Source organism: Panthera uncia, chromosome C2, assembly GCF_023721935.1.
Source record: "Panthera uncia isolate 11264 chromosome C2, Puncia_PCG_1.0, whole genome shotgun sequence".
In the NCBI taxonomy this organism is placed as follows: domain Eukaryota; kingdom Metazoa; phylum Chordata; class Mammalia; order Carnivora; family Felidae; genus Panthera; species Panthera uncia.
This window is the reverse complement of record NC_064810.1, coordinates 88,469,614-88,541,702: the sequence shown is the minus strand read 5'-3', so window position 1 is coordinate 88,541,702 and position 72,089 is coordinate 88,469,614. Positions and strand designations below refer to the sequence as shown.

General features: G+C 34.8%; 1 pseudogene; it reads right to left on the bottom strand.

The window, feature by feature from the left end:
- Positions 1–36,674: 36,674 nt before the first annotated feature.
- Positions 36,675–63,118, bottom strand: LOC125921598 (V-type proton ATPase subunit e 1-like; annotated as a pseudogene).
- Between the last annotated feature and the right edge of the window lie 8,971 nt (positions 63,119–72,089).

The following is a 72,089-nucleotide window of genomic DNA, read 5'->3' as shown; positions in this document are numbered from 1 at the left end:
CATATAACCACAGAAGCATATATATGTATTTATGTATATATATACCTATGTGTATTATATAAGTGTATTGTTAGAACCTCAGAGCATATTATATTCATATAATAATTATATATAAACACACTTATAAAATAGCCAAATACATTAATATTATATAGCTATATTAAGTATAGACAACATTTCTCTCACACATGTTTTTTTTTTTAATGTTTACTTATTTTGAGAGAGAGAGAGAGAGAGCAGGGAGGGGCAGAAATAGATAGAGAGAGAGAATCCCAAGTAGGCTCCGAGCTGTCAGTGCAGAGCCCGACGCAGGGCTTGAACTCACAAACCATGCAGTCATGACCTGCGCTGAAGTCAAGAGCCAAATGTTTACTTGACTGAGCCACCCACGTGCCCCATTACATGATTCTTAAAAGAGCAAAAAGAATAGCAAACAGAAACTGTTTTGGAAGACAGAAGCTGAAGATTTGACCACAGGCCCAGAAGTAGCCGTGGACACAATGCAAGGGTCAGCTTGTTTCCTGCCCTGTCACTTCGACTCCCATTCTCAATTTCTTCACAAAAAAAACAAAGAAAAGAAAGAAAGAAAGAAAGAAAGAAAGAAAGAAAGAAAGAAAAGAAAAGTCATAGGACTGGAGTCCTGAGTCCCTCAGGCCCCCATCTGTTCTAACATTTAATCATTCTCATAGATCAAGTAAATGAAGCTTGTACCTCACAGAACTGACAATCTGGTTTTAGGTTAATTTAACAGCCCTAAGTCTCCTTGTTCAGATTCCAACTCTAGTGATAATGCATGATAATGAGTTAACCCAATAAGTTTCCTTCAGTTAAGGTTTACATATGCATAGAAATGTGGTTAAAATGTAGAGACCATCTTTGGAAAAACTAAAATTGCTTTCATGGTTAGGGTATTTTAGGACTCTTAACTCTTGTAAAATTTTGTGTTGTGGGTTTCTTCCAGGTCTGCCCATGCCACAGTTCCCTTCGCTAAGCTTGGCATGGCCTTTGTGTGTCTAATGTGCAGGTAATGCTAGTTTGTGGGTGAAGATAGCTCACCACCGACAGCCTACCTACAGTCATGCATCTTAATTTCAAGCAGTGATTTCTGGTTCTGCAAAATGTTGTTTTCAGTTCTGTTTGTACTTAACAGCTTTGCTTCCTTGTGCCATGAAACTACTCAGGTACTATTTTCTTCTCTGTCCTTAGCAAATGACCCAGGCTACAAAGCTGCCATTCCACATGGAAAGTTTGAGTCACTGAAGCCTGATTTTTTTCTGGCTTCAAGATTTTGCAGGTAACTGGTATTAAGTGCCCCTTCCCACATTCCTTTCAGAAGCTGACAGCCAAATTAGGAAATGCTTTGGAGGGAAAGGGTGGCCTTTTACAAATAACCAATTGAACAGTCATAGAAGCAAGAACTGAAAAATAATTCCAGCACAACTTTCTTTGTCAGAGTAGAGCCAGATGCCAAGACAGGAGTTTGGGTTTGGAATCTTCCACATGCCTCAGAGGGCCCAGTATTGAGGAAAAACTAAGATGTCTTATAAGGAAAAGGACAAAAATGCATAAAACGTGATGTGTGTAAATCAGTACTTGGAAAATAAACCCAGAATATGTTGCTGAGTGACACTTTTGGTTAGCAGAGAGAGAAAAACAAGAGGGACAAGTAGCAAACTAACTCTAAATTATTATACCAATGATGGTTTAATTAGGTCAAGGCCATTTTTGCTTATTTCTGACCTGACAATTTTTCTTATATGATTAGACTTCATAACTGATTTGCAGTTTATTGCATTTGCAAAACTGTAGTTCATACTGCCTTCCTTATTTTGTTTTCTTGACACTTGAAAAATTAGAGGCACTGGCATCATTTTAAAACAAAAATGCATTTTATGCCTCTTATATGCATATTTCCCTTGTACAGTCTGAATCTGTGTTATGTACAAAACTTCTGTCGACACGGTCTCAGATCCACACTCAGCATACACAATGTAGGTCAGTGTGGCTTATAACCCATTCAAGGTGCAGATCAGACAATTGTGCTCCTTGGGAATACATCTGAAACGAATTTTGAAAGGTCTGGAGGTTTTGTTTGGCAAGGAATTGAGCAAGAAACCTCTTGGGCTTCTTCTCAGGAATTTTCCTGAAGGAAATCTTTTTGTGTGTGTGTGTGTATGTGACATTTAGAAATGAAAGTCAAACACTAAACCTTTGGTAAGGTCCGCAGTTTTCTTTATCTGGATTAGTTCATATTCAGAACATCTGAGAAACAATATGGGCATAATGTATATTTTAGCAAAAGATCAACACTGGTAGGTTAGTTCCTTCATATGTAAAAGTATTCATTTGACAGCATGATAGCTAAAGGTCTAATTTATTGCTAATAAAAATAATAGCTACCGTGCATTGAATTGTCTCTATGTTCCAACAGTTCTTCAATCCCCACAAAAAAACTGAGACCCCGTCTTTACAACTCTGAACCCAAGAGATTAAAAAAACAACAGCAACACAACAACAACAAAATGCCCCTTATTCTTCTGTACAGCCCTATGAAATTGATGTTTTTATAGGTAAAAAATGACCAAGTATCACAATCTCATATGATTCAACTTAAATAATAAATTGAGTCTATCAACAATAAATACACTTATGGATTTTCCCTCTACCTGTATTTTTGCTTAGAGCCTAGATGTATTACTATTTAACTGCTGGCTGCTAGTCTTATTAAGACCACATCTCACATCAAAATAGTGATTGTAATGATGTTGATAAAGAGACAAATTGTTCCTGGATTTCTATATTGCTTCCTTAGTTTGACTTTTTAATAATTTAAACACTACTTATATATGGCAACTGCCTTAGGTGAAGATCTTATTATCTAAATAAATTATGATGCAATGAATAGAAGTAAATATAGACATGATGCATTTTATATTTGCTGATGGGCATTAAGTAGTCTATCACTTTTGCCTGTGCTTATCAGTGGTTGTTAATGTACAGTTATGTTAAAGACATTCTTCATTATAAGTAAACACATATGCATCCAAAAATATTTATACAATGTCCCAAATGCAAAATATATTGCTATACATACTTGGCTCTCTATTTGACCCACATATTAAGTATTCATCAACTCAAGAAATATTCACTGAAATTCCAGTCACTGTAGTTGTAGAAATAAAGCAAAATAACACATGGTTCCTATTTTTAGAGTGCCAAAGAGAAATTTCATAATACAATTTTACTTTAATATGTTATCCAATGACAGAACATTTTGAATATTTAGAACTGCATGAACATGAAATTAAATGCCTTGTAGCTAGTGAACTTCTTGCCACTGTAATTCTTCATTGTTTTATCCATTTTATTCTTTCAGCCAAATTCCCAATAAGTACCTGTGACTGGTTAAAGCACTGTCTTAGGTGCCAGTGAAACAAACAAACAAACAAAACACAACACAAATTAAGGTGTGATATTTACACAGATGGTGCTCACTTTCCAGGGAAGGCAGCATAATGCTGTGAAAAAGAAATGGATTTGGAATCAAATAGATTCAAGTTTGTGTACCAATTCCTTCATATATAATCCACTTATCACTAGATAATTTCCTTCTTGAACCTTTATATCCTTTGCAGTAAGGTGGGAAGAATACTACTTTGCAGATTAAGAGTTTTTAAAGATGAGTACGAATGCCTTGTTTCCACCAATAAAACAAACAAATAGGATCTTAGTGTTATGGCCAGAGATATTTTGTTGGGAGGCTACTTACCTGTGACAAAAAATGTAACTAGGACTGAGACTACATGTGCTTTTTCATCTCGAATTCTCTTCTTACTCCCTCCCCCCTTTCTCATACATACCAAACTGAAAGTATGTAACTTAAAATATTTTGAACGCTATAATAAAATTGACTAAATCTTTCTCTTTAAAATGTTTCTTACCTTTTGAAAACCTTTCCCTTTCATATTTATATGTGCAAATCATCTATTTTTATAGATCAGACAACCTATATTTGATGATGTCATTTTATTAAGTATACATTAGTCTATATACAGTGAAGATCTATGTTCTTACCCTGCCCTTTCTTAGTTATACATTCTTTCTTTGGTGAACTGAATGCAGCAATTGACAATTCTGAATTGTAAGTTAAATTTTTATTGTGTCTTGAGGTCATAGGGAAAATAAGAGGTCACTTACACCATCGTGTCTGCAACACGTTTTTCTGCCACTCTGTACCATTTTCATGCACCAAATTCATTTTGTAAAGACTGATGTTAAAAGCATGAGATAATGGATGGTACAGGTAAACTACACAGCTATTCAACCAGTGCTATGCACACAGTGTCTTTAAAAATGGCCAATGACTAAAAAACAACATTGATTAAGCACTTACCATGTAGTAGGTCATGTGTTCTTAGCTTTGCATCACTATCTGATTAATCAGGTTATATGGATTGTATCAATCATTACAACAATTACTTGAGATAAATCTTACTTAAAACCCATTATAGAGATTAGGAAACGTAACAAGTTTAAAACAACAGAACTGGGAAGCAGGTTAAGTAGGATAAAACAATTAAATACAGAATCCATTTTAAAAAGTGAGCAAGGTTTTAGCTTGGATCAGCTGTTTCCAGGCTTATTGAAAAGCTTGATGTCAATCATCTGTCTTCAATTATTGAAAAAATGACATTCAGTTCTGAAGTTGTAAGGAAGTTGGTCTTAAGAGAGTATGTTGCATTCACGGGTGCTGCTGAAAGATTCACAATGCTTTCACAGCCCCTACGCTACCTAAAATTAGAACACTGAGGAACTTATGCATAAGCCTAAAGTTTACTTATGGGATCTATGGCCCAGTGAAAGCATTTCTGCTTCCACACCACAGCAACTCTGTGTCTCTCTACTGTACCTGGTGAGGTTGTAAAATAGTCTTGCATGCAGCTTTTATGATAAAGCTCTCCTGGAAGGCCTCTTAATTTAACCCAAATCTGGGAAAGTTTGCAGGTAGCGAAACCCCAGCATAACTTTCAAAGTGTAGGCTTTGCTGGAGAAGGTTCTCCATAAAATAACCAAAACCTTCCCAGCAGAATAGATAGCACATCCATAAAATAGATATTTTGCTTTCTAGCACTTTTCATAACTTCAAAACTCTTATTCCAAATAAAACCTTGCATATGGTAGGCTACTCATTAAAGCAGATTAAGGGAATCACATCTAGTTGCAATCTGAAGTCATCATATTTAACATCTCTTCAGGCCAAATGTATTGCAATAACAGAAATATGTATGTATTGTATTTATATACACATACATGTGTGTATATACGTATATATACATAGATATTCATCTATTGGTCTATCTATTTTTATTTGTATAGTGTGTGTGTATATAAAAAATAAAACTATAAAAAAGACAGGTACCATTTTCAGAAATTCCTGAAGACATACAGACATGGAAATGGCTCATGAAGTAAATAAAAAAAGCAAAAACAATAGCTGATATATAGGCTGGAGGATATCACGATAAAAGAATTACACAGAGAATGGGGCACCTGAGTGGCTCAGTCGGTTAAGCCTCTGACTTCAGCTCAGGTCATGATCTCACAGTTCGTAGGTTCAAGCCACACATCGGCCTCTGTGCTGACAGCTCAGAGTCTGGACCCTGCTTCAGATTCTGCGTTTTCCATTCTCTCTGCCCCTCCCTGCTCATGCTCTGTCTCTCAAAAATAAATAAACATTAAATAAAAAACAATTAAAAAAATAATTACACAGGGAAATAGAGTTACTAGAGCAATTCTGGAGAAAGTACCCACTCAGACTAAAGCAAGGAGGTAAACTAGACCAGTCGTCAGGACATCAATGGACTAACAGATATTGGAATAATGATGTTGATTGGGTCCACCCTGCTGTTCCTCTCCCCCAATAAATTCTGAAATCTAAGAGGGAGATGGAATGTTAATGAGATAAACAGGAACTCATGATATACTCAGACTATCAGCATTAGAGATACAGAATTTTGCCCTTGGTAACTTAAAACAACACCAAATAATAAGAAACCATAACCCTAGAAGAAAAAATACCCAGCCCCATTTTGTTTTTTCTTTCTTTTTAATGTTTATTAATTTTGAGAGACAGAGACAGAGCATGAGGGGGCAGGGAGGGGCAGAGAGAGAGGGAGACACAGAATCCAAAGCAGGCTCCAGGCTCCGAGCTGTTAGCACAGAGATCAATGTGTGACTAGAACTCACCCACCGGGAGATCATGACCTGAGCTGAAGTCAGATGCTTAAGCAACTGAGCCACCCAGACGCCCCACCCAGCCCCATTTTCAAATTCTACTATTCTCGTAAATACGAGGAGATTGTACCTGGAATGTCAGTCTACACTACTGACTAACACAGTCTACACTGTGTCAGTTGCAATGTTGGCCAGATAACTCTTGAATACTACACATAATTCAAGAAAACTAAAACCATTTAAAGAGCCAACCCTTAGAATTGGGCCCATGATCCCCCACTTTAAAGGGTACCACACATTAAAGTTCCTGCCATGTTGCTGAGTATTACCTTTCAGGTACCAGGAAACTTCTACACATCTTTTGTTTCATAACCTCAAAACAAAAGGCAACTATGCCCAAGTGCCCAAATGCAGTGAAATTTTGTGAGGTTTGCTGTCAATGCCAGTGACAGACTCTTCTTTGAAGTAGGGCAAGGCTTTGAGCTATAGGATCATTTAGGAATTATAAAGGAAAAAAATAATCATCAATCCTTTCTGATATCACCAATGTAATAGAACCTTACATAAAGAATGCACTGCAAAGTGTCTTTTTCTTGCTTCTCTGTTTCAATTTATGGTTTTGATAGTACAATATTTGTGACTGAGAAGTATTTTTCATACTAATTCATATTACTAATACATTAGTTTATATTTTGTTCTATCTTTAATATGTATGAAGCCCAATACTGATTCTATTTATTTATTTATTTATTTAGAGAGACAGAAAAAGAGGGAGAGAGTAAGTGGGGGAGGAGCAGAGAGAGGGAGGGCGGGAGGGAGAGAATTCCAAGCACACTCTGCTGTCAGCACAGAACCTGATGCCAGACTCGATCTCACAAACCATGAGATCATGACCTGAGCCAAAATCTAGAATCAGATGCTTAAACCAATGAGTCACCTAAGTGTCCCAATACTGATTCTTTACATTGGCAATTTGCTAGACATTGAGTGCCAAAATTATGAATGGTATTATATCTATAAAAATAATATTTAATTTATTTCATTTTATTTTAATTCCAGTGTAGTTAGTATACTGTGTTATGTTAGTTTAGGTATACAATATAGCAATTCAATAATTCCATACATTACTCAATGCTCATAAAGATAAGTGTACTCTTTAATTCCTTTCACCTATTTCTCCAGACATGGACACATGTAGTAACAAAAATACAGTAGTCTTTGATATTTTACCAACTTTAGCTATCTAAAAACCTAGGTTTACACAAGTTTTTCAATTTTATCTTTCTGAAGTCATACTTAGTAAGGTAAGGATATGAAACATAATGTATTTAACCTAATGTATTAACATGTTTGTTAAATGGATGACAATTTTTCAAATATTTAGACATATGGTATATGGGCCTCTATCTGTACTCTTGTCCTGAATATGATAATTATTAACAGAAGGCCTAAAGCCAACTAATTAATAAGCAGTACATAAGAAGAAAGATTCTATATTGCAAACAAACACAAACGAATAATGACAGGAGTATAATTAACATTCTCAGAGAAATTTGAGAAGGTATCCATAACACAAGAGTGACTGCTATGAAAAAATTCAGTCTTGGTAATTATAGGTATGATCATCAAGATTAAAAAATACCAGGTGGACTCACAATGCCATGGCTCTTCAAAATCTTGTTTCTGGGGCACCTGGGTGCCTCAGTTAAGCGTCCGACTTCAGTTCAGGTCATGATCTAACAGTTCGTGGGTTCGAGCCCCTCACTGGGCTCTGTGCTGACAGCTCAGAGCCTGGAGCCTGCTTCAGATTCTGTGTCTCCCTCTTTCTCTCTACATCTCCCCTACTCACACTCTGTCTGTCTCTCTCAAAAATAAATAAACTTAAAACAAAACAAAACAAAAATCCATAATCTTGTTTTCATTGAAATATACAACTTCTTGCTTCTTCAATTCCCTGATACCATTTATTTAATTCCTGTTACATTAACCTCAGGATAGTAGCACTCCTATTGTTGCCCATGAATATTGGCTTCCAGTGACTCTCTCAAAATTGATCACTATGCCTTGTTTAGGATGACCAAAAATATTAAGTCTTAACCAGAATATGTAGGAAATGTGACTGATAATTTAATATTAATAAATTTTATATTAAATTTGCCATTTGGAATTTTATAGTGAAAACATAGAACAGCTTATTTTTCAACCATTTCTTCTTATGAACTCTTTGGGCCACAGTCATTGTATTCCGAGAATATAGTTTCTTGCTTTTAAAAAACTACTATCAGTAAGGAGGATAAGCATGGGCTTTATGGGTGGGTTGAGAAAAAAGTTTCCATTCACACAGAGAATTTCTATCCCTCATGTGTTTAATTCTTAAGACTGATGTAAGAGAACATGACATAACCACAGCAACTGGAGGAAACAGAATGTATCAATCAGAAGGGCTCATGGACATTACTGAAAAATGGCCCTGATAATTTGTGGCTATAGGAATGACCACTTCTGGAGAACTGCTTTATGCATAGTTTGGAACCTGTGAAAGGGGTAGTGTGACCATGTTGACTACCAGTGTTGGGAATGCACAGATTAAGGATAGCTACTACCACTGCTAATCTTAGTTGATGCAGATAAGAAGCAGCACTCTCAACAGTTGAGAGAGGAGAGAGAGAGAGAGAGAGAGAGAGAGAGAATGTGAGTGGGAGAGGGGCAGAGAGCAAGGGAGGCACAGACTCCGAAGCAGGATCAAGGATCTGAGCTGTCAGCACAGAGCCCAACGTGAGGCTCAAACACATAAACTGCAAGATCATGACCTGAGCCCAAGTCAGACACTTAACTGACTGAGCCACCCAGGCCCCCCTTTAAATAGAATCCTTTAATCTAGCTGTATATGCAGGGGTTACTCACTAACTGGTTAAAAGATTATGTTAAATGAGGAGCTGTAAAATGAACATGTACACAAGAGAGATATGGTTTACTATTAGTACTTTATTCTTTCTTAACTCATTACTAATTTGTTAGCATTTTATTAGATAGTGAATGTTCTTTTCCATTTGCTATAGTTGAATACTGCTAAGATTTAGAGTAAAATTGACTTGGATAGTTTTATTCGAATAGAAGATTGCCCTTTCCTTCCACTTTTCTTTTATTATCTAATAGAAAAGTTTACAATCAAGTGGGAAAAATATCATATGTATACATAAAATGAGAAAAACACAAAGTCAGGGATGAAAATGGTTAAAAGTGTTACCAAGTATGTTACAGAGGCAGGCACTTGCAAATTTAACTTACAACTCTCCTTTTATTCTCCATATTAACATTCATGATTTGTGACTCTTAGCAAGTGTGGACTTTAACAGTGTTATCAGCACTGGGATAGAATAGATATTATTCACTTCACTCCCCTCCTGCCCTCTGTGAATACTTAAACAAGATACTTTCATGCATCTAAAATGGACAGCACTGACTTATTTCTGTATTAGTGAGTTTCACATCTCCTGTATCCTCTGTCTTCATTAGGTCACAATAACTTTCTAGTTGTCTCAAACAAGGCCTTTGTCATGATATATTGCAGCTTGAATGAAGGCAGGGAAAGTCTTCTATGTCTAATTTAAGAACATGTATTTTATGTTTGTAGTTAGTGTTCTCTATGGTGTGTTCAATAAAACTAACCAAACAACCATCCACTTAAAAAAAAAAAAGAATGAAGAAGAAGAAAAAAAAAGAAAGAAAGAAATCACATACATACAAAGGACATCAATTTGTACAAATTTCTTCTATATAAATCTTTCACATGGAGGCAGAAAGAAGAATAATTAAATAGCTGAAATCTCTGTAAATATTTATTGTTAAATCTGTATTTTGGGGTATTAGTAGGTAGGTGCCATTATTCTCTTGAAAAATTACTATAGCTGCAAGTCTTTTTAATGAAATATTTTTTGAAATGCGACATTATTCATAGCTGATTCATTACACTTGAGTAAAGGAAACTTCATTTGTTCTTTACTTTATTATGAGAGCATATAAATACATTTTTTAAATTCTGTAGACAAAAAATTTATGCAATGCCATGGTCTCCACATTATTTGCTTAGATTACATTATAACAAAATTAATTGTTGGATTATATCACAAGTCATTTAGCATAAAAATGAAACAGTATTATTATTTAATACAAATCACGCTGCACAAAAATTAACGTTAATAAACAAGCATAGTTTTTACTTCATAATTTGGAAATAGTGGTGTTATGTAGGACTATATTAAAGAATTTGGTTAACCCATCAAAGAAAATTTAAATCAGACTTAAAATTAAGGAAAGAGGGCAACTGAAACATCCATCTCCCTGAGGAACAGCAAACTGGTGGAGAGCTGGGAAGATCTCTGTTTTTCTCAGAACCACAAAGTAACTAGCTAATGTATTTTGCACTGAAACAAATTTCAAAAAAAAAAAAAAAAAAAGGTATTCATACAGTTTTGGTGTTTCTCCGTTATCTACTGCTATGTAACAAATCAACATTACACTTAGTGGCTTACAGTAGTAATGATTTATTATTTCTCACAAGCCTGTGGGTTGAATGGTGTTGAGCTGGATGGTCCTCATGATGATCTCTCTTGGAGTGCCTCTTCACCTTTCACCCAAAGCCATCTGGGGGCTTGGCAGGGCTGAGGGATCTAACACAGCCTCCTTAAGTATCTGGAGGCTTGCTTCTGCCTGTTGGTTGGCCTCTCTGTCTTTCCCCATGGTCTTGTCATTTGAGAGTCTAATCCAGTCATTGTGAAGGAAGCATCCTAGTAGGGCAAAAGGAAGCTGGAGAATCTAGTGAGGCATAGAATGTATGTCTCAGATGCTATCACCTGCCACATTCTGTTAGTTAAAACAAGTTGTAAATTAAATCCAGATTCAAGGGATGGATAAATAGTCTTCAGGTTTTGATGGAAGGAGCTACAAAGTATTGTGGCAGTGTGTTTTAATCTGATCCACAGTGTCTTCCCCCCAAATTATTTCTTTCTCCGCTGTCATTAACATATTAACAAAAAAAGCAGGCTGACTCTAGTCTAATGCAGACGTTAGCCAACTTTTTGCATAAAAGGTTAAATAGTAAATATTTAAGGAGACTTTTCATTCTCTGTCACAACTCTTCAACTCTGCTTGTAGCTTGATAACAGTGATAGAAAGTACATAAAATAATTGGTTGGCTGTATTATAATAAAGTGTTATTTATCAGAAACAGTGACTGAATTTGTCCCATAGGTAGTTTGCTAAATAAACCCTGGTGCTATAGGTTGAATTTTATTTTCTCCCCCGTCCCTAAAGAAGTCTTAACCTCCTGTACCTCAGAATGTGAAGTACAATTTAGAAATAGGATGGGAATGCTGATTCGATATGATCGGAGCCCTTACAAGAAGATGATTGTATAAAGACATGAACATGGGAGAACACCAGGTGATGATGATGCAGGAGTCATGCAGCTGTAGAACAAGGAAAGCCAGAGGTTCCCAGCAAACCACCAGGAGCTGGAAGAGTCAAAGGATTCCCTACAGATGGCAGAGAGACCATAGCCTTGCTGACACCCTTGATTCAGACTTATAGTCTCAGAACTGTGTGAAAATAAACTTCTGTTGTATTAATCCACCTAGTTTATGGCACTTGGTTTTGGCAACTTTAATACACCTGATCTTGTGTGTAATGTTGATGGATTTCAAATTTTATTCTTTTTCTTTTTTTTTTTTCTCTTTCTGTTTTATCTCCTGGTTGTTTGTGAATCCTAGCCAAGAGCCACCCTCCAGAAAATGGAATGAATCAAACGCTTTGCAACTTTCCTTCCGTGACATCAAAACTGACTGTGTCAGGCCTTGATTCGATGTGATCCAATTATTCCTGATAAGGAGTTCATAAGTAGTATTCAATAGGATATTCTGTCCTTCCCACCTAATATTTACATTTCAATAGAAATTTTGAATGCATTTATTTTGAAATGTTTCTCAAGCTATTTAATTTTTAGCAGCACTATAGTTGTTTCTTTTTAAATTCATAACAAAATTTTGTGTGAAACCTTAATGCATTAAAACAAGCGAGGCATGGTTGAAGAACCAGAAACTTATAGAATAGAATTGAACACAAGTGTGAAAGGAGGTTTGTTGTAGAGTCTTTAGGCAATGGGGAGGAGACTCGGGGAGAACAGGGCCTATTCCAGGTCATCAGATTTCATCAGAGAGATGCATGATTATCAGAGTCAGGCATGCAAGATGAGAACATTTGACCAGGTGTTTTACTGAATGTATAAAAGCAGACCAGATTAAAGAAGAAAGGTGAAATTTTTTTTTTCATAATTAACTAGATGTCATAAACACCCATCCTTTTATTTAATGAGAGATACTAATTTCAACGATGACTACCCATATGCCAAGAGAAAGAATTGGGCAAGTTTCTCCAGTAGTGGGCATGTTCTTAGCAGTAGCAATACAGCTATGTGCATGGTTGCAAACCTAATTATTGTTTCAACTTCTGGCAATGTGCTCCTTAAGCATATTTTTTAAACATATACATGCTATTTTTAATCAGGGTCCTAGAGAATGTCATACAAAGCCATGAGTATTATGCTTCTAAAAAAAAACAAACAAAACAAAATCAAAACCTAATCTGCTTAATTATATTAGAGCAAACTCAGTCAGATAAGATACGAGTAATGATGTCACACTTTTTTTTTTATCTACAAATAAAGAGATTTTCTATCAAATACAAGTTTAATTATATAATAATCTTTGTTATTTGCCCTAAGCAAGAAAGGAAGCAATGCAAGTAATTTCAAAATAGCTTGATATTAAAAAAAAAATTATTGTATGTTTGCTTTTAGTTTCAAGTCACTCCTGCAGTGCCTGGGTGGTTCAGCTGGCTAAGTATCCAACTTTGGCTCAGGTCATGATCTCACAGTTCATAGGTTAGAGCCCTACGTTGGTCTCTGTACTGGCAGCTCAGAGCCTGGAGCCTGCTTCAGATTCTGTGTCTCCCTCTCTCTCTGCTTCTCCCTCACTCATGCTCTGCCTTTTCTTTCTCTCAGAAACAAATAAACATTTAAAAAAATTAGATTCTAGTCACTTCTTATCTCACAGATATCTTTGCTTTCATATAGTTGAGTTACTCCCTATCAACATGGCTATGATTTCCTTTTCTTACTCACTTATCTAGCTTATTTCTATATTAATGTCTTGCTTTTCTTCTTTTTTTTTTCATTTTTGTTTTGTACATCTACTTACCACTCTTTTATTGAGTAGGAGCTAAAGAAATCAATCATGGAAAGTACCATTAATGTGCGATGAATTAGGTGTGGATATGTATGTAGACAAACACATATCTTTAAAATACTTTCTAAGGCATACTAGTTGACTAAAACCAACTCTGTGTTACACAGGATAATTGGACAGGAGGGCAGGTGGAGAAGGAAAGCATGGATAAATTCAAGTTACAGTTTAAACAAAGCAAGTCACATATTGTATAAATTGGATTTTATTAAGTCATTCTATGGGTGTCTACTGAAAATGCAAAAAATATTTTTATATTTGTGTGTGTGTGTGTATATACACACACACATATATAATATATATATACACACATATATATACACACACATATATATATACACACACACATACACACACACATATATATACACAATAGTCATGTAAATTCCTTTCTGTTAATAGTAATCTGGTTTTTCTATTTCTTAGGTGAACTCTCCTTTTTCAAGAAAATTAGAGAAATCCCATGAAGTCTTATACTAGCTGTTAGCTCATTGCTCTCAATAGTGTAAGCATTCCTGGTTCTCTACCCACCATATTCTCAGGACTCGCTGCCCCAAACTGAGGTGTGAGAGGTAGTAAAATAAAAACCACTGATATATTTCATCACTCCTCCCAAATTTTGTTCTTCCCATTCCTTAGTGTACCTTTGTACTCCCCCCAAGGCAAATATTTGTGTTGGTCTAATGTCAAAGATTTTGGAGTGAGACCTGTCTGGTTCAGATCCAGTGGACTTTGATACCTACTATACGGTTGAAATGGCCTTACAGACTCCCTTTTTCTCCTGTTCCAGTTCTTAAAAATTATTAAAATGTCCTGGGAGCAAGCAGAACAATGAACACTTGTTCTCTGACTGCCTTAGGAAACATTTTTTTGTCCCTATAAAGATTACTGTTGCTCAGGACTCTGACAGAAATCAACACATGCATTTCTTGAAATTCAGGTTATGTAACCCAAGGAACTTGGGTATTTCCTATAATGATTATCATAGCATTGTATTGTTTTTAGATGTTAGGTCCATATTCAATCATCCTAATATCTTTTTAAAACACTTGACATGTTTTTTCCCCCCTACGATATTGTGCATGAGATTCCCCTATTCTATCTCTCAAACAGAGGAATTCACAAATGGTTGTAAACAGTTTTATTTGCAGAATGCAACCCCATGTGATGGTAGATGCTATTTAGTCTCTTTTGTTCCTATAGTTTCTACAATTATGTAAGTGCTTGCAATCAAATTTTTATAAAATATTAACAGGCAATGTATGCCATTATGTCATTGCCATTCATAAATTTTATAATTTTCTCTATTGTAAAATGCTAAATGGAAATATTATGTTTACGTTGTTAAATCACAACAAAACATTTGTAAATAGTCCTAAACCCATTTCACTTACTTGTCTTCACTTAAAGTATGAACAAGATATGTATTATTTTTTTAATTTAAGAATTACATATTCTCTGGAACATGCAAAAATCAAATTGAGTTGAAATTGACTTTTTATACCTTCCTAGAACTAACAGCTGTAGAGAAGACCATCATCAAAATTAATTTGCAGTATTGTGGCTCTTTGATGCTATAAATGCATGAAATAAATTTAAAAAGCTAACTGAATTTTTAAAGACCACTTGCAAGGCTCAGATCAGGTATTTTTCATATAAAATAAGCAGGGAGTGTCTAAGATAGAAAAGGAATTCAGGATGAAAAATAGTCATGAAAATCTTACAGCTTTAAAGGGCACATTTCTTTTATGGAAGAAAAAAGATTTTGAAGTTGTTAATTAGAATGTGTACTAATCCCATCGAATGTGTACTAAAAAGTTTTAAAGTAAAAATGTTCACTCCAGGAACTCTAGAAATGGGAGTACGGAGGAATGTATACTTGACACAAATCATTGTAACGTTACCCTCTTGGGTCTGCACTGACAATTATTTTTTTATCTTCTTAAATTCTCCTAAGTGATTCTTTTCCTAGAAGTATGGCAAACTTGATATACTTTTTACCACTGAAAATCACCGACAAGCCTGAATTTAAAAATATAACAAAACTTTTCCTAAATAATCAGAAATGAATCCTCTGCAGCTATAAAGTGAAGAAATCAGCTTCCTCTGTATATCGCTTTGTATATTCCTATAGGCCTTGGAAATTGGGTGATCTTCATATTCAGTTTTGATGGATATGCAAGTTTGTAAAGAGTAAGAGAAAAAAAATGTATGTTCATTACGAAGATAAACCATGAACAGGAGATGTCCTTCCAAACTGCTACTAAAAGGGCTATAGTGTCAGTAAAAGGATGAACTAGAGTAGTCTAAAGCAAGGGAAAGCCAAAATGGAGAGAAAGAAGTATATTGACATTCAACTTCCAAACAGGTCAAGCAAATAAAACCTCAATATAAAATAAAGTAAGTAGATGGACCTGGAGGGTTTTATGCTAAGTGAAGTAAGTCAGACAAAGAAAGATAGATACCACATGATATCTCTTATATGTAGAATCTAAAAAAACCAAACAAATAAAACAATACAGAAAGACTCACAGAAACAGAAAACCATTGGTAACCAGAAGGGTGAGGGGTGGGGGTAGGATGGGAAAAATAGGAGATTAAGGCATACAAAATTGCAGTCATAAAATAGATGTCATAGATATGTAATGTACAACAGAGGGAATATAGTCAATGATACTGTAAAAACTTTGCATGGTGACAATGGTAACAGGATGTATCATGGGGATCATTTTGTAACATATAAAAATATCAAATTACTATGATGTACATCTGAAGCTAATAAAATATTCTGTCAATTATACTTCTATAGAATCAATCAATAAAAGAAAGCAAGTAGAAAAAAGACACAGAAAGTTAAACAAACAGGAAGCCTAAAATTTGATGATAGGAGTAAATCCATATATAATAGAAATCACAATAAATATAAAGATATTAAGACTGGCAATAGTAATGAAAATTGTCAGAAAGGATTTAAAAGATTGTTATATACCATTTACGAGTGTGATACCTAACTCATAAGAAAAAAAAATATATAAAAGACATGAATGGAAAAAACATAAAAGATAAAACAAACAAAATGAAGCTTGCTATAGCCATATTCATATCAGGTGAAATCAGTACCAAAAGATAAGCTAAATAAATAAGGGATCTGAGTAAGTGATGGAACACAGGTAAGCCAAGGGCAAGCTGAATTGCACAAAGAAAACTTTTCATAAGCTTAACATACTTGCTAGAATCTGACCACAAATTTGTGCCTTTGCTTATATGCTGCTAAGACAAACAGGGAAATAACAAGTGTTCGTAAGACAGAAACAAACTTACTCTGGGGAAGCACTAGTTTTCTCTGATTTTGAGAATAGAAAAAAATGTTTGATAATGCTATTGCAATATGCTCAAAGCATATCAAATTATATTCACAATTCAGCATAATGTGGTAGCTAATCAACTTTTTTTGTGGTTTTCTGTAAAGGATAGGATATAACAGTGGTTCTCATAAAATCATGGATATTCCTAACAAAAAAATCCCAGAGAGCCTATGGCTGCATTCCTATGCTGGGTGTTCTACAGGGCATTGCTCCGCACAGTGTAATGGGTGATAAAATGGAGGAGGAAAATATTATTTAGGTACAGATTTTAAAAATCTATATTTAGGTAAGTTTTTAAGTTTACTAATATTTAGGATAAGGATTATCAGCAATACCCTCATGTTAATCATACTTCATATGGTAACATATAAAGATATTCTGAGAGAAGAGTGCAGGGTCCTTTGCATAAACAGAGCTGACATTAATCTCTTTCAGCAAATAGTGAAATGGCACATCTTTACATGGTTGATAGCTGTTTACATAGATCTATAGATTATATTATTTTAACTAAAATTATATTATCTTAACTAAAACTAATGACATTTTAACTAAAATTATATTATTTTAACTGTATCTCACTGAAGTTTATATTGCACCCAACCTAAACATTTGGGGAAAATATTAAATGGCATAACCCAATACATAACATTCAAAAATGGTTATAGAAAGTAGCTTAATAAGCTTGGGAAAAAGAGTAAAAAAAGTAAATCTAGTGATTACATATTGAATAACTCCTGATATGATAAAACATGTGCTGTTATTTATCAAACATAATGAGTGAAGCCTGTGCCAGTTTATTGGCAGATTGTTATAAGTTACCAATGAACACCTTCCTCATGAATCCCTTCCCCCAAATGGTTCATTCTACAAATATCCTGGATCCCTGAAGAGAGAGCTTGTTTGTGTTTTCCTGATACCACTTCCAGTTTTCATCTTACCATTCCACATTTCCTTTTATGTCCTTCTTATTTTCTGTGAAGGGAGATTCCACTTTGGATGACACATTTTGTAATGTGTAATGTCAAACCACTGGCTTCTGTGCATGTAGACACTGCTATAATTTGAACCAACAACATACTTATCACTAAAAAACCATACAACTAAAATGGTGAAGGGTTTTTATCTTATGAAGATTGACTTAGTATGACAACATGTATTCCCAGGTAAACCCTTTAGCAGATTGCAGATGCCAGATGATCTCCTAGATTAAATCAATCTAGGACTTTCTAAATACATTACAAAATATACTTAATTTCTTTTGCCAGCTTCCATAGCAAACTTAATTAAGTGATTATCTAATATTTGCCCCCACCTATACTTGCCTTGCTTACCATCAGATTGAAGAAGTATATAATAGGGACTTAGAAATTTTTTGTTGAGTAAATAAGTTGATTACTTAATATTATTTGCCATTCTCTGGTAATGCCTTCAATCTATCAATATCCATTTAGAATTTTGAATCCTAGTATTTAATATAATAGTACAGATATTTAGTGATTCAACAAGTTTATATGTTATACTATGCCATCTTAAGGCCTAATGCTTGGTTTATAGATTTGTTGTGCCTTCAATAAAGAAAGAAAATTTGTCACCAAAATAAAAAAATGTATTTGTAGAGATAATGTATCTTACCTTCAACCTGCAGTCAACCAAAATCAATAACTATTTTTTCTTCTTACAAACTTTGAGTCATATTTTTCTCTTTGGATCTTAATGTATTTTTCAAATATAAATATTTTTATTGTGATATTTTAAATATATTTTAAAATTCTCCAGCTTTATTGGAATTTTTGCTAAATTTTTGATATTTTTAATATTACAACTTTTGATTCATTTGGAATCTAGTATTGTCATCCAAAATATAAACTCTTTCTCAGCTTTGTGACATTTGAAATACTTGGTATCAAGGTCTTTATTCACATCAAAAATATGTGTTGAACAGGTCGAAACTGAGGGAAGATTATACAGTGAGTGGTAAAAGTCACTTTCCAGTTAGCCATCTGTCCATTGTTTAGCAATACTTGAACACAGGAGTCTGGCAATTACAAATATACCTAATGTCACACTCATTCCATCTACCTTTACCCATGTTATTCATAAGCATATTGGGAGATAAATTGATAACTATATTTCTAGATTCCAAAATTGGAATCTTTTAAAATAATTTTTTAATTTTTATTTATTTTTGTGAAAGAGAGAGAGAGAGAGAGAGAATGATGGGGGAGGAGCAGAGAGAGAGGGAGACAATCTGAAGCAGGCTCCAGGCTCTGAGCTGTCAGCACAGAGCCCAACTCGGGGCCTGAACCCGTGAACCACGAGGTCATGACCTGAACCAAAGTTGGACGCTTAATCGACTGAGCCACCCAGGCGCTCCCAGAATCAGAATCTTAAAAACTAGTTACTAAAGTTAAGTAGGAGAGTGCTGCATGATTCCATCATTGAGACATTTTGATAAATAACTTGATAAACTACTGATGACAACAGTGTGAACAGCATCCTCTTGTATGAACATATCAAATCAGTAATTATGAGATAAGATAGTATTTACTTTTAAAGTAGTAAAATGTATATAACATAATAAATATATTTGTACTTATGTCTGCATAGCTTCTTATAAATATATTTTTCTCAACAAACATTTTGTCTCATACATCCCTATCTATATTATAGTAAAAATAATTTATTCAGTAAAAGGAACTGTCTTTGGTTGACTCTACACTGACTATATACAAAAATACACTTTCTTTATAATTTTAAGAAGTATATTTGGAGAAAACCTTATGATACTGCTTTATTAAAAAATTCTTTATTAGATAGCTTCAATGACTCAAATGTGTGTGTGTGTTTGATAGCTCTCCAATTTTTCCTCTTCCTGATTTTATAGTTAAAATTGCATCTTCAAAAAAGTTTTTCAACCCTCTGCCCTCATATTCCTGGAATCTTATGCTTGGAATTATAAAAATATTTTTTCATGCTTATCGTTCTACTGTCCAGAGCACATGACTGACTTTTTCCCAGAGGGTCACTGGAAGCACTATTCTATAGTTAAACACAGCAATTTCACTTGTTCTTTACAACATCATTGAATATCTCTTCTGGGGTGGCTAACTGCATCTTTTAGTTGGTTCCAGCAACCAACAAACCAGATTGCAAGCACATCAGCCGAGGCTAGAAGGGAAGTTATTGTTGGAATCAATTTGTCTGGTTTAATGCTTATCTTCAAAGCTGACATTTCAGATACTTATGAAACTACTACCTTACTCCCGTCTCTTCTTTCCCCCTGCCCCAGTTCTCATGTTAGATCTTAATGCTATTTTGGTTTCAGTTAAAGAAAGTTCATTGTTCATAAAATCTCTTACATGTTGGACAAATTGTTATATTATACTGTGGTAAATGGATAAAGCTTAAGTAAATGTTCTATCTTTGGTATGCTTTTGGTCTCATTTAAATAGAAGGGGATAATCCAATTATCCTTGTCAAGTCCAGAACTCTTTCTTAGGGCTGAAGTTTATTTATACATTGGTTCATTGTTTTCTTGTGCTACGTGTATGTTAAATATCAGAAAATGCCAGAAACACTTAGGATGCATAGTAACTAATTACAATAATAAAAGTAACAGACAAATAAGTATCTTAGGTATCCGTGATGAAGGGGGAAATGGTAATCAAGATATACGAATGAGATGAATGATCATTCTCTTACGGAAAAGATGAATTTTCATTTCTAGCAAGTGGAGAGAATATGCCTATTGAGAAATAGGCATTATTTAAATTTAAATAAGAAAAATCAAATATACAAAATTGAGTGTGAGGAATATTTGTTTTTATCAGATAATGAACTAGAGCTTGGTGATGAGAATAATAATGATTTTGTTACTGATGCAAAGAAAATAAAAGTAGTTGAAAAGAGGCCCGTCAAATGACTTCCAAGTGAAAGGAAGAATCCCTAAGTTCTTAAGGAGAAAAATCCTCAGTTTTCCTACTGAGGATAAAAGAAATGAATGGAACCTTTAACAATGTCTTGAGAGAAAGATTGATATTTAAAAAGTTTTATTATTATTGGCATCAGATATAGAACTGGTGTGATTAAGGAATTCCATTATAATTTTAGTTTAAATCTCTCATACTAATCTCAAATATGGACCATAGTAATAAATCATGAGAGTTTCAAAAAAGCTTGTTAAATGAACCAGTTGCTAATATTTTATTCTTCAATGCATCTACTAATCTTTTTGAAAAATTTGTTGGATGTATATCTAATTTACTTAAACTGTGAATTCTTAAATCTAAGAAAATGTTCTAAGTTAGCATACATTTTAAAGTGAACATACACTATTTAAAAAGAAAATAAAAATTCAAAATATACAATGTATGCATAAATATGAGTAAAAACAAACATCAAGTGTGTGCAGAGATAGAAAAGAGACAATTTTCCTCCTCTCCTTGAGGAAGATAGCAGAAATGATTTCTATTTATATGCACTGAAATCATGCTATTGTTTCACTCTGTTTATAAAAGATGGGCAGTGAGAAAATGAATCAGACATTTTCTTAAATTTTAAGAAAGTGAACATTAAATTTTTGCAGACCGATAGCTAAGATTTCAAGGCTAATGCTAATATCAGAATATTGAAGAGTATAGAAGATAAAAACTAGTCTTTCAAGGCCCAATTTTGTTAAGTTCTGGAACAACTTCCAGTCCATTTCGACTATTGATTAGCCTATTGTTTAGGTTTAAGCAAAAGCCAGAAGACCACTGTCTAAGCTTTTGAGAAGAGATGGGTATGGAGTGTGGCCTCCAGGGAGTGTGGCCCAGCCAGCTGGCCTGCTCCTTTACTCAAAGTCAAGTTCAGAGTTAAGGCATAATCCTCCCTTGGAAGCAGAGCTCCAAGTCAGACCTCCTGTTTAAGGAAGACATGGTGGTGGGGAAAACTTACCCATAGAGGAGAGGAGAAAATTTACTGCAGCTCTCAATTTTAAAATCCTAGGCCTTTCTTGCTAAGAAATAAATGGGCAAAATTTGCTCTTTGAGGAAAACCTACAGAACAAATGAGAAGGATTGTAATGACCAAAAGAGTAACTACAGGAGAGGATGAAGATGTACATGAAGGGACATTGAAAATAAAATAAAATATTTAAATTCATGTTGTCAGAAAGATAATGCTTTTAGAAGTAAAAATACTGATGAATTGAAAAGTCAAAAATAATGCCTTGGAAGATCAAATTGAGACAATCTCCAGACTACAAATTGAAAAGAAAAGAAAAAAAATGGAGACCCTGGCTGGTTCAGTTAGTAGAACATGCAACTCTTGTTCTGGAGGTTGTGAGCTCAAACCCCGCACTGGGGGTAAAGTTCATCTTAAAATAAATAAATAAATAAATAAACTGAAGGTATGAAAAGTAAAAATTCAGTGGCACAGAGAGTAAATTCAGAAAGTCTAACAAGTTCTAAAAAAGTGTCAAGAATTTAAAGAAAATTGAGATTTAGCAATAATCAAGAATTTACTGAAATAAAAACTCCTGATCTCTGTGTAGAGAATTTCTATTGTTCAAAATGCATGGGCCCTCCAAATGCCAAGCTTTTCTTGGAGCTCAGGGTATAGCCATACATGAAACATACCATAACCTAAGAAAAGTCCTTTTGAAATTTCAGAAAAACAAGGAAAGAAATTCTCTAAACCTTCTGGTGGGGAAAGCACACTGGTGTCAGAAAAACTGTGCAGCAAAGACTTTAGAGGTCTGAGGTCACAAGGAGATTTCTGGGAAACCAGAAATAGAGATGCCAGAAGCCATAGTTGACACTAAGAGATCATTTTCCATATCTAGGGATAAAACTGAAATAGATGGACCCCAAATATTTGTCATACTGATTTGGTAAATTCTTCCAGGTTGTGTCTGAGCTTTGCCTGTGCTGAGTGCATGAAAATTCTCACTGTGCTTTCCTTCAAAAGGTGCTAACAAATAATGCTTCCAAAACATATTGACGTTTTTCTTCAGTACGTGAGATGCAGAAAGAATCCTTAGCTGATATTCAAGATCCTCCATGAATTGACTTCTTTTTATCCTTCCAAGTTGTTAAGATTTTAAAATATTCAGGTTTCAAAGTGTGTCACACTCTAATTCCTCAACATCTTCATGCATGCCCCCATGAGACCCCCTTCTCATAGTTTAACATTCATTTTAAATGTCATCTTCCCTAAGAAGACTCCTATAATGATGCTAGTTTAAGTTAAGTGCTATCCTCTATGCTTCCATATCATGTGGTTTATGTTTCTATCCCAAGACAAGAAGCACTATTTAGGATCATTTGAGGGCAATGTGTGCCTTGTACATTTCTGCAATTACAGTAATTGGCAAATTTCTTGGACCTTGAAGATTCTGAAAAAGTGCTTACTGAGTGAATCAATAAGGTCTATTATTTGGAGCTGATGGATAATTCAGAAAATGTGTTTTAAATATCAGATTCTTGAGCTACTCTTTATTCAGTTGAGATCTTTCCATATTCTACAATATTTGGAAGAAGTTTACTTGGGAAGTTAAGAAAATAAACACACATTAAAAAGGTAGTGATTGAATTCATGTTACATAACATTTAGTTACATAATGTTTAAACTTAGCATAACAATATATGATGAGAAATGGATCTTTTTTGGGTTCTGATACCAATATCCAGTTTTGCCTCAACTGGGAACTATTGACAACACTTAGCTCTGTTTCTGGTCTAATTTGGATTCTTCTTCAGGTTTGATTGATCCTCTACTACACAAACTGTAATTTTTCTGTTCCACCAGATCGGCATTGGTGGTTTCAAAGGGTCTTATTTTCAGTTGCAGACCTTTCTCCTTTAACAACGAAATTACTTTGGCCTAAAAAGTTAATTGATTTTTACAAAGGTTAGCATCTTCCAATAATGCAAATTTTTGACTGAGAATCAAGCTTAATTCCATAAGTTCACACCTCTGTGTTTTCTGGGTTTTGTGAGAGAGCCAGTTAGCCCAGGTCTCACAGTTTAGATATTTAATTTTATATTTAATACAAACCTTCTAAGAATCTAGTGGATAACAACATTCTGTTGTACTTGTTGTGTGTGTGTGTGTGTGTGTGTGTGTGTATTAAATGCATGATTATATTAAATGCAAACATTTAAAATATTCCATGAGTTTTATATACCTTTTTTATTATGTCTTTATTTTTTAAACTACCAGGAAGTTCTAAGAATTGAACATGTACATGTTTTCTCAACATGAAGAGGCCCTCTATGGTCCTGTATTTGTACTTTCTGCCTAAAGCTATATGATCTGCTACTTTAAAAGAAAGAGAAGGTTATATTCCACCCAGTTAAGTGGAAAATATGACTTCCTATATGGATTTGACTTGAAAAATTTGCCATTGGATAGTGTTACTACATCCCCTGAAAACACTCCCATTTCGGGAGTGACTAACCGAAAGTTTCCTTGCTTGATCAATTTGTACTCACAATGTGTGTGGCCATCAAAAGTAGAATTGTTAGCATCCCTTTTGCTTACTTGTCTGTACACTAAAAAACAGAAAGTAAATGTTGGAAAGAAATTAATGAAGCCCAACATAGATGGCTTAATTGTTCCAGTTGGAGTTTTCATATATATAATTTGTCACAGAAAAATTCAGGAAATGAAGTAAGTAAAAAGAAAACTTACACCTACACATCCAATTACAATTTAACACCACTGGGTCCAATCTAGTCTTCCCCTTTCCATATTGTATCTTTCTTCTCTGCTTGGTGCCCTCTATAACCAGAAGTCATTTTCCTTGTTACTGCCACCATACAGGCCAAGTTCTTCCCAGCCTCCAATCCACTTCAAAGGCCAACCAAGGAGGTAGTCCGTTTTTTAAAATTTACTTTGATAGACTCTTAAATGCTATATTCCCCCCAATTCTGGCATACTTGATAATGTTTGATTGTTGCCTTTTAATCAAAGGAAGTTAGATGGGTATAAATTTCTTGAGTTTTTTTTCCTTTTTGCATTAAAACTTCTTACACAATGGTTCAATAATTATGTTTCTTGCCTTCCCTCCTTCCCTGTTGCTTATTAGATTACTTACAGGCTTCTTCATTCCTGAAGTTCAGTTCAATTTCACCATGGTGTGTCTTATATTTGATTACTATGTGTATTTTTTTGCCCTTCAAATTAAAGTTTTTATTTCAGGAAACTTTTCTTCTATTTCATTTTGAGTATATGTATTTTATTGTTTCATTTTTTCTTTTTTCTTTTTCAGAAACAATTATGTATGTGTTAGAATTCATTTACCTGTCTTTCTTATTTATCATTGGGTAATTTTTTTGTATTGGCATTCTTTGTCTCTTAATACTTGGATGGTTTCCTCAGGCTGATTCTTTATTGCTTTGACTATCATTTGTATTCTTCTGTGTAGTTTTTGTTGCTTCTGAGATGACTATTTTGTTTTCCATCCCTTTCCTGAGCTACTGAGTCCCATCAGCTTATTTTTCTCCTTGTTTTTTTTTTGTTTGTTTGTTTTGTTTTTTTGCTATCTTTTGTGGTTTATTTAATTGCTTTCTTTTTTCCTCTATTCTTTCAGTCTCCCTGTTGTGTTTGAGGATGATTTGTATTTCTTTTCAGTTTTCTATGGTAAAATTAATAACTCATATTTATTGAACTCTGTAGATGTTCCAGAAATAGGTGTTAGATGTTAAAATAGATTTTCATCCTTGGGTTTTAAAGGGAAGAGTTGTTTTCTGAAGCGAAATTCTGTAGGACTGACCTCAAAATGTACACGAGGTTGAAAGTGTCAAAAACAGCCAACGGTATTGTAATAGTGGTGCATGGTGGCAGATGGTGGCTACACTTGTGGTGAGTATAGCATAACATATGGAGACATTGAATCACTGTGATGTACACCTGAAACTAATTCAACGTGTGTCAACTATACTAAAAATTTTTTAAATTTTTTTAATGTTTATTTATTTTTGAGACAGAGAGAGACAGAGCATGAACGGGGGAGGGCCAGAGAGAGGGAGACACAGAATCCGAAACAGGCTCCAGGCTCTGAGCTGTCAGCACAGAGCCTGATGCGGGGCTCGAACGCACGGACCACAAGATCATGACCTGAGCCGAAGTCGGCCGCTTAACTGACTGAGCCACCCAGGTGCCCCAACTACTAAAAATTTTTAAAGAAAACCTAATATAAAAGAAGATTTTCTAAATGTGAGAGCTGTCTACAGAAATAAGCCTGCTCCTTGGATATTGTGAGTTCAAACAGAGATGACTGTTTGAATGGATGTTTTAGTTTTGGCATTAGTTGGTTAATTGATAGGCTATAGTAGATTGCCCTTAAAGTTTATTCTGATGCCAAAAGTCTATAACAAATTGTGGAGCTCTATCTAGTTTATCAGCACTGAAGGGAAGTTTGGGGACAAGCAAACAATATGCTGCAATATGTATAATCAAGCTAAATCACCTGTTAGAGATTTTCTACCATGCAGAGTATAGAAAATAATTCTGAAAAAAAAAAAAACTTTGGAACAGCAATTGATCAGCTGATTTATTTATCAAAATTTAGGATAAGTAGTTAAAGAATGGTAGAAATCAGTGCAAGGAATTACCATCTGAAGATGATGTTAGTTATTTATTACTGCATGAAAAGTTTCCCATGAATTTAGTGGGATTTACCACAGTTAGCATGGTTTAAAACAATAAACATTTGTTATCTCACAGTTTATGTGGTTAAAAAATTTGTGAGTGGTTTAGCTAGTTGGTTCTTAGTTACAGGTCTCTTATGAAATTTTAGTCAAGATGTCATCTGAGCTACAGTCATCTGCAGACCCAACTGAGGCTGAATCAGCTACTTCCAGAATGGCCCACTCATGTGGCTATTGGAATAGGTTTTACTTCTTTGCTGCTGAATAGGTTTTACTTCTTTGCTGCCTCCTGCTGGCAGGAGGCATCAGTTCTTCACTATGAGGCTGTCTCCATATGCCTGATTGAATATCCTTATGACATGGCTCTTAGATTTTCCCAGAAGAGCAAACTAAGAGAGGAGGTCAAGGAGGAAGCCATAGTGATTTTTATGACTTAGTCTCAGAAGTCATACATGTTCACTTCTGCCATATTAGATTTCTTGGAGTTGAGTCACTAAGTCCAACACATTCTCAAAGGAACAGGAGAGGATATTCTCCACTAATTGTGATAAGAAATGACAATATTTCCTTTTTTAAAGTTTATTTATTTATTTTGAGAAAGAAAAAAGGGAGAGAGTGAGGTAGGGGCAGAGAGAGGGAGAGACAGAATCCCAAGCAAGAGATAGGGCTTGAACTCACAAACTGTACGATCATGACCTTAGCCAAGATCAACAGTTGGACACAGTTAACTGACTGAGTCACCCAGGCACCCTCAAAATGGCAATATTTCTATTTATAGCTCCCATGATGCTACCATAGTTCAATAACAGAAACATAGTCTATAATTCAATTGTCTACCAGTGTTGACATCATCCAATTCTTTAGTATGTTAAAATTTTAGTTCATATCTATTCAAAGACTTAAGAATACTTATTATTTGAATTATTTGAATACATAAAATTTTTGAAACAATGTATTTAAAAACAGGATAAAATATATAACATTTATTTTTATTCAAAAGATGCTATCACTTAATGAAAACTCTGGAATACAAATTTAAAGAGGGATTGGATCAATTTAGCTAAACTTCCCAATCCCTGATTCCTGAGTTTCAAGGTAGAAACTCATTACTTGACCAGTACACTTAAAAATAATCCACAAGGAGGGGCATCTGGGTGGCTCAGTTGGTTAAACATCCAACTTCAGCTCATGTCATGATCTCATGGTTCATGGGTTCAAGCCCTGTGTCGGGTTCTGTGCTGACAGCGCAAAGCCTGGAGCCTGCTTCAGATTCTGTGTCTCCCTGTCTCTCTGCCCTTGCCCCACTCATGCTCTTTCTCTCTGTGTCTCTCAAAAATAAATAAAACATTAAAAATAAATCAATAAAACAATAACAATCCACGGGGAGAGGAGAGTCTAAACTAGTGATTCAGGCTAATGTGTTACCCTAACCATTTGTTGGGAGTGGTTTAGTTCTTTAGAGCTCAACCTACCTCTTATTGTTTTCTTTGGGGAACAGTGAAAAACAGATCATAATCTAAGAGAATTGGGAAGGCAATCCCCAGGGTGGGGAACCTTTGAGTTGAAGCATTGATACAGATCACTAGAGAGGTTTGTTGTAGATTATAAAAAAGACTATGGGACCAGAGCAGTTCCGTGTTTCTGTAGTCTTATATGGTCATGAGAAATGACTCAAGTAGAAGACTTTCTGGCTGGTTTTAGAAATGGGACTCTACCCTCACCTTTGGGTGGTGTGAGCATCGATATGGGAGGAGTGAGTGAAGAGAGATACTGGAATTCTTACAATCAATTACAGTGGATTCTTAAGCATTAGAAATATAAGTAATGAGAGCATATTTACCATCTACATTGATGAAGTATGTACTTATAGTATTACATTTTGAAAGACTGTCAGGTAATACAATATGTAAATTCTAAGGTGAACATTGCTTTAATGGGTTAAAATGTTTTTTTTTTTCAAGATAAAAATAAAAATTTACCAAAAAAAAGTGTGAGGAAAACAGTTTTTGATAAATACAGCTGACTTTTTTCTTGTGCTAATTGTGTGTTGTCCTTACTCGTATTTTAGGTGAGGAAGAGATTTAACATCTGTTTTCTTCTTTATGTATACTTAAAGGTCTGCACGAGGCCTGTCATGAAAACTTGAAGAAGGTAGTCAGTTATAATTTAAAACTCAAGTATAAGGAAAAAGGGAGAAATTACAATTAAGAAAATCACTTCAAGTCACTATGGAGCCTATTCCTAATGACTATGTAACTGGTGTAACCTCTGAATTTCCTATTTATTTTTCCACATTATTGCAGGAGGTCTCCAACATTAGGCAAACCTGCACCTGAATGAAATTGCTGAATCAGTTATGCTGTTTTAATAGCACGTCTAGTGAATTGAACAACTGCCAAATCATTTTAGTTCCTAAGAAAAACCATAAATATTCATCTTAGAAGAAGTCTTTGCACACAAACTAAGTTGGAGAATTTAGGTCATTACCTGATATTTCAGACCAGAAAAGAAAATAAAGTAGATTTTTCACCTGAGATATTCAGGTAATATAAACCAAGAGAAATGTTTTCTCTTGAATTATGCTGATATTTTCTTTCATCTTCTATTTCAGTTCAGGTTAATTCAACTAATATCTTTCTAGTGTATAAGGCATTTCACTAGAAGTTGTTGAGATATGGAAATAAGTAAGACTCAATCTTTGCCCAGGAAAATATGGGATCAGGGATGGAGCGGAAATGGCTACCATTTGTTGGACGCATACCACATATCTGTAGTTCTGTTAGTGACCTTTTTATCTTCTTAAAACAATTTCTGCCACCTCTTAAAAGCTTTTAAGTATCACTTTCTTCTTCTATAGCATAAATCAGAGAATGTAACTGAACTAAGCAACCCACATATCTTACAAGTGAGTAAGCTTGGATTAGAATTCACATCACTCAAATTCCAGAACTGGCAATAAACAATTATCCACTGGTGAACAAATGCATCATATGTGAATGCATCTGTAAGAGCAGAAATTCATTGGACAGATATTCAGTTAGAATTCATAATCTCAACTCTCCTAACTTAAGGAATTTATTAACAATATGGGTAATATAGAGTCATTATATGACAATATCATTACTATTGTTTGTTTTAATGATACACCAGAGTTATATGTAATTCCCTGACCTTGAAAGACATTTTGTCTACATTCCCGTTTTATTTACATTCCACATGGGTACTGAACACTGTAACAAATCAGTTAGTTTGGATAAGTAAAGTTTAGAGAGTTTAAGTAGGGTTTGTGGGTCAAATGACAAATTCTGGAGACTCCCACCTGAGTTATGTACAAAAATATCTTGATAAACTAACAAATACATATGAAGGAGTGGGCCAAATGGATCTAACCACATCTTATCCTCTGCCCTGCTGTAACCATGTATAGTGTTGTGCAGTCAGTTTTAAGCCAATTAGTTATTGGAGCCCAATTCAAATAATTATTTGGTTTTGAACTCCTTAAGTTTAATTCTGACTAGGTTTTATCATGAAATCAAGGCATTATAAAGAATCACTGCTATAAAAAAATAGATATAGAGATAAGACAGACAGCCTCCTGAATTTGATTCAAAATATTCTCCATCCAAATGTGAATAATTTATCTCATTATTGGGTCCAATGAAATTATTATTTTTTTATTTTTTTATTTTAGAATTTTTTTAAAAAAATTAATGTTTATTTATTATTGAGAGACAGAGAGACACAGAGCATGAGCAGGGGAGAGGTCGAGAGATGGAGAGACACAGAATCCGAAGCAGGCTACAGGCTCTGAGCAAGCTGTCAGCACAGAGCCCGATGCGGGGCTTGAACTCATGAATTCTGAGATCATGACCTGAGCCGAAGTTGGACGCTTAACTGACTGAGCCACCCACGCACCCCACCAATGAAATTATTTATGCAACCCACACATATAAGGATGACTCTTCCTGTAGTCTATGACTCAAAGACTTGCATGTTGCTGATTGATATAAACTGTTGAACTCTTTTGTTGTTCTCCTCATCTCCAAAAAGCTCTGGGTATAGATTAAGCATAGCTCTTTGTATGTGTATCTTTATTACGTAAAGAAAATCAGTCACAGCATGATTCCCTAAAAAGTCTGCTGTCCTTAAGATATAGAACAGTTTTGATGGAAACAGTGCTTTTATTCTCAAAAACTTTAGTAGGAAACAAACAGTGCCAAAGTAGCAACTATGTATAACATAAGCAGGAAAAGAATAATACTGAACCAATGCACTGTAAAACATTAGCATCACAGGTTTATACAACATACTGTGGTGTAAATCACTATTTTGGTGGTATAGATCTTCCATCTCTATTGTCTGTGGCCCTCTGGGACTTCAGGTAGTCATCAAAGCTCAGTTACCCTGTTTCCATAGTGCTCAAATTGTCTGTAGGTACATAGCTGTCCGCCTAGAATACATTCCGTAGTCTCACCTGAACTTAGATGTGACTGTGTAATAAAGCTCAAGAATAGGATATGAGTGAGTGTGTCATGTACCCCTTGGGATCTGGGCCTTTAGATGGAAGATACTTTTATAATATACTCTTGTTCCCCTTCCTCATTGTAGATATATTTGAGGCAGTGTCTCATCTTCTGTCATGGACAAGAAGAAAATACTGCAGGAAAAACTGGAGCAAAGCTGAAAGAAACCTGGCTTTCTGACAAAGTGGAAAAGGGTCTCTGATGATCTAGGCCTTTCTCATAAAGACTGCAGAGAAAAGAGAGGAAAAAAGTACTTTTTTTTTTATAGTCCCCCTACTTTTGGACTTCTATTACAGTAGCTTGCTGTTACCCTAACTAAGATACATGGGAAAAACCCTTCTTTAGGCTCTGGTTTCTTCATTGACTAAGGATACTGGACTGACTATAGTCTCTAAAATCACATCCAAATCTAATATTCTATGAGATTGACTATTTTGTTCTGTGACAAATTGTTGTTAGGAAGCTGTAAAATAAAACCTGAAAGAGTTCCATATTAATGAAGCAATTGTTATACAAATATGGAAAGTAGTTACAAATTTTAAAGAGCCAATGTAGGTAAACACTGATAGGATGTTGCCAGACTCTAATCCCTTTACACTCCTTCATTGAACAGAAAAAATCCTGTAGAGATTTGACAAGGAGAAGGCTTTAAAATATTACTGATCACTAACTTAAAGCTATAAAAAATTGAACTTGCAGTGCTATGTAGAACTGACCGGAGAGGATTACAGAAATAAGAGTGAGGACTTTATACAACAATTCAAGAACAGGAAATTCCTGGACCATTAAGACTATAAAAGTGGATCAGAAGTGACTTGACTTATGCTGATGGCCGTGACAACCCATATAGGTACTGCAATTATCACATTTACTGGTAATTATGTGACCCTGGGCAAATGACTCCACCTTTCCAAACCTCAGCTCTCTTGTTGGTAAAATGGGTATGAAAACAGAATCCACCTCAGAGTATTGTTGTGAGAATTTTATTTACTTTCTTTTTGTTTGTTTCAATGTTTACTTATTATTGAGAGAGAGACAGAACATGAGCACGGGAGGGACAGAGAGAGAGGGAGACACTGAATCCGAAGCAGGCTCCAGGCTCTGGGCTGTCAGCACAGAGCCCAATGCGGGGCTCAAACCCACGAACCGCGAGATCATGACCTGAGCCGAAGTTGGACGCTCAACCAACTGAGCCACCCAGGCGACCCTTGTTGTGAGAATTTTAAAAAGGTAATGCAAGTAAAGTACTAAAGTGCCTGGCAGTAGTAAAAGTTTAATAAATGCTAGCTATCTTTTTTATGATAATAAATATCATTAATAGTTATAGTATAAATATTATTATATTATTATAAGTTATCAAGGATATTGTATGCTCAAACATTATAGAATGCAAACACCAAGTAAAAGAAGACGAACTATTTTCAAAGATTTGCAATTGCCTTGATGTAACAAGATTCAAATATGGAAAATTAATTCATAATTAAGTAATAGATTATATGCTACTTCATAAACATGCAGTAAATATTCAAAAAGAGAGGGCAGTGTGAAATTTTGTAGGCTTTGTGAGGAAAATAACATTGAGAGCCTGTGCTAAGGATAATGGTGGCTTGAGCTTACTATGTGTTGAATATTATTCTAAGTGATTTATGCTCTTGGCTTCTTAATCCTCACAAAAATCTTATGTGTATGTACTTTAATTATCTCTATTTTATACTAAAGGAAATTGAGGGATAGAGAGTTCAAGTAACTTGCCCAAAGTTATAAGGGGTATGTGATGAAAGCTGTACCAGAACTGGGAAACCAAAATGGCGGCCAGATCACCAAAGCAAAAGTGACACTGAGTTCTTAGAAAAGATAAACTAATGAATGAAAAGGCTATGCCATTCTAAGTTCAGAAAGAAATAAAGAAAATCAAGGAAGAAAAGTTTGAGTATTACTTATGTCTGAATCAAAGGAAACAGAACTTATAGGGGCAGTGGCTGAAATAATTTCAGTGCCCACTTATTAAATTCTGTGAATTTACATATTGCAGGATGATATTCTAATATGAGTGAATGTGATCTTTATAGAAGCCTTGATTTAATATCATAATCATTAGCCAACATTACTTATTTGTTTCTGTTAGTGTATTAATTTAAGTTTACTCCTTGGCAGACTGATATTAAGGGAAACGTAGTTATCTCAGAGTTCTGCATATGTCATTCTTCCAGAGTTTTTCTGAAAATGCCCTTCTCCTCAGAGGCTTTCTGAATGTGTAAAGAATCAGGACAGGAAACTGATAAGCAAGTTTTTTGCACTCTAATAGAAATGACATTAAAATATTTCCCTCTTTTCAGTTCATTTTCAAAGAAGCTTTTCTACATGAATAGCATGAACCAAAAAATGTAAAAATTTTATTTGAAGAAGAATTGATAAGTGCAAAAAATATTACATAAGTTTGAGGTGAAGTTTCTGGTTGTATTATTGAATCCTGGCAAAAAAAAATCACTTTACTTTTAACTCAAGTTAATTTTATAAATCAAATACACTCAAAAGAAAAGAAATAGCATCTGTGTCAGCTTTAGGCAATAGTTTTACAGCTGAATATTTAAACAGTGAGTCTTGGCATCCATAGAAGAGTTTAAATATCAACACTGTTCTCTAAAAAGCTGACCAAATGACAGGAAGCTGTAGCAATCCTGATAACTTTTCGTATAAGAAATATCCTGAAAGAGGTCCGTGTCCTTTTTTGTCCTTTATATGCTATATTAATACACTGAAGTCTTTATCTTGATTAAAAACTTTCTCAAATAATGGGACTCCTTAGTGGAAAGATGTAAATTGGTATTTGGTAACTAGATTTAAAATAGAGTCATTTTAAAAGTAATTTTGGTTATGTCAACATGATGAAGGACTTCCTTTATTTTATAAATATAAACCAGAGTACTCAATCATATTTTCAGAGTAGAACTTAGCATATATTAGCAAACCTCTGTTAAATTAAAATAACAACAAAATGTTGAAGATGTCAAAACTAACAATGCTTATATTCTTACTGGATTAGTTTTAAGAAATATCAAACTGAGACATCAACATTCATCAGTTTCTCGTAATTTAAATGAATGAAAAATCTCTAGTTCATCTTTACTCATTATTGCATTTAAATTGTCATGTGGGTTTTGTTGTGATCATTCTGTTATTGACAAATAAACCTGTGTTTTCAATGGAGATGGATTTATTCACTCAGGAATTGGTTAGGCTCTAGGCCACAGAGCTGAACAAGAAAGCAATGTTACTTCCCAAAATGAAGCTTCCAATATACCATGACAGGTTATTTTGACAACAATAATTTTGAAAATCCGCAATTAAAAAGGACTGAATATGTCTTAATAGTGTATTTTGGAAGGCTGTTATAGAATTTTCTCAAGTAGCTTTCATATCTATACTTCCAAAGGTTTAATAGGAAACTGTAATTGGGCTTTTTATTTCCTTGTATTTATTTTTTTAATTTTTGGATCACAGAATTGGAGTTTTTAATCTTCTACTCTGATTTCCTTTTATGTGAAGTGCCTAAATATAAAGGTGCCTAGAGAGACAGAGTGGTTTTTTTTTTGTTTTTTGGTTTTTGGTTTTTGGGGTTTTTTTTGTTTGCGGGCGGGGGGAGAGGTATATTTGAGTTCTGTCCAGAATCCTTTAGACTTACTGAGATTTATGAAATGCACATATAAATCCTGAATTCTCATAACCAAGAGTAAGAACTCAAAAAAGTCTTTAGCACTTACAAAAAATGTCAATCATATGCTTTACTGCTTATAGAGATGTTTCTATTCACATTACTCCAAACAATGGAAAAATATAAATAAGCTAAAAAACTGTGAGTAAATTTCAATAATTTTAGGTTGTTTTATTCTAAACCATTTGCATCTTTCTTTAAAATGCTCTTTTAAAAAAATTTAATCCAGATGTTTGGTATTTCAGAAAGAATGTCTATTTTCTCTTCCTGATTTACTGCCTAAGATTTACTTTATTCATAGAAAAAGTTGGTTGATTTGTTCTCTGCTGAAAAGATGGGATGGTTGATGCCTATCAAGACACAAGATATGCAGAGGAGGTTTTAAGAGTGGGAAGGGGTAATATTTGCCTTGGGCTCCCCTTGATGACTTATAAAATTAGTGGCAAAACCTCTATACAGAATTTGTTCGACTTTCCCTGTTCCAGGCATATTCCTGTTTCACATTTTCTTGTTGCTCCATCTCTCTATGGTTCTGTCTGTTATCTATACACAGCAATCCTGAAATTTAATGACCTTTATCATTCTCCAATTAATTATGTGAGGTGAGACTTTAACTCAATTAGCATATATCATGTGGAGAGTGCTTTATGTATTTCAAACACTGCTAACACTCTCCTGTTCCAAGTTGATTCATAGCAGAGCAGTCAGCAAGTCTTAAGAACTGTTCTCCCGAGATCTATCTATCTTTTTTCTCTTTCTTTTTTTAGTCAAAAAATTATTTTATTCACTTACTCAAAACTATAAAACCATAGTATATTTACTTCTAAAGACTGCTTTCCTATAAAGATTCAGGTTTTCTTGGTGTGTGTATGTGTGTGTGTGTGTGTGTGTGTGTGTGTTTGGTTATTGTTTGGTCTTTCTGGATTTAGGGAATAAGATATGTAAGTTTTTGAAGAATTAATGAGCTTTTCTTCCTAACCTGATCATAATTTTTTAAATGATTTACATAACTAAATGCACTTCATATGTAGGTAAAAATATTGAACTTTAAAAATCCTCAAATATAAAATATTAGAAATCAATGGTAATCCAGTGAAGATAAAATTAAATACTCAATATATACTTAATAACATAAAAAGAGAGAGAGAAAAATCTAATTCTAGTGGCATTGCATTCTTCAGTTGTTAAATAATCATAGTATAATGACACCTCTGCCAAAAGGTTCATCACCTATGGTCACAGAAAAATTTAAATGTATTTCAGTATTAGTAATATAGGTTTTAATGAATTATACTAGTTTCAAGTTGTAGAGGATTCAAGATAAATTTTATTTCCATCTTAAAACTTAATCCCCTCCCAATTTCTTTTTTTTCCACAGAAAGCAGAAAAATAATTTATTCTAGTAGATGGCATAAACAAGAAAGTAATCCTGAAAATATACTTTGGTGTAATTCTGTTGGGACAGACATTCCCTCTGAACATGCTCTCCTACTGACTGCCCTGCTGGACTCTCCCTGTCTTGTGACAGTTTTTAAACACTTCACTGATTCCTATGTTGTGGCCAGGCAGGACTCATCTTCAAATCCATAGGTTACAAGGAGAGAGCACTGTACTTCTCAGAAGAATAGCACCTTCTATCTCAGAAGAGTGCATAAACATCTTACACAGTCAGCAGAGTTCAGGTTAAGTAGGCACATAATTCGTTAAAATGTGGAAAAGGTGACGGGAAAAAAATGCTGCATTGTAGAATAAGTTATTCAATTGTGGTGTGAATGTTTAAGGCAGCTGATGGCCAAAATAGGCAAGTCAAAGAAGGTGGTCAGTGTTTGGAGTTGAGTCTGCATCTGGAGGAATTTTTTCGCGACCTCAGTGACTGAGCGCTGGAGAGTGGGTCTTCCTCCTCAAGGTCAATGATACTTGAGGTATCAAATGGTCTCATTTTCCCACTGCGGTCCAAAGAGAGGGTTGGGTGGGCCAGAATTGCAATCAGTCAAAAAAGATAGCAGCACACTGAACATGCCACCAGCATGGTGATGATAATTCCCTCACTGGCACCCTTAGGGATGAACCGGGGCACCAAGAAGCCGAGGAAGCCCCAGAACACATTCATCACAATGAGAGGCACCATGAGTCTGTTACATGCCACAGTTACTCCTGGAGCTACTGGCCCCTGCTCAGTAGCCTCACTTTGGTTCCACCTGGCACCAGCCCCCTACCAAATTTCTTAATTGAATAAAACTAAATGCATCACTCACTCTTGAAGGAAATTTTGAAAAGTACATATATAGAGAAGCCAAAAAAAAATTTTTAGACTTAAAATTATTATGTCTAACTTGTTTTTCTTGGTAAAGATGCTCTTCTGTACATGGATCTTAGTACGATGTGTTATATAAATCCAAGGGGTGACATTCAAATGCCATTCACACCAAGTAGCATGTGAATGGTAACCTTATGGTTGAACATCATGGAGGCCTTGCTGTCTGTACCCGGACCTTGTCTGGTAATTGTGAGGTCGACAGATACAGAATCTGCTGTGTCACATAATATGACTTTAGGTATGTATTAATATGACTGCCAGAGCCAGCTACATAACTGGAAAATAAAAGTGTAGTGTTCCTTGTCCAAAACAAACAGGAAAAAAGTTTTTCCTTTCTTCCACTGTTTCTCTACTTATCTGTCATGGTATTTTGTTGTTTTTGTCTTTGTTGTTGTTTCAAATTTTCTATTTAATATTACATTCCTCCAGGTGCAGAGAAACTCGGAAGTGCAGACCCTTAAATGGACTTGGGGACTTCCCTAAAACTTACTGCACCAATTTCAATCCTCCATGTTTGTCCCAACCTTCTGCCCAGAGTGGATGCTGGCAGTGGCTGCTGGGCAGGAGCCCGAAGCAAGTGGCCAAGAACCCACCCCAGGGAGGTGCTAAGAGGTGAGAATGCACATGAGCTCCACATCCCTGGGTCATGCTCTGTTGTGTCACTGGGCTTCACATAAAATACACAAGATCAAAGATTAAATTTTTAAGAATTTTAAGACACAATCTCAGAACATTAAACCCCAAGAGGAGCATCCTTCTTCTTCTTTTTAATGTTTATTTATTTATTTTTGAGAGGGAGAGGGAGAGGCAGAAAGAGAGAGAGAGAGAGCTGGGAAGGGACAGAGAGAGAGAGGGAGAGAAAATCCCAAGCAGACTCTGCATTGTCAGCTTGGAGTCCCATGCAGGGCTCGATCCTATGAGCTATGAGATTGTGACCTGTACCAAAATCAAGTTCAGATGCTTAACTAACTGAGCCACCCAGGAGCCCCAGAGAAGCATCCTTCTGAGGGCAAGGTCCTGTGCTACCACACTGGTTGAGCACCCATGAAGCAGACCCTGATCACTACATAATTTATCATCCAAACCAAGACAATCTTGACAATAAAAGGGACAGAACTCCAACTTTGCTGAGACAAGAGCTGTTAACCAACTTATTTGGGACAAATTGTGGTTAATAATAACTCTACAGAAAATACAACTCAAAAATATAGCCAATGAGTGTTGGTTTAGGAATAAGGGTGGCTTAAATCCAATGATTCCATTTCTGTATTTTTCTCATCCCTCTGCTCCCCTTCATGTCCTTTCATCCTGACACAATTACAATTATGATAATTACAATAGTTCCAGTCACTCATCTGGTTAAAACAATATCCAGAAGATGAACAAAGTTCTCTACAACAAATACCATCCTAGGTATTTCCAGAAAATAAAAGGTCATTCTAGAAGCCTCAGAAAACCCTTCCTTGAGTTGCATTGACTTGAATTGAATCGCATGCCTATTTCTGAACCGATTACTATCAAAAGAGACTGAATTAATTTTAAGCCTATTGGAACCACCCATGGAGATGGGAGTGGGGTCACTAATGGGGTCCCATGAAAAGTGTGAATTTCAAAGAAAATCAAGTTTTATTGAGAAAATTCCTATTAGTAATGTGTAAGCAGTGCAGATGCAGAATTGCCAACTAATAATGTTGACTGTATATATAAATAGACTTAAATGTCCTGGGTGAACAGAGCAGAATGATGAATATGAGCCCTGATCACATATGTAGTGACATGAATGGAGGCACGGGTAAGCTAGATACACACCGTTTTCAGAAAAACTTGATCTTTTTGACAAGGCTCTCAGGACCCCCTGTGATTTTTATTACTGCTAACATCTCTCATTACTGTTGAGGAAGCAAAATTATACCTTATGTTCTTGGAGGTTTTTTGTTTTTGTTTTTTATAAGCAGAGCCTGAAAATTAAATTGATATAAGACATCAACGGGAAAAAGGTATACAAATTTACTTAATGCAAGTTTTATGTGACACAAGAGCCTTCATAAGGAATGAAGACCCAAAGAAATGGTAAAACTTGCATGCTTTTATATTAGGGTGAACAGAGAGGCTATTGTGGAAAAGTAAGTAAACTATGTGGAAAAGCTAAAGGAAGATAAAAAAAAAAATTATTTTAACAAAGCCTGTATAAAATTCTCTCGTTCTTGACTTCTCATCCTTGATGATAAGAATGTTACTTTTCTTCTACTATAGGGAAGACATTTTCACATGGGAATTTCATCTCCTGCTTTTAAGAAAAAAGAAGGAAGGTTAGAGTATTCTTCTTACATCTGATATTTTTCATGTGCTTTCAACTCAAAAGAGTCAAAGTACCAAAGTGGCATATTTTAGACGGATGTTTGGAACTCCTTCACTACCTACGGCACATATAAGGAGTCAGCCATAAAGAACTACTGAAAATGGTCCAAATGTGTGATGCTCAGTTAACTTGTGTTCCATCTCAAGCTCCTAGCATTTACTGAACACTGAATACATGCACATTAAATTAATTAAGGACAAAAGCATTATTAGGGCTGGAAAGTATTATTACATTTTTACAAATTTCAGGAAAACATAACAGAGTCATACTTAGGTGTATCTAATAAATTGATTAAAACGTATAAAGAAAAACTAAGAAAAGGACAGAGAGATGTTGACAAACTTATTATAGCTATGATCAAGTCCCCAAAGTTTATCTACAGATTAAACGTACTTCAAATAAAATCCCCCAAAATATTTTGCTTTCTAAAACATGTATGGAAAAGCAAAGGGCCATGAATAGCCAAGATACACATGAATAAGGGTAAGGCCAGATGACTTCCCCACCAAATATCAACATTTACTTTCACTGGAGTAAGAAAATGATAGAAAAATTGACCAAAGTAATTTATTACACTCTTGATATTTATCAAAACTGGTTTTGAAAATTCCTGGGAATAGCATCAACCCTTTAGCTAAATGATACTGGAATAATTCATTATCCATATGGAGAAAAATAAAGCTAAGTGTTTATTTTACTCCATATAAAAAATTATTCTAGATGGAATAAAGACAGCAAGACAAAACTTTGAAATTATTTACAGAAAATGAGGATATCTTTATAATTTTGGGATTGAAAAGGATTTCCTAAACAATTTACAAAGACACCTATCATTAAATTTTGACAAATTTGCATACTTAAAAATTAAGAACTTCTGTTTACTAAAAGGCACCATAAAGAAAATGGGAATATATTTTCAATAAAGAATTATTATCCAGAATGCATAAAGAACTCTTCCAAATCAACATGAAGAAGACAACCAATGGGAAAAAAGAGTTATTACACGAACACAAATTTTGCCAAAAAGAATTATAAATGGTGATTAAGCATAAAAAGGATGTTCAATCTTACCCTTCATCACAAAATGAAGATTGAAATGAGATGAGATATTATTTTTCACCCAGTAGATTGACAGATGCTTATAGTCTGGAAATACCAGAATTTGGAGAGGACATTACTGACTGAAGTGACAATTGGTTTAGCCACATGTAAGAGATATTTAATATTAATAAAATATTAACATTTCATATTATTCTGTAAATGGGACTAGGGTTAGGCAGGGCAAAGCGATGAAAAGGAAGACATATGTGAAAGCACGAAGACTGGAGACGCTCTAGTTATTAAGTTGGGAGGTATTCAAAGAAAGAGATGTTATTATTATATATTTTAATTTTTAAGGGCTATATATTTCTTTTTTTTAATTTTTTTTAACGTTTATTTATTTTTGAGACAGAGAGAGACAGAGCATGAACAGGGGAGGGGCAGACAGAGAGGGAGACACAGAATCCGAAACAGGCTCCAGGCTCTGAGCTGTCAGCACAGAGCCCGACGCGGGGCTCGAACGCACGGACCGTGAGATCATGACCTGAGCCGAAGTCGGCTGCTTAACCGACTGAGCCACCCAGGTGCCCCAGGGCTATATATTTCTTGATATGCATTAATGATAACATTAGAATAATAAAACAAATACAATTTTACATATCAAATGAAGAAAACATATTTAAAAATATATTGATAATTCTCCACTTGGAACATTTAGACAAAACCTATAAAATGTGTTTGAAGTTGTATAGTCAATTGCAGATCTGGCACAGGGACAGAGTTTCCCACTAGCTAACCTGGTGCATTTTCAAAAAGTACATACCTTTCAGTTTGCTGGATTAATAATTAGAACTTTGTAAGATTTATTTTTTTTAAACCTAGAATTAAAATTTTTAAGTTGCGAGCCCACTAATTTGGGCTTGGCAACAATTCAAAGTGAATCAGGCTAACGTTTACCTTTGTACTATTTAAAATGAATAAGTACTTTAAACAAATTAATTGTGTTAAGATTTAAAGTTTAAAAAAAGGATTCTCTTTTTAATTGTTTAAACTTTTCATGGATGCAAAAAATACTGACTGAACTCTAAATAATCACTCTTCTAATGACACATGAGGCTTATCTATTCATTTGAGTAGGATCTGAGAACTTTGTTTTGCAAGAGATGGTTTTTCTTCAATGTATGAAACCGTAACTGTTTATAAAATATTCATAAGCTTAATTTTCCAATAATTCTAGTCACCTTTCTTTGTGGTTGAAAAATGGGTTATTTTAATGCACAAGTCCCCTTTTAAATGATTATGAGTTATAACAAAACAAAACAAAAATGCTTGGTTACTCAGAAGACAAACACAAAACATTTCCTTATCCTAAATTTGACAGCATAGCCTGGATTAGGATTAATATGGTTTGTACTGACCTAATCAAAAACAACCATAGAAAGGACAATTGGAAAGGTTCCAGAAGAAGAATGGTAAAAAAAGGAGAGTAATTAGGTTAATATGTTTAATGTTCTGAGAAGAAAACACATGGAGAAAGGTTTCTCCTATTCCCTGGAATATAAGTATTCTCAATGTTAAAAAGTGACTGAAAGAAATGTTGGATAATCTAACTCCGTGAAGAAAATATCATTTAAATATAATGTGGGAAGGCACTTAAAGGACAGAGCACTTAACGAAGTGTATTTAGAGTATATTGATTACAGCCATAAATTTATATACTTCTTGTGTGGATAAATTCGTTACCGTGATCCATTCAAAATTACCATTTTAGATGGTATTACTCTATACAGAATGCTGGCAACCTCGAGTGAAGCTGATTTATTCAAGAGAATTATTCATTTAATTTCCACCATTTAGTATTTACGTTCCCTTTCCATTCATTTATTCATTTCATCTTTATTCATTTATGCATTTATCAAATATTCATTTAAATGAGTTTCATTATAACTACAGAAAGTATAGAGCGAGATTTGCAGTAAATTTATTCTTTTAATAGGTTTATTCTTGCAAAATCCTCTGAGCAGATAAAGTCTACTTGACCCATTATGTTCACATCTCTTTACATTTTTTACAACTTTCCCCTATCCATTTCGTTTCTTAATTTGGATGCTTTCCTTGAATTTTATTAAATTGCTTAGAATCAACCTTGGTAATCTATTTAATGTTTGACATACTAAATATTTATTTATGCAATGAATATATCATATGTTATGTTGTAGATTTTATAGTGCAGTCATTGAGGAGACTTTACCATTCATCAGTCAAGCAAACTTATTTCACACTAGATAATATAGTAGCTTGTTGAGAGCTTTCCCTTTAAAACTATTCATATGTCACTAACATTGCCCATGGTCATTTGAGATTTTTCTGCTTCAATATGTTTTTGGTTGTTGTTTCACTAAAATTAACTTGTTAGTTACAAAAATGTGAACTAATTACATTTCACATTGCTAGTAGAACTGTTATTATTATTATTTGTTTGTTTAATGATGATTGTGCATCTAGTTTTGCTAGTCCAATGGAGCCTGAAATCCTGCTTCCGTCTGAGCTTTGGCTGGCCCATATGCGTTCTTTTTTCTGCAAATGAACATTTTCCCACATATGCCAGCATGAGACAGAGACGGAGACAGAGACAGAGACAGAGACACAGAGAAAATGGAGTGTTTTGTTTGTTTTGTTTTGTTTTATTAGCTTTCCACATTTTTAATTTGGTGCTAAGTGTTTTAAAGGTAGTTACTTAAGGAGCACCTGGGTGGCTCCGTCAGTTAAGCATCCAACTTCAGCTCAGGTCACGATCACGTGGTCTGTGAGTTAGAGCCTCACATCATCGGGCTGTGTGCTGACAGCTCAGAGCCTGGAGCCTGCTTCAGATTCTGTGTCTCCCTCTCTCTCTGCTCCTCCCCAATTCATGCTCTGTCTCTCAGAAATAAGTAAATGTAGAAAAAAAAATTTTAAATAAAAAAATAATAAATACAGGTAGTTAGTTACTAAGTAACTTTTTTCTTTTTTATACCCAGCCTTGGCATTCCTGTGCTCCTGTTTTTACATCTATTTCTTCCTACCCCCTTTACCTTATTTTGGTTCAGTTATTCATTTTGGCTCCCTTTTGTGGGTTACTGATTTTGGCTTCTTACCTAGCTGTGTTTTTTCACCCTTCCTTAGTTTCATCGTGTCCAAAAAGTGGGGGTCAGAGTCCCTTACTCAGGCAGTGCTATAGAAAAATAAACAAACAGTATACTTCCAGGCCGAGAGAGTTCTTTCTTCCCACTCCTCCTATTATATTTTTTAAAAATCATGCAATGGAATCTGCTTGAAATTACTGTATGGAACTGCTTCTCTTACAAATTGATAACTACCAAAAGTAAATGAGTTAGTATCTTTCATACTAGCTTATGTTTTGACCACTAATAGTTCCTTTTTAATTATTTAGGCATTAGGCTTTCGTTTAATATTTTTAAGTATTAAGCTTCTTGTTAAAGGGTGGGAGGAAAAAGATGCAAAGGTGGCAAACAATTATCGTTGTCTTTCCTTGGAGGTTCAATTTTTATTTGACGTCAGCATGGATATACAGATAAACTCTATAATGCTAATAGCAATAACAGTATGAAAAGCATGGAGACGAATGAGTGTCAATATTGTAGCTGGCCGAAGAACTGAATGCAAAATTCCATTCACCATAAATTCTACAGAAATGTGATCTGGAAGATCATTGCTGAGGGGGGCACAAAGAGTGTTGAAACTTACAGAATTTACAGAAAAGGTGAAAATAGATTCCATTTTATATATATCATGATGGTAAGTCATATTCAAAACAAGTGTGCTTAGGTGAAAGAAAGTGTGTTTTAAGTGCATTGTCTATTGTTTGTTTAAATTGCTTTTCCCCACTGTGTTCAAGCATTTACTATAGGAATATTTTGAGATTATGGTACTTGTTATTTTTTAACTACAAGTGTAGTTTTAATAACAGGACATGATTTTTATATAAGTGATCATAACAATGTTTAGGGAAGTAGTAAATAGTAGCTTTATTATGAATTTAAATCTCTGTGATGTCAGTAGTTGAGCCATAAAGAAAACTTCTCCTGAAGGTCTTCTACCCAAGGTGTTCTGTACTGATGAGAATCTTAAAGCAGCAACAGAGACAGCTGAGTAATATTTGCATCAGTTTCTTGAGACTGTGTTTTGCTACTTTTGTTTTGGGAATTAAATATTACATATAACTGTCAGGTACATAAATACATATCCCTCAATTTTTATTGTTGCCACAGTTAAAATCTCACAAATAAGTTCCCTGCCACCTATCTCCCACCTATAATGGGCTATCTTCTAGGCATCTTTTTTTTTTTTTTTTTTTTTTTTTTTTTTAATTTTAAAAGGCTCTACTCATTCTCTGTCAATTATAAATTCCACGCACAGTCCTTAGGATAGTCCTTCACAAGGCAGAGGGCCTGTCTCCAGATTTATCAATATCCTGAATGTACATCTTCAACTTCAACAACTGAATTAGAGCAGATGACATTCTTTTTAATGTCTCTATGCCTTTATACCTGGTGTTCCTTTGCCTAGAAGCCCCTACCCTCCTTTGCCCTGTAAATTCCTCATTCTCTGCATCAGCTCACTAGTCTCCTCTTTCCTGAGGCTTTCCATTAGAGTGTTAATTCCTAAAATCCCTCCCTTTTGTTGCTCCAACACAATTTTATTCACATCTTTAATAGTGTTATGTTATATGATATGGAAGGAGTACCGTATAGTGGTTAAGATCACGACCACAAGCATCAGACTGAGTTCAACCCATGACACAGCAATTCCTAGAGCATAACCTTGGGTGAGTTATGTGAGCTCTCTGGACTTCAATCTCCCCATCTGTTAAAAAAAGGTGGGTAATAGGGGTGCCTGGGTGGCTCGGTTAGTCCACCGACTTCAGCTCAGGTCATGATCTCTTAGTTTGTGAGTTTGAGCCCCACGTAGAACTCTGTGCTGACAGATGGGAGCCTGGATCCTGCTTTGGATTCTGTATCTCCCTCTCTGTCTTCCCCTCCCCTGCTCACGTTCTGTGGCTCTCTGTCTCTCAATAATAAATAAACGTTTAAAAAAAGGGGGGAGGTAGTAATGGTAGGTCAAAAATAGTTGAATATTTCCTGCTTCAGCTTTGATATGTAAAGAGCTCAGAGGCCACACTTCTGTGCTCACATGAAAAAGTGAAACAAACTGAAAACCAATTACTTTTCTTGCACCTATCAGAGAACTGAAGTCGCGGGGCAAACCGCCATCTTGAAATCTGGAGAGACAGTCTCAGCCAGAGAGTCAGAGACCAGATCTGCTTACCTGCAGCAGAAATCGCTGAAGGAATAAACTTGAGGAACACTTAAATGGCACTTTGGATGAATTATGAGACCTGAGTGTGGACTAGTGAGAGCATGAGAAACTCCCAGGGTCAGCAGTCATCGGAGGACCCACATTTTTTAATAGGCTTTACATCCAGGTAAAGAAAAAGGGAGGCAATGTAAAAAGCTCCAGATCCCCAGAGCTGAAATAATTTGGGCAACAAGATAAAGTAGCATTGGATTACAACACAGAGTATAAAATAGGTACCCTGAGTCCATCCATGACATAAACAAATGACTGAATAACTTAATAAATGGTGAAAAATTGACAAATCTTTCATGCAGAGGAATTCCAAATTACTTAAGTAGCCACTCTGACATTGAGGAGTTAAAACATAACTCCCCACTAATTAAGTGTTGGCTGTGCATAGAGCATTTCTTTGAAAAGAAACCTGAAAACGAAAACAAAAACTATCTTAAACAAGTCATCAAGTTTAATAACAACAGTGGTAAATCATTTTGATATTATGCACCTTTAATATGATGCAGTGAAAATGGTAGCTAACCTCTGTGTTCTTCCACTTAACAACCCATAATCCCAGTCTAATCATGAGAAAAAACATCAGACAAATTCCAATAGTAAGTCACAAAACAAAATACCTGACTGGCACTCCTCAAAATTAAGTTAATCAAAAACAAGATAAATCAAAGAAATTGTTAAAGTCAAGAGGAACTGAAGAAGATATGATAACCAAGTGTCATGCGGTATCGTGGATAGGATTTTGGAATTGAAAAAGAACATTAGGTTAAAAATGAAGGAAATCTGAGCATGGAGTTTAGAATTAGTAAGAATCAGTATTGGTTCATTAAATGATGGTTAATTTAATATGTCAACTTGACTGGGACACAGGGTACTCAGATATGTGGATAAACATTGTCCATAAGGGTGTTTCTGGATAAGATTAACATACTAATCAGTAGACTGAGTAAAGTGGATGGCCCTGCCCAATCCCAGTTGGTCCCAACCAATCCATTGGCGGCCTGAATAGAACAAAAGACAGGATGAGGGAGAAATTGCTCTTTCTATCTGACTGTTTTTGAAATGGGACCTGGTTCTCCTCCTATACTTGGGCTGGAATTTACACTGTCAGCTCTCCTCGGTCTCCAGGTTGTAGATGGCAGATCATGGTACTTTATAGCCTTCATAATCACATGAGCCAGTTCTTTATAATAAATCTATGTATCATCTAGCTATGTTTGTATGTATATATGTGTGTATGTATGTATGCATCCATCTATCATCGATCATCTACCTATCTATCTATCTATCTATCTCCTATTGTCTGTTCCTCTGGAGAATGCTGACTACTACCCATACTAATATAAGATGTTAATAAGAAGAACTTGGTGTGGAATATATGAGAACTCTGTCCTATCTTTGCCATTTTTCTGTAAATCTAAGCCTATTCTAAGGTGAAAAGTTTACTTAAAACAAAGTTTGAATATTGGTAATTTAATAATGGTTGGCCTAGCTCTTCACAGAAGTATAATGCACACTAAGAGGTTAATCCATGTATAGTTCTTAGAACAATGACTGGTGCAAAGTAAATGTCAATAAATACTACATATTATTATTAAAGTACCATGCATGTTTATCAGTTTTTCATTGTTTTCCATTCTTCTGTCTCTTGTTGAGTCTTAGTATTTATTTTTGTAATCTCTAGAGATCAATTTTATTAGTTCTGCATGTGTCAGGCTTTGGAAATTTCATAGGAATGACCAGAATGTCTTAATGAGTATTTACAGAGGATATCTTCTGCATTTTATACTAGTCGATCTATTATAGAAGTAGACAAAGGAATAGAAAATGTTTTTTAAGAAAACTACAGCTTATCTGGAGAGATTTCTAAAAATGCTTTTATCATTTATCTTGCTATTATTAATTTGAACTTTTATTTACTCTGTCTTCCTCCAAAATGGAGCTAAGGTAATAACCATGTGAGTTAACTAGGCAATAAATGGAAAGATATGGAAGTAATAATGTGGTGTCTATCGTGTAAATAAGTCTCTCAATGAAACATACATAATCCCTTCTGCCAGACATGTTTAAGAATTAAGTGATCTAAGTCACACAGATATGGATTTAATTTCTAGCCCTTGCAAGCTATGTTCTTTTAGCAAGTTTATTGACCTCTGTTTCAGTCAGTTTTATTTATATATAGAGAAAAATGTGTGGTTGTTCTAAGGAATAGACAAAATAGGTGAAAGAGCTAAATAAAGTAATTAATGTGTGCTCAATAAACAACCACCGATACTTACACAGTATTGTCAGCAAGGAACATGTTATCTTGTTCAGTGAGGAAAATATTTGTTCATTTTGAACACTGGGTGTTGAAGAAAATATATCATGGAGCAGGTAGAATGTTACTGAGCACCTTCTATAATATCTGATTGTGATATTATATCCAATAAGTAAAAGCAAACTGTTTTCTCAGGACTGGATTTTCAGTGGTCTTTTCCCTCCATCTCCCTTTTTCAAATAGAACTGGAGTTGTACCTAAAGCAATTCTTAAGCCCCTAATACTATTCTATCTTAACTGTATTGATGCCTGAGATTAAAAATGAAAATAATACCAGTTCATTTATTTTTGGACTTTTTTTCATCTTTAGTTGTAATTTCATTTCTCAAATGATACATTATTTCTTTGTCATTAACTCTCTTCATCCCATCTGGAATGTCTCTTTTTCATTGTCCTTCTTATTTCTTTTTTATTTATCTATGATAATGTGCCTGCTAGACTGTCATCTTTCTTTGCCAATTTTAGTTATGAAGTATATCTTCTATCTATTCTGATTTTCTCCCACAAATTGTGTCTTTTTTTATCTTTGTTTTCATAAATTGTATATTCTTTTCCCCTGCAGGTTTAATGATGCTCTTAGGAGTACAGATAATTTCCTGTCTCTGTTGGCTCCATTCTGGAAAGCATACAACTTTGAGATTAACCTAGTTTTACTGAACCTCTTGCTCATCATTTTCTTTCTCTGTTATAACAACATTGATGATTTTAAAAAGTGCCCCTTAAACTCTTAGTTACCACTGAACTTGTACTTTCTTTGCTTCTTACCTATTGAATAGTTAGAGATATCATCAAAAAACATGCTCAACAACAGTGTAGGGTCATTTAAAGAAAAGAGCAAAAAATACTTTGGAGTTTTATTTATGGAAGGGTTCTGATCTTAAACTAGAAGTATTGATGGCAAGTTTTGATGCTCTTCAAAGAAGCAACTCTATTTTATTGCGTGAATCAGTGTCAAGAAATTTCCTATCCCCAATAGCCCCATTTCTCAGTTTGAAGATGATCATCCATCAAATGCAATATGTATAATAAATTGAAGTCTGCCAAGAATTTACGTTCTCTGGATGATGTTGAACTATGAGTTGAAACAAGTGTTATTTACCTTAGTACAGGGGATGAATATGAAAGAGTTAAGACTTAGTTTCATCATACACCACTAAGCAGCAGCTATCAGGAATCTTTGCTGGAGATTCTCCAGTAGATCAGGTAAAACAGTAAAGCTCAACAACAAAAAAAATTCCTCCAGCTCACTTGTAAGTATAAGGGAAAGTGGATGCTCTTTCACAGGGTGGAAAGGCACTTATCATGTTGAAAGTACCAATTTAGCACTGAAGATTGCTAATGGTTGCTGCAAGATGAGTCACAATTTATAAGCATTCCTGGCAGAGTGCTGAAGGCTTTATAGCTTAGAGAACTGGGGGCTGTGGGGGCTGTGTCTTAATTTCGGTGGAACTAGCAAAGATTTAACATCGTTCCTCTTTTCTTGTCAAAAGAAAAGTTTTACTTTTTTCCCCCGTAGAGCCTTGCATGTATATCTAGTTCAGCTTAGTGACATCAAAAATTCCACAGACCTCATGAATCTCCCCGAGGTGGGTGCCTGCCCTGAGGGAGCTGGCCCCGATCTGATATTTGTCATGGACTTGAACCCCTCCTGACATGGTGTTTCTGAGGTCTGTTCCACTGCTGGTCTCGCATGGCTACCCAGACTCCAGGGAAAGTAAACCCAGTCTTCAGTGAAAAAGTTCTGAGAAGCTTTGGAATTCTAAATTGAAGTTTTCTGTCCTCTATCTTTTATTTAGAACTTAAAAAAAAAAAAAAGATTACATTAGCATCTCTTATTATGGCATAAAATAAACAAAAAGAACTAGTATTGACTGTCAGTCGAGTTAGGTACTCTTTTTGATGTTTTACGTACATTATTATTATTCCATTTATCCTAGGAGGAGATATTGTTACATTCATTTATGAATGGTACAGGGTGAAGCTGGACTTTAGAAGTCAAGCAATGCACTTGAGATCACTCAGCCAGTAAGCAATGGAGACTGGATTTGAATCCGGGTTTCTGACTGAAAAGTTTGTATCCTTACTGAGTTTTTTTGCCATATTATTAAAATCTAAATTCAGAATGCCTAGATCTGCTCAGAAGTGCATGGCTCTTAAACTCTAGTCCTTATGGCATACTGTTTTGTTATTCTCTTTGCATGCCAATATATGCTCTACTAAGATATAAATGGAAAACTCTTTCTTCTGATTCTCTTTGCCTGGCAGAGACATCTGTACAATCTAGGCTTATCAGCATATTCACTGCCACACACAGAGTTGCTCAGAGAAGAATGAAGATCATCAGGCACGTGCATTTCATTGCTGCTTTCAGAGATTGCGTCTGTGTCCCATCAAATATACTGCTTTAGGGATACTGGCTTGACATAAGCAATACCTGAAATGGATAATTTCATGTTTCATTCCTTTCTTGGAAATGGTAATATTCTGTGTCCACACTGAGATCAACTCTGAAGACTCTAGTACAAACATAATATAGTAATTGTTTTAAAGACACCAAAGTCCACTTCATCTCTTTCACTTTTATAAGTGAGATCTGATTTAGACCAAGTGGATTACCCCAAAAATTGTCACTAAAAATAAGATCTCACACCACTTACCTTTTTAGATCCTGCCCAACCTTTGAATGATATTTCTTGTCCCTACTTTCACCAGCTCAGCTCCCTTCTGATTGAAATACCATTCTTCCATCTTTCCTCTTCCTGCCTCTCTGAGGAAATCCTAACCTTTTTTTGCCTTGTTAGGATCACTATATTCACTAACAGAGAGTGGAAATTTTCTAGAGTAGTAAAAAGAGAACCAAATAGTTGAAACAAGTAGAAAATATTGTAGAGAGAAGGCAAGCTTATTGTTGGATGATCACCAGCAGTTTGCCATCAAGAATAAAACAGGTAAATTTTGTGGAGCAAGTTGACATCAGGGTAGATATGAAGGTGGGGAAGTATAGTAGAGCCAGTGTGAGCAACATGCTGAAAGAATGTTACCACACCGTCAGTGAGAACCTTGCCTTCGGAGCCAGGTAGTTTGGCTCAAAGCCAGCTTTGCACTTTCTGAATTCATGAATTTGCATATGTTATTCAATTTCCCCAAGCCATGATTTTCTCACTTATATAATTAGGATGGTACTAATGTCCCCTAACCCATAGGTTGTTGTAAGCATTAAGCCAGTTAATCATCATGAAACAATGGACACAGTGTAAAGTGCTCAATAAGCAAAAGCAGTATGGATTTAATAATGAATACCTGTGAAATCAGATGCTTTGTAATTTACTTACCTAGTGCCTGGCACATAGTAGACATTCATTAAATGTTGGTTTAATAAAGAAACCATATATTTGGAAGAATGGATTGGAGAGCAGAAACAAAAGAGAAGAAACCACAAATCGCCTGAGTTTGAGGAACAAGTTAAAAGCAAAATCTGTTTCTTTGGTATTAAATAAGAAAATGAGATAGTCTCTGTTAATTCCTAGTGGTGGATTTTGCTGCCCCAAGAAACCTGCATGTTCTCTGGCATCCGTCTCTGAGTTGCTATGGACGGTTTGGTGTCAGAGTGTGTGCTTCATGTTAAGCTTAAGGGATTTCAGCGGGAATAATCAGGATTTCTCGAATTCATGATGCTATGTATGATATCTGCTAAATGAGTTTGCCCAATGAAAATGGATATTTTTAAACTGTGGCTAACTTTAAAGCTGTAGCATTGGGTATCTGAGATACTCTTCAGAAGTACTGTATTTATAGGTTATAAGGAGCAGCCAACTTCCACTGTGAGCTCAGGTGCTGATCCCTGGGAGCTAACATTCTTTTTTTAAAAAACTTGCTTCTACACAGGGCATTTCTCACAGTGCTGCCTTTGAGGGAAGATAAGGTGTTTTAGTCTTGTCTCGCTCACAAAAAACAATGAACATTAGATTACATTTAAAGTATTGCATCGATTCCACCAATAACTCTAGCATTTTACTGTAAGGTATTCACATATAATTTCAGTATGAATTACTGTTCTCTAATTATGACTCTAATTATCTTTTTATACGCTGGGTCAGTTCATTAAAACTGTGCTACTCAGTGACTACTCTTTCATCTTCTTCAGTACAGCCATTGTCACAACCTTTTTTTTGCCAAATGCTCATCTTCACGTACTAAATCGAGGTTTGCCGGCAGCCTTCAACTGGCTATTTTATACATTTGGACATGTCTTTAGCCTAAGTGTGTTTACTGTACTTTGAGAAATCCTTAAAGACTTTAAGAAAATAATTGAAGATATTACTAGCAATACTAAAGTGCATTTCAACAGTATCGAAAAATGTAAATCTTTACATCAAGGCTTAAAAGCTTTCTCCTTTTACTTAACAGGAAAACTACATGGTTTAGGATATTCATCTGTCCAAAAGTAATTTTGAAGGTAAGAAATATCATAGTGAGTAAATTTGTTTGGTTTTGACATATACATTTAAAAAAGGAGCAAAGAGAGAGAGAAGGTGCAGAACAATAAAATAATTTTGAACAAGGAATGTCTAATTTTACTATTACTGGTTGGGTTCAGTTGTGGCTCCAAAAAAGATATGTCTACATCCTAACACCTGGAACCTGTGAATATGACCTTGTTTGGAATGGAATTCTTACTGGCCATATTTCTTTCTTGGGAGACAACCATTATATCCCATGTAGGCTTATTAAAAATATGATTTTCAATATTTGAATGTACACAGTATTTGAAAAAGTCTGAAGATAAGTTATTAATTTTAGTTGTTTGTGTTTTATCATCCACATCCATAGTATATCTTGACTCTAATGAAAAAATAATCAATAAGTCACTTCAGAGGATTACATTAATAGTTATTGAGAAATATATTACTATCACTCATTTGCACAACACTTTGTACCTGCAAAAGAGCATTTGTTTTATCTGGAAAGAAGGCTGAAGCATAAATTGTCTCAATGTGACTGATGCTGCTGCTGAGGCTATTCATTCATTCATTGATTAAATAAATATTTTTTTGAGCACCTACTATGTACCATTCTATGTGGTAGAGATACAAGGAATACATAAACATCTTTATGGATCTTATAATTTGTTGTGGGTAGAAGAAGGACTTTCAAAAAACATGAAAATAATAAACTGTATGTTATGTTAAAACATATATATCAGGTTAAACAGCAAAAAGTGCTGTTAGAAGGGTTTCAAATAGAAATGGTCATATGTTTGATAAGTACTTGAGGGAAGTAAGGATATGAGTCATAAGGATACATGGGAAATGTTTTTCTAACACAATGTATAGTTGGTGCTAACATCTGTGCCTGAAACAGTAAGAAAGTCGGTGAGACCAAAGAGGAGGCGAATAGTAGATGAAGTCAAAGAGGTAACAAGGTCAAAATATAAAGGGTTTTTATGGCATTTGAGGATTTTGGCTTTTTTTCTGAATTCATTGCAAAAATTTTGGAAGGTTCAAATTAAAGTGATACGATCTAACTTATGATTTAAAGAAAACATTCCCTGTGCTGTGTAGAAATAGACAGTAGGTGTGAAAAGATATGGTCAGGAGATTCAGGTGGCTCTTGGCATAATGTAGGTCCAGGTTATTTGTACCAGGATTGAGCAGTATAGGTGATGAGAAGTGGTAAAACCAAACATGTTTTAATGCTGGATTGGATTTGGGGTATGAGAAAAAGAGAGAATTTAAAGATGATTTCAAGTCTTCTACTTGTCTAACTAGAAAGATTAAGTTGCCATTAAGTGGAATAGATAACGTGGATTTGGAGAGATAAGTTAAGAAACATGCTAGCTTCCAGATATCTGAGATCCAAAATGCTGAGTAGGCAGTCAGACATACACTGGCAGTCAGAGATTCAGGGGAGAAGGCCAGGACAGAAATGTGTATTTAGGAGTCATTAGCATATAGGTGCTATTTAAATGAAGGCAGATGAATGAGTCCACGGATGAAATGATGCAGAGAAAATAAGAGGTTCAAGGATAGTGTGGTGAACTCTACAGAATTTTACCTCAGTGACAGTGAAAGTAAACCATAATTTTGTGGTTCCAGAAATCCAATTAAAAAAAAAAAAGTTCTTAAAGAGGAAGGCAGATCAACTTGACAGGCAGGTCAAGTATTATGATAGCTATTAATTGAGTATTGGATTTAGCAATGTCGAGGTCATTGCTGAATTGACAAGAACAATTTTGATGGACTGATAGGGGCAAAATCAATATTGGAGTGGATTCAGTGGACAATGGGCAGAGAGAAACTGGAGAGAAAACTATTGACAGTTTTTTTTCAAGGGATTTAGCTGTAAGGGGAATGATGAAATAGAGAAGTGGTTGTATCAAAGTGACTCTTTAAAAGACAGGTAAATTAGCAGGATAATTGTTCATAGAAATGATGCAGCTGAGAGAAAAAACTTGATGATGTAGAAAATAAATGGGAAAGTACTAATGACATACTAGTGTCGGCGAGAAAGAATGAACTTTTTACAGTGTAACTCAAATGCTTGGCATTAAGTATAACCACAATCAGTTCAACTCTAATAGCACAAGAGAAGCAATTGTGTGGGATCAGATGATAGCAGGCACCAATGTATGATGTTGGGAGTTTCTTTCTGGTGGCTTTGATTTTCCTAGTGAAATAGAAAGCAAGACCATAAATTGAGAATAAAGATGGGGCAGGAATTTTTAGAAGATGAGGAGAGGATAAGGTGAAATGTTCATCAAGGAGTGTGAGGGAGTAAATGAATGAAAAACCACATCATGATGATTGTGCAACATTATAGGGACACTTGAGGATCCTGACTTTGAATCTGAGATGAGACAAGGGTGCTTCTTCAGTGCCTTCACAGTACTGGCCAGTTATTTTGTAGATAATCTCTTGACCTGAGTCGAGATGTTTTCACAGGGTCAGACTGAGATCATGTATTTTTGCCAAAAATACCACTGAAGTGATGTCATGGGCTTCTCAGATCATCATATTAGTGGTACGTGATATAAACATGACTTATAAATTACTTGTCATGTTGGCTTTGATTCTTGTTTCAGGTGGTGTTTGCCAGGTTTCTCCACTGTAAACCTGGTATTTTCATCTTTGCAATAAATAGGTGCCATGGGTGGGAATATCTTGAGATTACATAAAAGTCCCATTTCTCATAATTTTGCCCACTACCTTTAGCACCAAGTTTTAGTGGTTCTCGTGTGCAGTAAGTGTTACTGTGATATTAGCATAATGGTGACTCTCTATTTACATCATTCCTTGCATATTTACTAATTGGAGTACTGCTGTAAAGAAGAGATGTCCCTTCTCTCACATTAATTTAATCAATTTAATTATTTATATCAGAATGAATAAACAGACTGTATATAATAAATATATGCTATAAATATACAAAATGTATTCTATAGATACAATTAAATACTATGTTTTGTTGATTGAATTGTTCCATTTTTGGCCACTGTAAGTTCCTTTGAGTCATTCCAACATGGCTGTATTCTTTTCTGAGCATATTGTTGCTTTCTAGAACCACAAGATATATCAGGGTCATCTTGTATTTTTCTCTGCTTTAGTCCTAGAATCAGACTTTTTTCAAGATCTCTGGTTCCTTTTATTAGTAAATGACATTTATAAATCAAAATCTGTGTGTTAGTTATATTTATTGCTAATAGTCCATTTCAGTGGGGGGTGCTAGGAAATACAATATCTATTTCTGTAACTACTATCTATGTGTCTGTGTGTATGTAAAAGCTTGAGTTCATTCTGATGTCTCCGATTCTGATTTAATGCTACAGGGTTTGTTCTAACCTCTCTCTTTCAATATGTGTAGATCTTTTTTTCCCACATTTAGAACTAATTTCTCATTGTCCAAAAGGTATTTACTTATTTACTTGATCCTATTATATGTATAAAGCAGTTTCAGAGTTGCTACTTTGTATCCTTGTGGGGAAAAATACTAACTAGAGCACAGTATTTGTGTACAATTCCTTTGAATTTAGCATTATAGTATGAAGTTTAAACGTATAAACTTTGGTTTTCCAAAGTTAAGTTAGTTCTTTTATTTGCACCTACTTAATTTTGCTTATGTTATTCATTTATAATACAATTAAATTTATCTCTTACTGTTTGCATTCCATTTTAAGTTTCCCTCACATCGTAGTTGGTTTAAATTATTTGTTTTTGGGGTATGTGAAATATTCCCATGGTTTTAAAAGTCAGAGCTCTACAAAAAGGTGTACTCAGAGAAACTTCACCCTCCCTTCATCCCTATTAACATATTCCCATTTACCCAATTCTTTCTAAGCTATCCCCACATACATCTTCAGATAATCAATCTCATTAGTTTCTGGTTTATCCCTTTTGTATTTCTTTGCACAAACAAGTGGATGTATGAATACTTTCTTTTTTGTAAGTTTGTTAATTTATTTTGAGAGAGACAGAGATAGCATGAGTGGGGAAAGGGCAGAAGAGAGAGGGAGAGAGAGAATCCCAAGCAAGCTCCACACTGTCAGAGCAGAGCCAGATGTGGGGCTTGAACTCACAAACCGTGAGATCATGACTTGAGCCGAAGTCAAAAGTCGGATGCGTAACCGACTGAGGCACCTAGGCACCCCATGAATACTTTCTTACATTCTTTTTTTCTTACATGAAATATATCAAACAAAAGACATACTTTTGCACTTTATTTTTCACAATATACAGTTTGCTTTGGTTTCACAACATATATCTGAATTCTATATCACATTAGTTCATAAACATATCCTTAATTCTTTTTACAGCTTTTTAATACTCCATTTTGTAGAAGCATCATAGTTTATTCAACCATCTCCTGAGTAAGGACATTTAGAGAAGAGTTGATTTTAACTAGTGTTATAATTTTGCTAGGTGAGGTGGTTAATATGACTCACTACACCATGGCAAGTTATATATTTTCTCCCTTTCCTAGTAGGAATATTATATTTCTCTGACCCTCTGATGTAAGCAGTGGGTGTATGATTTACTTTGGCTGAGGGCATGTATACAGAAGTAAAATGTGTAATTTCTAAGTAGAAGTTTTAAGAACTAGCTCATGGTTCACCGTGTCTATTTATTCCTTGCCGCAAAATGGGCAGTGTCTTTGATAGGGTTGCTCTGTTAGCCTGGAATAAAGACAGTGTTGAACAAAGCTTCGGCTAACCTATGGTGGTTGTGAAATATGACCAAGAAATAAACCATTGTAGTTATATGCCACTAAGAATTTGGCATCATATGTTGCCACAATATAATCTTGCCTAACTCTTCTGAAGTAACTAGGTAACATATCATATATATGCTAAAATAAGAAACAGAATCCCTGTTTTCTATATTAGTCTACTTAGTCTGCTATAACAAGATACTGCAGTCTGGATGGTTTAAACAACAGAAACTTATTCCTCACAGTTCTAGAGGTTGAAGTCCAAGATAAACATGCTGGTTGGTTTCTGGTGAGACCTGTTTTCCTGGCCTGCAGTCAGCCACCTTCTTGTTGTGTTCCTCACATAGGCCTTTTCTGTATGCATGTGGAGAGAGAGAGAGAGAGAGAGAGAGAGAGAGAGAGAAAGAGAGAGAGACAGATCTGGTGTCTTTTTTTCTTCTTCTAAGATACTGATTCTATTGGAATAGGTCCTCACCTTTGCAATTTCATTTAACCTTACTTAATTCCTTAAAGGTTTTATCTTCAATTATAGTCACGTAGAGGATTAAGCTACAATACATGAATTTGGGGGGAGGTTACCATTCAGTCCATAACATTATTAGTATTAATTATTTAATTATTAATTGTTTATAATTAATGTGTTAAAATGTACATTCAAGTTATAATAATCATTAAAGCATTATTATTCAGTTTGAATTATTCGACTACTAATTAGATAATATATAACTTTATCTTAAAATGATATGTAATTGGCTAGAAATTATTAAATTTCCCTGTATTATTGTTCTTGGATCATTTTCCTTATGTCAAGAAATTGCATCAGGTGCATTTGTTTTTGGCAATTCAGTAATGTAAATTCTTAAAATGGTGATCAATAACGGCTTGTATATACTACCTACTACATTTACCTACTACACATTTAACAATATGGGAATTGGTCTTGTCTTTACATTTTTTTCAAAAGAAATATGTAATAATATAGCAATTAAGGTAGCTCTTTAGTTATATAATCTTGAGCAGTATTCTCAGCTGTAAAATGGCAATAGTATTATATATGTCACAGGCCAGGCATGCCTGTGTCCCAGGTCAGGATGCCATCGGTTGATTATGTATGTAAAGCCTGTACCCCTATGTGAATGCTCCACAAAGTGAATTCCAGAATGCAGATGAAAGTTTCTTGGTTATATGACCACAAATCTCCTTGTTTACTTAATCATACAAATTAATTTATAAACATAGAGTAACTTAGAAATAATAATACATTTTTTTTTAATTTTTTTTTTCAACGTTTTTTATTTATTTTTGGGACAGAGAGAGACAGAGCATGAACGGGGGAGGGTCAGAGAGACAGGGAGACACAGAATCGGAAACAGGCTCCAGGCTCCGAGCCATCAGCCCAGAGCCTGACGCGGGGCTCGAACTCACGGACCGCGAGATCGTGACCTGGCTGAAGTCGGACGCTTAACCGACTGCGCCACCCAGGCGCCCCTACATTTTTTAATACAAAACAATTATAACAGTTCTTAAGTCCCATGGTATTTAACCTATAATATTCTCCATTTAGGGAAGCAAAATGTGATTTTAAGGACAGAATATATAACATTTTGGAATCACATGGCCTCTGTCTTTTCAAAGATGATATTTAGTGTCCTAGACTAAGATATAAGGAAATTAGTAGTAAGGGAATTTTTTTACTTTAGTCATTATTGAAAACTGAATGAGTTTAACAAGAACTTGAATGCGATTGCCACCTGAATTTTATGTAGGTGTCTTCAGCTTGATGTTTCCATAACATTGCCTAACTATTTGCACAGTTTTTACTAGCTATCACTAAAGGTAAAATGAAGTCTTTTTCATTTACAAAATAGGAGCAGGTAAATGATGTCAGCAAAATGATGGCATGAGACTAATGATAGTGCCCTCGCAGAAACATCAATTTGAACAACTATGTCCACTGAAAAATACCACACAAGAGCCAAGGATTGCAGGTCAGGGATTACGGCACTGAAATTGGAAAAAAAAAAAGATACAAAATGGAGGGTAAGAAAGAAAGATTCACAGTACCTCCATTCACCTTTTCTCTCCAAGCCTGGGCAGCCCAGCATGAAGAGACATCCTTCCAATGGGAGGATAGCGATATGAGTGCCAACTTTACCACAGACCCCAGAGTTGACCCACCTGGCACCATTTTAACTCCCATGGCACCATGTGACCCCCTACAGGGCCCTGTAGTCCCAGCTTTCCAATCAGCTGACACAAACCTAGACTCCAGGTAGGCACCTGTAAACCTAGTCTCCTGGCTAGGCTCAGTGCCAGACCAACTACTGTGGCCCCTGCTCCTGATCTGCCCCAGCACCAGGACGGTCCCCACAGACCCAACATCTAGCCTGGTAGTGGCTCCAGACCTGCCCTAGTGCCAGACTGGCCCCAGGAACCCCAAACTCCCTGGAAACCAGGCTCCTGGCCTGTCCCAGTACTGGACCAGTCCTGCAAACCTAGAGGCTGAACAAATTATTTGAATAGCCATTTCACAGAATAATATAAAAAATGGTTAATAAGCACATGAAAAGTTGCTTAAAATCATTAGCCATTAGGCAAATGCATCTTAAAACCACACCCTGTAAAATGGCAATAATAAAAAAGACAAGCAATAACAAGTTTTGTCAAGGATGTAGAGAAACTGGAACGCTCATACATTGCTCATTGAAACGTAAAATGTCACAACCATTTTAGAAAATAGCTTGAAAGTTTTTAAAAATGTTAAACCTATGTTACTATATGAGCCAGCAACACCATTCCTTGATTTCTATCAAAGAGAAATGAGAATATATAGCTATACAGAGACTTGTACACAAGTATTGACAAGAGCATTTTAAATAATGGGAAAAACTGAAAACTATAATGTTCATCAATAGTGAATGGGATGGACAAAATGCATTATATCCATACACTGGAATATAATTATTCATCAAGAAAAAGAATAGAGTACTGATACATAATACAACATGGAAGAATTTTAAAATATGCTAAGTGAAAGAAGCCAGACACAAAATAACATGTATGGTTTCATTTACATGTAATGTCCATATAAGAAATAGCCAGATCTATAGTGACAGAAGGTAGATTAGTAATTGTTTATTGATGGGGGGCTGGGCACTTTTATATACACATACTATGCTTCAACAAAAATCTGACAAAATAAAAGTCAATCATGTATTTGGACAAAAAATAATCTTGATCAAGTAAAATAATTGACAATTATATGGTTATTTTCTGCTTACAGTCAAATACAATTAAATGTTTTTTGAATCCCTTGAAATCAAGATGCATTTCATCATATTTCATTTGGATCAACACAGAAATTTAAAAAGACATTAAAATCATTTTGAAAGCAATAAAAAGTGGCATATGCCACACCATAATTTTGGGCCACAGCAAAATCTTCACTCATAGGAAAATATATGATATGAGTGTTTTTAGTAGTAAGTAGTATAATAAAAATAAAAGAAGTTGTCCACTTATTTTTTAAAAATAAAACAAAGAGGAAAGGAAGAACACATTAATAGGAATATAGCTGAAAATTTAAAATGCTAGCAAGAACAAACTATACAAAGTTTAGGTAAATCCAATATTTTTCTTTTGAAAAGATAGAGGAAATAGATAAATCCAACAGGATCTCAGGGCTAAAGAAACAGTATAGATTAGGAATGCAAAAAGAAGACATACCCTAAAGTGCAATGGATATATAGTGCTTATGTCTTTAGACACAAATTGGAAAGCCTAGAGAAAATGGATAACTTTCTAGCCAATTTACATTATAAAAATAAACCTAAGAAGATGTAAAAAAAACTCGAAAAGACCTTTACGAATGGGAAGATGAGTAAAGGTCAACCTTAAAACAGGCGCTGGAACCTGACAGTTTCACAACTGAATTCTATATCATATTTAATGCATTTGTAGACCTTTAAATACTATTGAAACTATCTGTAATAGGAAAGATGAAATCTCCTAATTAATTTTATGAGTCTAGAAAAGGGATAGTATCACAAAATTTTAATCTCACTTTTCTATATACAGAAATGTAAATTTTATGTACAATTTTTGCAAATAGAAACCCCACACCTTTAACATAAGTATAATGAGAGAATATTATAATATGGATTAATTAATTCATTATTAATATTAAAAAAACAATGTTTTTATTTTTAATAGTAATAACCTCCAGGAATTAAATTTGGAAAATAAAATATTTCAATCAAAGAGTGAATAAAACAATACTTAGTAATATATTAGAGGATGATAATCTATAAAAACTACAAATATCTTATTGATAGACATAAAACAATATTTGAATATGGAAAGCAAATCATTTTCTTGGGTGTGAATAATATACAATAAAAAAGCAATTTTCCCAAAGTTAATATATAACTTTAATATAATTAAATTAGAAAATCAACACCTTTTGTCATCTTTAGAATTAAATTAAGTGCTACTAAATTTTATCTTGAAGAATAAGCATGTTGGAGTGCCTGGGTGGCTCAGTCGGTTAAACGTCCGACTTCAGCTCAGGTCACGATCTCGCGGTCCGTGAGTTCGAGCCCTGCGTCAGGCTCTGGGCTGATGGCTCAGAGCCTGGAGCCTGCTTCCGATTCTGTGTCTCCCTCTCTCTCTGCCCCTCCCCCGTTCATGCTCTGTCTCTCTCTGTCTCAAAAATAAATAAAACGTTAAAAAAAATTTAAAAAGAAAAGAAGAATAAGCATGTAAAGAACAATGAGGGCAAGTGGTCTGTCTTACTAAATATCAGGTAATACATATTTAGAAGCCACTATAATCAAGTCAATGTGGGAGAGTAGTTCCCCCTTGTCTGAGAGGCATATGCTCCAAGACCCTCACTGGTTGACTGAAATCATGAATAATACTGCACCCCATATATATATGCTTTTTCCTAAACATATGTACAGGCATGCATTATTTTATTGTGCTTTGCTTTATTGCACTTTGCAGATACTACATTTTTTATAAATTAAAGGTTTGTGGCAACCCTGAATCAAGTAATTCTATGAGCACCATTTTTCCAATACCATTTGCTTACTTCATGTCTCTTGTCACATGTTGGTAATTCTCCCAACACTACAAACTTTTTCATTATTACTACATTTGTTATGATGATCCACAATCAGTGATTAAAACTCATTAAAAGCTCAGATGATGGTAAGAAATTTTTAGCAATATTAAAGTATGTCCATCTTTTTAGACAAAATGCCTTTGCACACTTAATAGACTACAGTATAGTGTAAAGATAATTTGTACATGTACCAGGAAACCAAAAAAAATGTATGTGACTCACTTTATTGAGTTACTCACTTTATTGCAATGATCTGGAACCTAACCCATAATATCTCTGAGGTATGCCTGTACCTGTGATAAAGTTTAAAGTTTATAAATAGATGCAGGAAGAAATTAACAATATTCATAATAAAATAGAGCAAGTATAACAATATACTGTAATCAAAGTTATGTGAATGTGGTCTTTCTCAAAATATCTTATTGCACTGCATTCAACCTTCTTCATGTGATGATATGAGATGATAAAATGCCTACATGATGAGATGAAGTGAGGTGAATGGCACAGACGTTCAGACAGCAGTAGGCTACTACTGACCTTTTGAAGATAGGCCAGAAGAGAGCCGTCTGCTTCCAGGTTGCTGCTGACCAGGGGAAATGAAACTGTGGAAAGCGAGACCATGGCTAAGCAGAGACTCCTGTATTGTCAAAGGGCATGTATGGTTTCATATACATGTAATGTCCATATAAGAAATAACCATATCTATAGTGGCAGAAGGTAGATTAGTAATTGTCCATTGATGGGGACTGTGCACTTTTATATACATATACTATGCTTCAATAAAAATCTGACAAAATAAAAGTCAATCATGTATTTGGACAAAAAATAATCTTTATCAAATAAAATAGAAAGTTGTAAGAAAGACAACACAGAAATATATTACATTATACATAAGATTTTATTAATAGCAACAAGCATTGAATTTAACAGATAAAGTTTCAATAACTTGGTTCAGTGTTGACTAGTCTCTGATTGCTTTCATGCTGTATTAGTCTTTGGAGACTGCTTCCTAGCTCTTGTGTAAAAGAACTTCCATTTGCAGCAAGACTTATTTAGGAAACATCAAAACTGGATGCTGGTTCTAAGCAACGGCACTAAGTACTTTGAACAATTCAAACACAAGCAGAGCTTCACACATCCTCATGGAAGACTCTTTGCTGATACATAAACACTGATATAGGTACTCATTTTAAATAAAGAGGAGTGAAACCATAAGAGATTCTTAAATACAGAGAACAAACTGAGGGTTGATGGGGGGTGGGGTGGGCGGAAAAGGGTGATGAGCATTGAGGAGGGCACTTGTTGGGATGAGCACTAGGTGTTGTATATAAGTGGTGAATCACGGAAATCTACCCCCAAAACCAAGAGCACACTGTATATACACTGTATGTTAGCTAAATTGACAATAAATTATGTATATATTATATATATTATCGATATGTATTATTAACATATATTATTAATATATGTTATGTATTAATATATTATAATATTATATTACTATATTATACTATATAAATTAAATATAAATATATAATATTATATAATATATATAATATAAGTTAAATATAAATATATAATATTATATATAATATATATAATATAAATTAAATATAAAAAATAAATAGGCATTCATTCACCCCAATCCAAGGTGCAAGATGTGCCTTGCATAACCTAGCAAAACAAATTTCTTCTTTTAATGGTGTAAAAACCCTTGATTTTTTTCCCTCAAAAAATTGCTTTGTAGGGGTGCCTGGGTGGCTCAGTCGGTTGAGCGACCGACTTCAGCTCAGGTCATGATCTCATGGTTTGTGGGTTTGGGCCCTGCATCAGGCTCTGTGCTGACAGCTTAGAGCCTAGAGCCTGCTTTGGATTCTGTGTCTCCCCCTCTGTCTGCCCCTCCCCCACTCATGCTCTGTCTCTCTCTCAGAAATAAATAAACATTAACAAAAATTTTAAAAAGAATTGCCAGGTAAAGTTCTTCACTGGCGTATGTTTTCATGCCTGGCAAATAAATAAAAAAAGAATGAAATGTTGCCACTTGCAATGACATGGATGGAAGTGGAGTATTATGCCAAGCCAAGTAAGTCAGAGAAAGACAAATACCATATGATTTTACTCATATGTGGACTTTAAGAAACAAACAAACCAAAAAATGAAAGAAAAACCAAGAAACAGACTCCTAATGATAGAGAACAAACTGATGGTTACCAGAGGGGAGGTGAAATAAAGGAAGGGTTAATTAGGTGTTGGGGATTAAGGAGGGCACTTCTGTGATGAGCACCAGGTGTTGTACTGAAGTGTTGAATCACTATAATGTACACCTGAAACTAAGATTACACTGTATGGTAATTAGTTGGAATTTAAATAAATATTAAAAAATAAATAAATTCAGAAGTCACTGAAGAGACTGTGGTCTATTTTTGCTTCTCTTTCAACATTAATACCTATGTCAATGTTAGCAGCTATACCCTAATCAGTAAGGACCCTAACGTGTCATGGGGCAGAGTTTCAAAAAGATATGCAACCTTCCATTTTGAAAACATTTCTATCTTTTCAAAAAACTACATTAGCAATGCAGGGGTGCCTGAGTGGCTCAGTTAGTTAAGCATCTGACTTCAGCTCAGGTCATGATCTCACGGTTTGTGGGTTCGGGCCCCACGTCAGGCTCTGTGCTGACAGCTCAGAGCCTGGAGCCTGCTTCCGATTCTGTGTCTCCCTCTCTCTCTGTCCCTCCCCTGTTCGTGCTCTACGTCTCTCTCTCAAAAACAAGTAAACATTAATTTTTTTTAAATACATTAATAATGCCATATATTATGTTCCTCAATAACTATAAAACATGGATTCAATTTAATAAGTTCCCACCCGAATTCAGTACTAGAACAGACATGAACTGCTTTCTCACACAAACAATGAGTACATTAACCCAAAGTATTTTCCCTTTTTATAGAAGCTGCCATGACAATCTGTGCTGAATTTATTGTTCATCTATACTTAAAAATTCTTTTTGGGGTATCTGGTTATATTTATTCCCTTTTCAAGTATTCAAGTATCTTTCAAGTATTTGTATATTGCCTTATTGTATATGTTGCTGTTGATAATGTGTTTGATTTGCAGGATTACCTTTTTTTAAATTTTTTTAAAATGTTTTTATTTATTTTTGAGACAGAGGGAGACAGAGCATGAGCAGGGGAGGGGCAGAGAGAGAGGGAGACACAGAATCCGTAGCAGGCTCCAGGCTCTGAGCTGTCAGCACAGAGTCTGACGTGGGGTCCGAATCCACAAACCGTGAAATCATGACCTGAGCTGAAGTCGGATGCTTAACCGACTGAGCCACCCGGGCACCTCTGCAGGATTACCTTATAATATTATGTACAGTAGATAGAGTTTAAAGTTTAAGTAAGGAATTAAATATATTCCTATTTTTGTTTACCACTGATAGATTATGTCATTTTGACTGAAATTACAACTGGCTTGATTGTGAACAGACATGACCTTAATGTGAATTAAAAAGGAAGATGAATAAAGCTAACTAAAAAAGTTTGATGCTCCTAGAAAAAAAAATGTCTTTTACTCTTGTGGCCTCTGATGGTTTAGTTTGTCTCTCATTGGGTCACATAGAAGCTCATGTGGTAGAGCTTGCTGTTCAAATGACCACATATGGGTTTTTTTTTCTTTAATTAAGAAAATATTCCTTTAAACTATCAAAAAATTCAAAGTGCCTTCAAATTTTTAAAACTGAAAAACAATTCTGGCTCTTATATTTATTGTGATATTTTTCCCAACTGTTTTATTTTTTAAATGTCTATTTATTTATTGAGAGAGAAAGAGAGAGAGTTGGGGAAGGGCAGAGAGAGAGAGAGAAAGAGAGAATCCCAAGTAGGTCCACTATAGTCAGCACAGAGCCCTTTGTGGGGCTTGAACTCTTTAACCAGAAGATTATGACCTGAGCCGAAATCAAGAGTCAGAGACTTGACCAACTGAGCCACAGGCGCCCCTCTACCAACTGTTTTAGAAGCAATTTTTTTAATTTATTTTCTGAAAAGAAACATGTTTCAGATGATCTTTAAGATTCTACCTCATGGTTTATTAACTTTTTTATTTCTAATTATTTTTATATCAAATATATAGTTTACTATCTTAATTATTATATCTTCTCACTAAAGTATGTATCACTAAATACTCTATTAATACTACAACTTCAGAGTCATTTCCTATTTGACAAAATAAAACAAAACCTTTTCAAAGTTAGATTTTTTAATTCAGTAATAGACTTAAAACTTGCCTTTCTTTTTCCCTGGCAGTTATTGACCTTTCTTACAAGAGATTATTAGCTAAAGGTCACCGCCTTTTTATTTTGTTACCTTAAAGCTAAAGAATTTATTATCTCATCCTTAATACTATGGCAGATCATTTTCTTCATGGGCTGTGTAGTACATAAATAATGCAAGATTTAAAGTCTCAGAATTCCTTTATCAGCAGATAGCAAAGTACTTAAAAAAAAATTCTTTTCTGGCTTGAGGTAACAGTCTACTTTTATGCTGAATCCACTCAAGGCTTGGTGAACTGCTTATGTATGGGAGACAAACCACTGATTCTGGGCGGATCTGAGCATACACCTGCCACAGATTGAATCCACCCTCCATAAAATTCACCAGAAAAGAGAATTGATGGAAACACAATTTTAGTTTTTAAGATTGTGAAAAATGACATAAGTAGAGACATTTTTAAAATAAAGCCAGATGAGCCATTTTAACGGAGCTGCCCTGTACTTCTTATTTTGTAAACCTTTAACCTGGGCCAAACCACCAACATGCCAAGAAGTCTGGCAAGAATGAGAAAATCCAGGTGAAAAGACCAATAAAAGTGAACTTTTGCCGACTGACCACTTCACCTGACCAATAAATGACGAAAAAAATCTAACCCTGCTTCTCAGCTTCAAAAACTCTTTTTAAAAACTACTTATCTAGGGGCACGTGGGTGGCTCAGTGGGTTGAGTGCCTGACTCTTGACTTCTGCTCTGGTCATGATCCCAAGGCTGTGGAACTGAGCTCTGACTTGAGTCCCACATGGGGGCTCTGTGCTGAGTGTGGATCTTACTTAAGATTCTCTCTCTCCTATTCTTTCTTTCTCCCCTACTTGCACACTCTGTGTCTCTAAAAAAAAAAAAAAATGTAAGAAACCCAATATTTACCAAATCCTTTTTTTTCCCCACAAAAACCTTGAGTCCACCTCAGGTAATTGAGACAATATTTGGGTTCTTACCTAAATCTGTCTACCCCAAATTACATTTGTTTGATCCCAAATAAATACAATGCCTCTTGAACTAGTTTTGGTTGACAAAGATTATTAGATACAGTGGATTTTTTTCGTTTTGTTTTTAACGTCTTTTTATTTAATTTGTTAACATTTATTTTTATTTTTGAGAGACAGAGCATGAGATGGGGAGGGGAAGAAAAAGAGAGACAGAATCTGAAGCAGGCTCCAGGCTCTGAGCTGTCAGCACAGAGTCTGACGCAAGGCTCAGACCCACAAAGAGTGAGATCATGACCTGAGCTGAAGTTGGACACTTATCCAACTGAGCCACCAAGGCACCCCTGTTATTAATTTCCATTACCTGTTTTCTGGCATGACTACTAGAAGAGGAAGGAAAGAAAGAAATTGAAAAGTGGAAATGGAATTATGTGGTAAGAATGGGAAAAGAGATTGCATAACTGTCATGCCCAGTAGAAATAGTTTTGCAATTGGAAACACAATGGTCATATATACTTTCTTTAGTAGTTTAAATAAAATAGGAGATAGGAGGGTCCTGACTGACAGAAATGTAACACACTTCTCAAATGTTACCACCCAGAGGAGGAAAAATAAAAGTCAATATTACACTTTTCCAAAATGCATGTACTGGAATACTGCCAAATAATTGTGTGGCAAATTTTGACCTGTTTAGAGATGCTTATCAACAGAGGGTTCAAAAGATCAGCAGTTCTGCCTCTGGAAATTCAGAGGCCTAATTAAACTTATTTATGTATTCTAAAAATCACTTTTATTTTTAAAGCACTTATTAAAAACTCGCTTACACATTTGATTCCTAAGCCTTCCTAATTTTGACAGATGTTAAACTGCTATAACCCAGGGGAAAAAAAAACAAACATAAAAATCTTCAATTGACCTGGATCGTTTTCTGCATTAAATGTTTGAATGTCAAAATTATTCTATTAGCTGGTATAGAATAATAATAAGAGGAATGAAATTTCAGTGTTAAATAGTATAAATTAAATTTCCTACATAAACAGTATAATGATTACAGGTATCCAAACATAAATAAAAATTTTTAATAAAAAATTTTACAAGGGGTGCCTGGATGGCTCAGTTGGTTAAGCAGCCAACTCTTGATTTCAGCTCATGTCATAATCTCATGGGTTCGTGAGTTCGAGCCCTGAGCTGGGTTCTGTGCCGACAGCATGTAGCGTACTTGGGATTCTCTCTCCCTCTCTCTCTTTGCCTCCCTCAAAAATAAATAAATAAACATGAAAATAGCTTTTAAAAATTTACAGAACTTTTTTTTTGCTTTGCTTATTTTTATTTCATGTCTCATTACAGATACAAATAATAAAACAAATAGTACTGCTGACACACATTTCAAAAGTCTTTGACAAATGTTAAAAGCGAACAAAAAGGACTTTCTAATGAACTAGGAATGAAACAAACTTTCAGTCAACAAAATACACTGTGTTGTATGATATTTTTACCCTTTGATCCTTTTCTAAGGCTTTTTAGAGTAGAAAAAATGAAGTCACCAGTCCCAATTGAAATTAGGAATAGTTTAGGTCTTTTGTCCAGTCTAATTTAGCATTCATTTTTAAAAATAAAAGTGGTGAGCATATAGAGAAGCCGAATCACTATGTTGTACAACTATAGCTAGTGTAACATTATGTGTCAACTATACTCAAATTAAAAGTTTTTTTAAAAAAACAAAAGAAAATAAAAGAGTAAAGCCAGTGTAATTTACTTCTCCTCACCTATCAGTACCTGCAATAAAATTTTTAAGTAGTTCTACATTTTCTATCACAAAGTATAAGAGGGATATGATAATTTGAATAATTTATTACAATAAAATTAAATTGATATTGTGGAGACAAATGTTACAAAGTTCATTGATAATTTATTGAAAGTATTTTAATATAACAAAATATAGCAAATAATTATTTAGCACTTAGTATAGGAAGATGAATCCTGGCAGATAAATAAGACAGGTGTTGAGTTAAAAAAACAATCCACTGATGACAAAGAAATATTTGTAATATTTATAAGAGATAAATAAAGATGCAAAAAATGTCTCCCAAAATTTCTGAGCAAGACATAATTTGATGGACATGGGCAAGGCTGCATATAAATGTTTAAAGTTTTATGAATATTGACTAGCTGAGTATTTTTAGTGCTGTAGTGAAATACACTACGGAACAAAAATGACAGACCCATATATGAGCTTTATGGTATTTCAGATAAAACAAATACTCTGCCTGTTTATTTAAACATGGGAGTATTATCCTACTAGTATGATAATATCTCCAAGGGGCCCATTAAAATTTGTGTCAATCTTTGTTTCACACATTACTGACAAAATAGGACATAACCCTTTGGCTCTAAAGGAAATACAAAGAGCTGTTACAGAAAAGAAAGAAAGAAAAAAAAACCTCATGATCTTTCATGTAAATATGCTCTTAAACATTTTGAAGAAACAGATCATTGACTTGGTGCAAAAGCTTTTCCAGCCTATCATGGAAATACATATTTAACGACTTTGTAAATTTCAGGTCAATGGTCCAGTAGACCAAAAAGTCTTGGAGCTGTTATAGTATATCCTGTAAATGCACATTTAGGGAATTTAAAAACCACAGATTATTGACTTGATTATTGATGCAAAGTAGCCATTACAGTTTATCAGGTAATTAAATATCCTATCACAAGAAGTACATTTATAGGATGCATTTATAATTTATGAACAGAATTAAATGTGATACTATTTTCAATATCTTTTGGTTAATTTTGATATTCTTTTTTGGTACCTCTTCTTCTCTTCTTCCCCATTACACATTTGTCTTCCATGTGTAGTGGAGGAAAAATTTTCTATTGACCCTCTTAGGGTTCCTGTCTTGGTCTAAAAATTAAACTGATAAAGACAAATTAACAGAGAAAATCATACAAATTTATTTAATATAAGTTTCACATGACACAGGAGACTTCATAAGGAAATGAGGACCCAAAGAAACAGACTTGTGTATTTTTATGCTAAGTTTGATGAAGAGAGTGAGGTTGTGTATAAATTGGACAGGTTAAGGATATTCGGTAGATTCAGTAAACTGGAGGAAAGTTAGGCCTGTTCCATAAGATTCTTCTTGATGTCCCTTCATCTTTGGAGATAAGTGTACTCCTTTTCTCTGGTTATAGAAAGGGCATCTCTCACAGCTGGGTTTTCTGACAGGCAAGGTGAGAAGGAGGTCAAAGCTACCGTCTTGCTTCTGCCATTTTCTTTTGCTTTCTTTTTTTTTTTTTTTTTAATGTTTATGTATTTTTTGAAAGAGAGAGCTAGAGATAGAGTATGAGCAGGGGAGGGGCAGAGAGAGAGGGAGACACAGAATCCGAAGCACGTTCCAGGCTCTGAGCTGTCAGCACAGAGTCTGACGTAAGGCTCAAACCCACGAACCATGAGATCATGACCTGGACCAAAGTTGGACACTTAACTGACTGAGCCACCCAGGCACCCCTGCCATTTTCTGACACTACTTCAAACTTAAATTCAATATGCCAAGGCGCCATATTTTGGGTGTGTCCTGAGCCTCACAACATACATAACTATGTTTGTCACTGAGAACCTTATGGACCTTTGCAAATGTTTGTAAATTTCCAATAAAATACATAAGTGAATACTGTACAAATTTTTCATTATATTGTAATTTTGTCAATTATAATCCAGGTCATGATTTTGGATGTATTTTTCCAATATGAAATAGTATAAAATATTTTTCTAATTTTGATTCAAAAGATATTCATGTTTTAAAGTTAATAAAGGAGGGGTACCTGGGTAGCTCATTCGGTTGAGCCTTTGACTCGATATCAGCTCAAGTCATGATCCCAGAGTCGTGGGGTCAAGCCTTGCATTGCATTCTGCACGGTGCATGGAGCCTGCTTGGGATTCTGTCAGATCAGGTCCTATTTAATATATTTGTTTTTAAAGTAAGTACAACAAAAATTTATTTCAGTCAAAAATTTGGATTAGATGTGAACCTACAAGTGTCTCATATTAATTAATTAATTAACTAATTATACAAAAGAAAAATATTGGCATTTCTAAATCAAGGAAAATTTTCAATGTACTTATTAAACACTTTCCTGAGTTTTAAAACTCAATACTCAAAATTTCTACATGTTCTACTGGAATCAATACTTGATAGTAAAATGGCCCATCTTTCATTCCTTTTTTTTCCACACTTGACCTATGAAATATGTTTTTCAAAAAGAGATAATCTGAATCTTTCCTTGCCTTTTGTTATGTTCTGGAAGAACTCCTAACCTTAAAGAGGTCTTAATTATA